Source organism: Dendropsophus ebraccatus, chromosome 1 (assembly GCF_027789765.1).
Source record: "Dendropsophus ebraccatus isolate aDenEbr1 chromosome 1, aDenEbr1.pat, whole genome shotgun sequence".
Taxonomy (NCBI): Eukaryota; Metazoa; Chordata; class Amphibia; order Anura; family Hylidae; genus Dendropsophus; species Dendropsophus ebraccatus.
The window spans coordinates 64,711,578-64,783,666 of record NC_091454.1 but is presented as its reverse complement, the minus strand read 5'-3'; positions in this window follow the sequence as shown (position 1 = coordinate 64,783,666).

The following is a 72,089-nucleotide window of genomic DNA, read 5'->3' as shown; positions in this document are numbered from 1 at the left end:
GCTTAGTCCTTTAGTAGCCAAGTAGGTGGTTCCACTCAATAACTGACAGCTATCTCTGTAAGCACCCTCAATTGTATGGGCACATTTTCAACGAAGCAGGCTTCCCACAGATACTGGGGTAGATTTGTTAATACTCTCTTAAATTGAGGGCCTTTTTACACAGCCCCCTATGGGGAAATGCAAAGACGCAACTGAGTGCCAATTAGCAACTGGCGCTTGTTTGCAGTGCCTTTACACAACACAATAAATTGCCTGACAATGCCATCGCAGTATCTTTTATTCGGCTAGTAACTATATATATATATATACATATATATATATATATAATTATTATTATTATTATTTATTTTTTTTTTTTTTGCCAGTCACCTACTACTACTTGGAGGGCAATATACTTTTCAGAGCTGGCCCAACCGAAAGAGGGTAATTATTTATTAGAAATGTTTAACCTATTTCATTGGAAAAGATACTTAAAAAAAGAGTAAATCTTGACATTTGTTTGTAAGCTATCTAGTTCAGGAATCTTCGAGAATTTTTAATGCTAAGTCATTTTAATACCCAGTGTAAATACATTGTTTTCTGTGAAGTGAAATCCTGCATCATTCCTCAACCGTAAAAAAAAAAAAAAAAAATCTAGGGGAAAAAGGTCATGGTCATATAAAAAAAGTAAAAAATGTTTTCAGTCTCATGCTTTTAGGAGAAACAACAGTATACAATGAGTCAGTATTCTGACCCTTTTTATTAATAATCTCTGCTGCTTGGCCTCCTGCTCACTTGTAATGAGTGTTTATTTCAATTAGGAACTAAAGTCAAAAACGGTTTCTGGTTTACAGACAAGTGATTTACACTTAGGGCCCTATTACTTAGAGTAATAATTGGCCAATTATCGCTCCGTGTAATAGAGACAGCGTACAGCTGTTGCAGATGACAACAATCATCGACTGGTCATGTCAAATGGTCTGACACTAAAATCATCGGTCGTCGATGGCTAACGATACATTACCTTTCCACGCTGCTGGTCTTGTCCTGCCCTCTGCTCGCTTCCCGGAGCCGTGCATGCAGTTTCAGAGTGGTCTGTGAGCTGACAGGCCACTCAGCCAATCACTGGCTTCAGCAGTCCCAACCAGTCATAACCTTAAACCACAGCTCCAACACAGATAGACTGGGAGATTCATCCATATCTGAAATCAAGACTAAGACACTGGTTGACAGGGCGGTTGAGAAAAATCTCTATTTGTGACCTATAGTCCCTGTTCAAGTTCACTCTACTGTGTTCAATTGTTTCTTTTGCTTTTGTGCAGAAGGAATTATACACTGGATGACATTATATTTACTTAATCTTAGATGACGCTGAAGAAATTTTTTCATCTTGTTATACCCAGTATAGTTTAACCCCTTAACATCAGCCATACATTTCTGTTGTGAAGAGATTTTAGTGTGTGCGGGGCCGCTTCAATGTAATAATGTCGGGGATAATGGCAGACAGCTCCGATCACACAGCTGCCTATCTTAAAAGGGGTTGTCCAGCGAAAATCTTTTTCTTTCAAATCAACTGGTGTCAGAAAGTTATATAGATTTGTAATTTACTTCTATTAAAAAATCTCAAGTCTTCCCATACTTATTAGCTACTAAATGTCAGGCAGGAAATTTTCTTTTATTTTCAGTTTGACACAGTGCTCTCTGCTGCCACCTCTGTCCGAGACAGGAACTGTCCAGAGCAGGAGAGGTTTTCTATGGGGATTCATATAAAACCAACACAGAGTTCCTGTCTCGGCCATAGATGTCAGCAGAGAGCACTGTGTCAGACTGAAAATAAAACAACATTTCCTGCATGACATCCAGCAGTTAATAATTATGGGAAGACTTGAGATTTTTTAATGGAAGTAAATTCCAAATTTATATAACTTTCTGATATCAGTTTATTTGAAAGAAAAAGTTTTTTGCTGGACAACTCCTTTTAACCCCTTAACCCCTTAACGCCATCGGGCGTAAATTTACGCCCTCGCGCCCTGGTACTTAGCGCATCAGGGCGTAAATTTACGCCCGATGTTTCCCCCGATCGCTGCGTGTTCGCACACAGCGATCGGGGAAGATGGCCTGCTATAAATAATAGCAGGCCATCTTAGCTTCTCGGCACAGGGGGTGGTTAACACCCCCCGTGCTTACGATCGCCGCTATTGGCTGATCAATTCAGATCAGCCAATAGCGGCGATCGGAACCTTTCCGGGTCATTGGTGACCGGATGACCCGGAAAAAAATGGCGGTCGGTGCTGTCCGAGGAGGGCACAGACCGCCATTACTGTAAAAAGTAATGGTGGTCACGGTGCCACCGGCCCGATCGCCGTGAACGGCCGTCCGGTACCGGCCGGCCGTTCACGGCGATCGGGCCGGTGGCACGGCGATCAGAGTCCCCCAAAATAGTAAATACCTGCTCTGGACCCCTCAGCTAGGTAGCTGAGGGGTCCAGAGCAGGTATTTGTACATTACTCACCTGTCCCGGGGTCCTGATCGGCGTCTTCCGGGTTCGCGGCGTCCTCCGTCTTCTCATTCGGTCTTCGGCTCTTTCCGGCGGTCCCCATCGTCTTTTTTCGGCTATTTTCGGCTCCAGTCTAGTCTTTTTCCGGATTTTGCGCTCTGCTGCCCTCTAGCGGCTGATATGTGTAATACATTTATCAGCAGCTACAGGGATATTCAGAATGTAGAAAAAGTTTTTATTTTTTTTCCAATTTTTTTTTTTCTATTTTCCGCACCCTATCGCCGCTGAGTGTTGATCAGCATCGCACGAAAGTGCGCTGCTAATCAGCAACTCCTCCTTTTTGGCGTAGGGTGTTTTTTTTCTATATCCTACTGCCACGGTCTGCTGATAAGTGCAGCATATAAGTGCGGCATTTATCAGCAACGCCTTTGTTGGCGTAGGTTTTTTTTATACTTACTGTAAAAAAAAAACACGTAAAAAAAAAACACTACATTACACCACACTACATTGAATAAAGTTTGACACTACACCACTACATACCCCATATACCAATCCCCGTATAAAGATGACCCCCAGGGTGTTTTCGGCGTCAGAGGGATACGTTATTATTGCCTCCGACACCGAAACAGCCAGTGAGGATGAATGGGGGGATCCTTCTTTCCTCCATTCATCCTCATCATCCTCATCATCCAGTGACGTGTCTGGGCGTAGCGTAGCGTACGCTGCCCCCCAGACACGTCTTTTCCGCCAGTACCGTCCCAATAAGAGATGACGGTATGGCGTGAAATTCTCCAAACTCTGTGAGAGTACCTCTGGGTACACTTACAGATTTAGGGTACGTGCACACTGTGGAATGGCGAAGGATAACCCTTTGTGCATTCCGAAGCTGGCACCTGCCGGCAGACTGATGCGGGCGCGCGTCTCCACCCGTGTCATAGACTCCATTCTATGCACAGGCAGATTCCATCGTCCATCCAAAGAATGCATACGTTGGACGGAGAGCGGAATCCGCCCCTGCATAGAATGGAGTCTATGACACGGATGGAGACGCACGCCTGCATCACTCCGCCGGCGGGTGCCAGCTGAGGAATGCACAAAGGGTTATCCTTCGCCATTCCGCAGTGTGCACGTACCCTTAGGCCAGGTTCAGACTATGTAAGTGTGCGTCTGTATTTGCAGCTGTAATTGTGCGGCGGTATTTTTGGTGGTTCATGCGTACGCTGGAAAGTATAGGATATACGGCTGCACAGTGCACACTATGTATGAATATACGGCCCGATCGTAAACGGACGCGTAAAAAATGAACAAGACCATTGTTTGCGGCTGGAAATGCGGTCGCGGATTGACAGGCGGTCCGTACGGAGTACTTCAAAAATAGCCGGCAATGATGCCGAATGCCAATGACTCTAATAGTTAATATATTAAATTAATAAAACACATTTTCTTTGTAATAAAGTCCCTTTCGTTGTTCAATAATTTAATTCTAACGAATCCATCATTTTGCAATTAAATATACTGTTAAAATAAATATATATATATATAAATAAATGTATATTTATATATATATTTATTTTTTGACAGTATATTTAATTGCACAATGATGGATTCGTTAGAATTAAATTATTGACCAACGAAACTGAATTTATTTAATCGAAAATGTGTTTTATTAATTAAATATTAATTAGTACAGGAAGCTCCATAAGCCGTTAATTCATATTGCCGGCAAAAGAGCATTCTGTACTAATCATCACTTTACTTTAATTAAAACATCAAATGTTTCTTCTAATTATGTTATCACAATAGCATTATTAGAAGAAACATTTAGAATTATATGTGCGCTCAGCTGATTGGCTGATCGGCTGAGCGCACATATAATGAGCCGGTCCGCAGTACAGTGACTTCATTGTGCTGCAGACCAGCGAAAAGGACACATCGGGGTGAGTATAGAGCTCTCCCCACCCCCTCCCCAGCACTGCACCCATCCCAGCAAGGAAGGGGGGGGGTCAGTTAACCCCTTCCTTGCTGGGATGGGTGCAGTGTGACATCAGTCTGGCCCCCAAGGGGTTAAGGGGGATGCAATACATCCTCCCTTAACCCCTTGGGGGCCATACTGTAAGCAGCGATCTGTAAAGATGCTGCATACTGTAAGGAGCACAACACCGCTCACAATGATGGGTGTTGTGCTCCTGTTTGTGTGTTTTTTGTGTGTTTCTCCCCTTTTGTTTTTCAAATATCGGTATCCTGGGGATTACGTCGGATTCCGTGGACTACGTCGATGACCAGCGTGTTTTTTTTTTTTTTTAATAAAATGGTCAATGAGGGGTGTGGAGGTGTTTTTATTTGAATAAAAAAAAATTTTTAACTTGTGTCTTGTCTTTATTTCTTTACTTTATAGACTTAGTAGTGGAAGCCGTCTAATAGACGGAATCCATTACTTAGTTGGGGCCTAGTGTTAGCCGGTATAAAATGGCTAACACTAACCCCCTATTATTACCCCAGTACCCAATGCGACCAGGGGTACTGGGAAGAGCCGGGTGCCAGTGGTCCCGGAGCGTCAAAATTGGCGCTCCTGGACCGGGCGGCAGCAGGCTGGTAAGATTTAGGCTGGGGAGGGCCTAAACCAATGGCTCTTCCCACCCTGGTGTTACCAGGCTGCTGTCGTTTGGTTTTTAACCCGGCTGGTTATAAAAATAGGGGGGACCCTATGCGTTTTTTTTTTTTTAATAAATAAATAATAAAAAAAAGTGCATAGGGTCCCCCCTATTTTTATAACCAGCCGGGTTAAAAACCAAACGACAGCAGCCTGGTAACACCAGGGTGGGAAGAGCCATTGGTTTAGGCCCTCCCCAGCCTAAATCTTACCAGCCTGCTGCCGCCCGGTCCAGGAGCGCCAATTTTGACGCTCCGGGACCACTGGCACCCGGCTCTTCCCAGTACCCCTGGTGGCATTGGGTACTGGGGTAATAATAGGGGGTTAGTGTTAGCCATTTTATACCGGCTAACACTAGGCCCCAATTTAGTAATGGATTCCGTCTATTAGACGGCTTCCACTACTAAGTCTATAAAGTAAAGAAATAAAGACAAGACACAAGTTAAAAAAATTTTTTATTCAAATAAAAACACCCCCACACCCCTCATTGACCATTTTATTAAAAAAAAAACAAAAAAAAAAACGCTGGTCATCGACGTAGTCCACGGAATCCGACGTAATCCACAGGATACCGATATCTGAAAAACAAAAAGGGAGAAACACACAAAAAACACACAAACAGGAGCACAACACCCATCATTGTGAGCGGTGTTGTGCTCCTTACAGTATGCAGCATCTTTACAGATCGTTGCTTACAGTATGGCCCCCAAGGGGTTAAGGGAGGATGTATTGCATCCCCCTTAACCCCTTGGGGGCCAGACTGATGTCAGACTGCACCCATCCCAGCAAGGAAGGGGTTAACTGACCCCCCCTTCCTTGCTGGGAGGGGTGCAGTACTGGGGAGGGGGTGGGGAGAGCTCTATACTCACCCTGATGTGTCCTCTTCGCTGGTCCGCAGCACAATGAAGTCATTGTGCTGCGGTCCCGCTAATTATATGTGCGCTCAGCCGATCAGCCAATCAGCTGAGCGCACATATAATTCTAAATGTTTCTTCTAATAATGCTATTGTGATAACATAATTAGAAGAAACATTTGATGTTTTCATTAAAGTAAAGTGATGATTAGTACAGAATACTCTTTTGCCGGCAATATGAATTAACGGCTTATGGAGCTTCCTGTACTAATTCATATTTAATTAATAAAACACATTTTCGTTGAAATAAAATCAGTTTCGTTGTTCAATAATTTAATTCTAACGAATCCATCATTTTGCAATTAAATATACTGTCAAAAAATAAATATATATATAAATATACATTTATTTATATATATATATTTATTTTAACAGTATATTTAATTGCAAAATGATGGATTAGTTTAAATTTAATTATTAAACAACGAAAGGAACTTTATTACAACGAAAATGTGTTTTATTATTTTAATAGATTAACCATGAGAGACATCGGCATTAGTGCAGAGGATCGCAAACCCCGGTAATAGCAATTCATGTAAACTGTTTTCCTGCTTTCCCAGATGCATCCAGAGGTGTTTGCACCACTTTCTTAAGATTTTATTTGTTATTTTTGGTTTAACCAGATTTCCAAGTAAATGACCGTATGTTTTGAGCCGCATGTCTATTTTTTCCCACGGCCGTAGATTCATCCGCACATTTACAGCCGCATAAAAAATACAGCCGCACAGTTACATAGTGTGAACCTAGCCTAAGAGTGTATGAAGGAAGGGACACCCGAATCCAGCCCCCAGATGCCCCCTCCCCCCCCCATCCTTGGAACAAGTGGGAAGATCGTCCGGGAACTGATCTTCCCACTGCTGGATAAAGGTCACCACCTGTACGGGGATAACTTTTATACCAGCACCCCCTCTTCCGGTCCCTGGCTGCCCTGTAGCTTGCGGCATGATCCGAAAATATCAGAAGCAGTAATAAAGCCCTAATATTTAGCAGCCATGGAGCGGACCCAGCGCTTCTGGATATGAAGGACCCTGTATCGCACCAGGGCAACATTTTCCAGGTGACGTCCTCCACACTGGAAAACAGGAGACCCCAGAAGAAGTGCACAATGTGGCGTAACAGGGGGATCAGGAAGGACACCATTTTCCCGTGTGACACCTATCCTGATCACCCCGGCCTCTGCATACTGGATCGCTTCAAGGCGTACCACACGTAATTGGAGTTCTACATTATCTAAATTCTGCCCCTTATTCCTATTTCAGGGGTCACGTTGATCCAGGGATTATTCTAATCGCCAATATGGAGTCGGGAAGGAATTTTTCCCCAGTGATGAGGCTACTGTCGTCTGCCTTAGGAGGTTTTTTTTTGCCTTCCTCTGGGTCAACGCAGGTTGAATTTGATGGACACCTGTAATTTTCAACCTTCAAACTAATAATTGGCCTAATACCCCCAAATAAATTAGAATTGTCCCTTTTCCCCAGCTAAGTAGGTATGGCCGCCATTCCCATTAGAGGATGCCATGATGCAATTACAAAGCCTCTGTGCGGCCAGGACAGTAAAAATCCCCCACAAGTGACCCCATTCTGGAAACTACACCCCAAAAGGAATCTAACAAGGGGGCAGCGGGGATATGGCCCCCTGGTGACGGCCACATTTGGGACGTGAAAATGAAAAAAAATGGTATTTTTTTATTTTCTCGGCACATGTTCTACGTAAGTGCCCGTCACCAGTGGGGTCCATATGCTCGCTATACCCCTTGATAGATTCCTTATGGGGTGTAGTTTCCAGAATGGGGTCACTTGTGGGGGGTTTGTACTGTCCTGGCAGCACAGGAGCTTTGTAAATGCGACATGCCCTCCATCCTCAATTCCAGCCTCTAAATGGCGCTCTGTCCCTTTGGTGGCTTGCCCTGTGCCCATATGGCACATTATGCCCACATGTAGGGTATTTTCGAACTTAGGGGAAACTACCCTACACGTTTTTTGTTCATTTTCTTTTTTAACCCCTTGTGGAAATGGAAAAAATCAAGGCTAGCCCAACATTTAGTGTAATTTTTGTAAAATTTTTACTCTAAATCATTAATCTTGTCATGATTTTTTCATTTTCACAAGGGGTTAAAAGATAAAAAAAACACTAAATGTGTAGCGCAATTTCCCCTGAGTTCGGAAATACCCCACATGTGGACATAAAGCGCCATGCGGGTGCAGGGTAAGCCTTCAAAGGGAAGGAGCGCCATTTGGTTTTTGAAGGCTGGATTAGGATGGAATGGATTTCGAGGGGCCATGTTGCATTCAAAAGGCCCCTGTGTTGCCAAGACAGTTGAAACCCCCACAAGTGACCCCATTACGGAAACTACACCCCTCAGGTAATGTAACAAGGGGTGTAGTGAGCATATGGACCCCACTGGTGACGGGCACAAATGTGGAACAATGTGGCGTGAAAATGAAATATTAAATTTTTTACACTATAATGTTGGTTTAGCCTTGAATTTATCATTTTCACAAGGGGTTAAAAGAGGAAAAAAAAACAAAATGTGTAGAGCAATTTCCCCCGAGTCCGTAAATACCCCACATGTGGACATAAAGCGCCATGTTGGCGCAGGGCAAGCCTCCGAAGGGAAGGAGCGCCATTTGGATTTTGGAGGTTGGATTTGGCTAGAATGGATGATGAACGCCATGTCGCATTTACAGAGCCCTCGTGCTGCCAAAACACTGGAAACCCCCCACAAGTGACCCCATTCTGAAAACTGCACCCCTTAGGAAATCTAACAAGGGGTGCAGTGAGGATATGGACCCTTTGATGACGGGCACATTTGTGCCATGAAAGTGAACAAATTAAAATTTTCCCTTTCACGTCACATTGTTCCACATTTGTGCCCGTCACCAGTGGGGTCCATATGCTCACTGTACCCCTTGTTAGATTCCTTGAAGGGTGTAGTTTCCAGAAGGGGGTCACTTGGGGGGGGTTCCAGTGTCTTGGCAGCACGAGGGCTCTGTAAATGTGACATGGCCCTTGAAATCCTTTCCAGTGAAATTCAGCTTCCAAAAGCCAATTGGCGCTCCTTCCCTTTGGAGGCTCGTCCTGCACCCCCTTGGCGCTTTATGTCCACATGTGGGGTATTTCCGTACTCGGGAGAAACTGCGCTACACATTTTGTGTCTTTTTTTTCCTCTTATCCCTTTAAGAAAATGAAAAATTGAAGGCTAGAACAACGTTTTAGTGTAAAAAATAAATTTTTCTTTTTTCACGCCATATTGTTCGGAAAATCTGTGAAGCACCTGTGGGGTCCAAATGCTCACCGCACCCCTTGTTACATTCCTTGAGGGGTGTAATTTTCTAATTGGTGTCCCTTTAGGGGTGTTTTTTAGGTTTTGGCACCCCAGAGCCTCTGCCAACCTGAAGTGGTACAGTCAAAAATGACTAAATATAACGGAGGCATTGAAATTCACTAGGCGCTCCTTTATATCTGAGGCTTGTGGTTGCGTCAAATAGCGCAATAGGGCCACATATGGGGTATGTCTATAAACTGCAGAAACGGGGCAATAATTATTGGGGTGCATTTCTCTGGTAATAGGTTTATAATTATGAAAAATATTGGATTACAATAAAATCTCTGCACAGAAAATTAAAATTTTCAAATTTCTTACACACAAGGCTTTTATTTCTGTGACTCCCCTAAAGGGTTAAAACACTTTCTGGATGTGCTTTTGCAGAGTGTGGGGGGTGCAGTTTCTGAAATGGGGTGCTTTGTGGGGCTTTCTAACATACAGGCCCCTCAAATACACCTGAACAGGTCCCTAAAAATATCTGATTTTGAAATTTTACTGAAAATTTGGAAATTTGCTGCTAATGTTTTAAGCTTCCTATTGTCTAAAAAAAATGAAAGATCGTTTAATAAATGCTGCCAACATAAATTAGACATGTTGCTAATGCTATTTAATATATTTTATGTGGTATAACCACTGTCTGTATAAGCAAAAAAGTTTCAAAGTTGGAAAAATGCATTTTTTCACATTTTTTGGGGTTTTTCCATAAAGATTCGTTATGAGTATCGACTTCAATTTACCAGAAATGTAAAGTACAATGTACAATATGTCACGAGAAAACATTGTCAGAATCAGCCAGATAGGTAAAAGCATCCCGAAGTTATTAATGAATAAAGTGACACTGGTCATATTCATAAAATTTGTCTCTGTCATTAAGGCCATTTCAGGCTCTGTCCTTAAGGGGTTAAAAGCAGCAATCTATAGCGAAGTCAGTGACAGGATTAATACCTGTCGGATCACCTGTCCTGTTGGCTCTTCCATCTTCTAATAAAATCTGCCCTTAGACAGGCTCTATATGCAGATCACCGATAATATTGATCAGTGCTCTGCAATTGCATAAAATTGATCAGTACATGCAATCTAATAATTGAATATATAAATTTCCTAGGGAAAGTTATAAAATGTTAAAATAAAAAAATTACAAAACACTCCCCCCAAAAAAGTTTAAATCACCCTTGGGAAAAGTTTTCCAGGACTGGATCCAGCTCTTCCCAGTCCCCCGTCTCTTTTGTCTCTTTTGTGATTCCTCTTCAAGCATAATAAAACATCTTCTAATTGTGGTCTATGTCTGCAAATTTGCTTATGTTTACATGTATCATTATCTCTATAATGCATTTTTGTTCCTTTAATTTTCTTTGGCTTTACAATTAACAGTTGAACGGGGTTGATAAAATAGCTAGTAGATTAGAAAGTCAGATGACATTTAAAATATTTAAAAGGTTGAATTGTCAGGAGAAAATTATGCATGATGGTTTATTCTTAACTGTACCTTAAAGTGCTAGATTAGATAGCCGTAAATATTTAATACAGAAACTATACAAAGCAGCTGATTTGTGTAAAGTTCAAAGACAATTTGCAAATATATTTGCTCCTATGACACCTGAAGTCCTGTAGGTGATCTAATAGAAAATTTCAACATGTATTTCATAAGATAACTTGTGCCCTAACCAAATAAGCAGTGAAATGATTTTGCTAAATAATTGCCTGTAATAAGTGACAAATCCATGTAAAGATGATATACGGTTTTCTACTTTAAAATGCTAGATATGTATACATTCTGCATGTACAGTATAGTGAAGTTTTTTACTGTGGACTGAGGGGTCACTTTAATTTCTTCTCTTATTTCTGTGACCTGACTGTCTTGACATTTCTAGACAGGAGAGCAAATTAAAGAAATGAGTTTTCATTATTATGATTGCTACTCTAAGCGCAGAATGGCAGCAGATGCTGGCTCAGCTTCAGTCAGTTTAAGGTGGATCATATCATAGAGTAGGTCTTTTTTTTCCTGATAAAAGCTGTCAGGTAATGAGACCTGGTCCATGATAATCCCCCGTTGTTTACTGTTGTATTTGTTTATTTATTTTTTTCTACTGTTTTAGTGGAAGGATTTGGTCCATCTGTCAAATACATGTTACAAGAAGCTTAACATGCCTGTAATCCTTCCAAATGAAAAGGATGATCTGGAATACCTACCGGACATTAGCTTTAAAACACAGCTTTAAATTAAGGCTTCCTCCAAACGCTGCAGCAAAGAGTTGAGCAATGCACAGGACATCACCAGGACTAATGATATAATTTAGATATTTTACATATTTTATTGTTACGTCACAAGAAAGAAAGATTGTTTCTAACAAGAAAGAAATCAACTTACATTAAATATGGTCACTAACCCAATTTCATTCTGCCTGTATTTAGTTCTTCATGAAGTCAATATTGCAGCTGTAGTTTGTATATAACTGTCTTTTTTTTTTTTTTTTGAAGCTCAGTTCTATATTCTCCCAACTTAGCCTCCATAAGGGTATATTTACACACAATAGATGTGTTATACAAATTTCTGCAACTGTCCCATTCATCTGATGTGTGCACACAGTAGCAATAAACCCATTCAGATTTATTAAATCAAATCTGCTTGTCAAGGCAGTGGTCGGGAACCTGATGCCTTTCAACTGGTGCAAAACTACAATTCCCATCATAGGGAAACAGGTCACTACCACTTCTTTATGTTTACATAGTGTATTTTGAGTGTATTAAACCGTTAAAAAAGAAGTTTTACAAAATGGACTTTAAAACTACTCTGTACCCACAATCTAAACCCCCCAAACGCTTGTATCTTCGGATAGCTGCTTTTAATCCAAGATCTGTCCTGGGGTCCGTTTCGCAGGTGATGCAGTTATTGTCCTAAAAAGCAACTTTAAAACTTGCAGCCCCGTGTCCAATGGCTGGAGCTTAGATTGTGTATGCATTAGGCTGGCACAACCTCTCTGTCCCTCCTTCCCGCCCTCCTCATCATTAGGAATGCTCCAGGCAGATTGTCTCCTATTCCCCACTTGTGTCAGCACGGCACATGGACTGGATCGTTAAGGCACCTGTGCAATGTTCAGACAGGAAAAAATGTTCCAAAGGCATTCCTAATGATGAAGAGGGCAGGGAGGAGGGACGGAGGGGTGGTGCAAAGTTAGGGCACAGGTATTCTAAGCCACGCCCATTGGGCATGGGGCTGCAAGTTTAAAAGTTGTTTTTTAGGACAATAACTGCATCACCTGCCAAACGGACCCCAGGACAGATCTTGGATTAAAAGCAGCTATCCGAAGGTACAAGTGGTTTAGGGGGGTCAGATTGTGGGTACAGACAGTAGTGGATAATAACAGGGGCTTTTCGGGCGGTAGCCCGGGGCCCTGAGCTCCTGGGGGGCCCATGACCACCCAAAAAGACTTATACTTTCAGTGGTGTACTGTCTCCTAGCTACACTTCCACCATGATTTGCAAAAATCACAGTTTTTTTATGGCAAATTTGCACAAATCAGGACATCATGACATTATCTGTCCTGTACTATGAACGCCACGCTAGTGCTGCCATAGTTACAGTGGGGTGGGGGGACCCAGGCTTGGTGAACAGCCCGGGGCCTATGGTAAAGTTAATCCGCCCCTGGGTACAGAGTCGCTTTAAATTTTTATATTTATTTAAGCATTTTTATGCATTTTTTCGTCTTACTGTGCTTTGTTAATTGTTTTTGTTTTTTTGTTTTTATCATTTATCAAGCTGCATTATGCTTTCTAATAAATCATGTTAATATCGGCTTGGTTCAGCATAATGCACCTGTGGGCATCAAATTGTGTGAGTTTGTACCAAGATTTGTAATTCTCCACAATTGTGAATGCACACACACAGTCATAATAGCACACACAGTACGTTAATAAGAATATCGTATTGAAGAATAAATAATAGTAAAGCAATACTGTATCCACATACTCACCGCCAAACTACTGGTACCATCTGTTTGATGAGAGTAAGTCCTTCCTTGTTGTGTCTTTTAAAATGTGCCCATGCCTTGGTTAGGGTAAAAAATTATTTTTTCATCTGCAGCAGCTGAGTCAATGAGGTGTGGCCTAGAGTGTTTGTGTCCTAGGCCTTCACGGCCTCTCCTTTCTTCCTCCCCCCCTCATCATTAGGAGAAGGGAGAGGTGTACAAGGCCGAGTCAATGAGGTGTGGCCTAAAGTGTCTGTGTCCTAGGCCTTCAAGGCCTCTCCTGTCTTCCTCCCTGCCCCCCACCCTCATCATTAGGTTAAGGAAGAGGTGTTGCAGGCTGAGTCAAAGAGTAGTGGCCTAGAGTGTCTGTGCCCTAGGCCTTCAAGGCCTCTCCTGTCTTCCTCCCGGCCCCCTCATCATTAGGAGAAGGGAGAGGTGTTGCAGGTTTTTTGCACAAACACTCTAGGCCACATCTCATTGATTTAGCTGCTGCAGATTAAAAGATATCTTTTTACGCTAACCAAGGCATCATTTTTATAAGCACCAGGAAGTACTTACTGTCATCAAACAGACAGTACCAGAGGAATGAAAGGGGGTGGGGGGTGGGGAGTGGATACAGTATCACTTTAACCTTACAGTTATCCACCTGTATTTCTAACACCCAGTTCTTGTGAACACAAATGTAAACAAGACACCATGGGGAATTTATGAACCTGCATGAAAGGCACAGGTGACAAAAAGACATGAAACTTTTGTGCACCTTTTTGCTGTATGTGCCACTCATCTCAAGGGAATCAAATGTAAATCACACTCTCCCTGAGACTAGCTGTTTCCAAAGTCCCACCCACTTGGCATGCATGGTGGGACAATGGTGGTGGGCGCTTGCACTGTATTTATGACAATTTATGCCTGAGGTGACATACATTTATGAGCTCTGGCTAAAGAGTTGCAGGTCTTAATAAATCCCTCCCATAATTTTGTCACCAAAAGTGACCACACATAATTTTTTGCCTAAATAAAACATGACATCACCCAACAATAGTGTGCTAATACTGTAGTTAGCCCCACAATCGTTCAACACAGATGATTCCCTCCCCCCTTATATTCAACAAGTAATATTTGAGGCTTCATGCAAATATAGGTTATAGGGGTCAGAATGCACAATTTAATTTTATGTTTTATTAATTTTTTAATGAAAATTTGCCGGGTCCTTTAAAAAATTACCTATTGTTTGAATCCAATTTTTTATCTTAAACCTTTCTTTAGTATCTGACTAAGTATCTGACTTTAGTATCTGGAAATTTAGGTGACACATTCCCAACAAGCTTTTAGAGCAGCATGCAGTACTGGCGGGAGTACAGTGAAAGGTGATACCAGTATATAGCTAACAGAGATGTACACAATAGCTGTTGCTCCCAACTCAGCCCCCTGACCTTTGAGTGACCTCTATAAAGACATAGGTTTAGCTAGGCTCTCCTGAAACCGGGGCAAAGATTCAATTTTGTGTCTGTCCATCTCACTCCCCCCCCCATGTGCACAGTAAGCACAGGGGGGCCCATATACAGTATATTTTTTTTAAATGAAGTTTAGATGAGCGATTCGCTCATCTCTCCCGGCAGCACTAGTGTGGTGTTCACAATATGGGATAAATAATGTCATATTTACTGTGTACCTGGAATGTTTTTATGAAGAATGACTATCAGGCAGCTCTGTCAGCTTAATCAGCATTTTTTAAAGTAATTCCATTTTTCCCATTTAAAATTTGGTCCCTAAGTACCTTAACGGAAACGCCATTGTCTCCTCTCCCTGCTGTCTGTACCTGTGGAGGCGCCGTTGTCTCCGCTCCCTGCTGTCTGTACCTATGGAGGCGGTTGTCTCCGCTCCCTTCTGTCTGTACCTGAGGAGGCGTCATTGTCTCCACTCCCTGCTGTCAGTACCTGTGGAGGCGCAGTTGTCTCTGCTCCCTGCTGTCTGTACCTGAGGAGGCGAAGTTGTCTCAGCTTCCTGCTGTCTATATCTGTGGAGGCGCCGTTGTCTCCGCTCCCTGCTGTCTGTACCTGTGAATTAGGTGGTCACTGTATATACAGATACAGGTGCTTTATAGATTGGCGTAGGGAACCTTGCCTCAGCAGCTGTTGCAAAACTACCACTCCCATCATACATAGACAGTCAAAGCTAAAACTTTGGCTGTCTAGACATGATGGCAGTTGTAGTTCTGCAACAGCTGGAGAGCCAAGCTTCCCTACCCCTGCAGACAGTAGGTAAGGTTTATATAAATGTGATATATATATATATATATATATATATATATATATTTGGAGAGGGCAGTTATTAAGGGGTTAAGTATAGAATAATGTATAGTGTCCTAAGCGTGACTCCAAGAAAAATTATAATGTCTCTTTGGTGGTATTATTGTAATATGCTGAAAGTATTGTGTTGCTGGGTGGTGTAATGCAACCTTAGGGCTCACCTTCTGAAACCTTCCTGTCACGGTGGGGTCCGAGGGTGCTGGGGCCCTTGTCTTCTTCAGCATACACGCAGGGACATATAATTTTTTATAATAGTCTTCACACATTAACGGTGAAAGGATATTAAGACTTTACTTGAGGCATAACAATATACAATCCAATACAGGGGCATCTGATGATGGCAAACTGTTAGCTTGATCGGAGTCCTTTGCTTCAGGGGGAGGGTTACCTTGGTTTCTATAGCTTAGACTTGGGGGATAAATAGGATTTCAAAGAGACAGACCTGTTCCAGAGACTTTATAGCTTTTCACCTTTATAAGATGCGTGTGAATAGGTACTTGACGTTGCTGAAGAGACTTGATGCTATCAACGCTCGCTATCATGTGGGAGGAAGACGCATGGACACACTGACTTGGAAGCCAGGAAGATGTGGACAGTGAATGGGAGACCCTCTATTACTTCACCAATCTGACAGCAGGCACTAATAAATACAGAGGATGTCCTGCTGAAACTTTGAAGACACGTATTAGTCCTTAGGGCTGACTGGAAACAGGTTAGGGGGTTGAAGATGGAGTCTGACAGGATTATTGAGGTGATGTAGGGAGGTTAGATGTGACTCTGGCAATGCCAGACTACCAACTGACAACTGACAAGACCGCACAGCCCTTCTGGGTAAAAGGTGGGTGGCGCTAGCTTTCCACTGGCCAATCACTAGAGTGTGATAGGTTGCAGGGGAGGAGCACTGATCAAGCTCAACACTTGTCTCATTAGAGATTAATACATAACATATTTAATAAATACAAAGCAGAAAACAATACCACTACAAGAGAGCTAAGGAAGAGCAGCAAATACATAGGCCCTAATACAGACTGTCTAAGGTTGCCAATAGCAACAATACATTTACAGGCGCCTGACAATAAATACCGTTCTGGGCCATTACAAATGTACAGCCAGACCAGACCCCTAAATAGACACTGGACACTCTCTTGTGTGTCTCCCCCCATCCCAGACTGGTGTCACCCTGTACCTCCCTGCCCCCCTCCTCACTCCACACTGGGCAACCATCACCCCCCTCCCCACACTGTGCACCCCTGATTGTCCTCCCCTTCCCACACACCTGTATCTTCTTTCTTCCTCCTCCATAGTGCAGTGTACATACAGGACCTGCGGTGACATCATAGTCACATGTCAAGGTCCTTCACCATCTACACAGTAACTGTACTGTACTGTCTCCTGGCTGCTTTTTAGCCCTGATTTGCACAAAATCACGGTAAAAACGCAGCTATTTTGCGCAAATTATAGCTAATCAGCAGCCTGGAGACAGTACAGTATGGGAAATACCTCTTTTGATTAGGTAAAAATCGCCCCCTGTCTCCCCACACTGACAGAGGACAGGACACTTCCAGGCTGCCTCATCCACTGTGATCCTTCTCTCTGCTCCCTGTGATGGCGCCCCCCCTGGTCTCTTTGCCCTCCCCAGCTATGGCCCTGATAAAGGTCACAGCATGCTAACAAATAATGTTCCATATAAAGAACAAAAGCGTGGCGTATTTCTTTCCAAAACAGATATTGGCGCTAAGGCCTTTTCACTCACAAAGCTCACCTGTCTTTGAAAAAAAGCAACCTTTTTTTTCCCCCAAATTCTGGACAATTACTTAAATCGGAGGAATTTTAAAAAATTCATCAACATGTGTATGAATACTGTATATACATACATATGCATATAAAGTGTTGCCTTGGATTATGAGCATAATTTTTTCCGGGACCGTGCTTGTAATTAAAATCACTCTTAAACCAAAGCACATTTTCCCATAAGAAATCATTAAAATTCAGACAACTGGTTCCACACCCCAAACATAATGATTTTTTAATTCTGAATAACATGTAAAACAAATGAAACATTATTATAAGTTACTTTACAGTAAAGCATTCAGCATGTGATATATAATGTATAGTAAGGGCATAAGTTTAAAAAAAAGCTGCAGTTTGTAGATACAGGATGGAACTGCAGATCCCCATAATGCAGTAGCATAGTACAACAGGCTACAATAGAGAAGCAGGGCTGCTGTCCAAGGTCTGTGTGGTCACATGACAGCAATGGGAAAGGGGTTTGTGTTCAGCATGGATCAATCAGGAAGTGAGAATCACAGAGCTGTGCAGGAGGACAGTGACAGAAACTTTTCTATACATCATTGTGAATGGCTGAGTGTGAGTGCAGGCACATTATAACAGCAGTGTGTATAATTGAGTGTGAGTGTAGGCACATTATAGCAGCAGTGTGCATAGCTGAGAGTGAGTGCAGGCACATTATAGCAGGAATGGAGAGGATGGGAAACACAAGGGCTGAAACTGCAGGGAGCATGAAGGAATGAGCAGGGCGGATGTAAGGCACATAGAGGGGTTACGGCTATGGAGAGATTACCTCCACTGTCCAGTCCCCTGATGTAAGCCCCAGCCTGAAGTGGATCTGCTAGGATTTAAAAGGTGAGGGAGACTTCCTGGGTCTGAGTACAGTGCTGTAGACCATACCCTCTCCCACTTCCCCTCCCACCCAGTATAGGGAGCTCTTAAACTAAAACAATGCTTATAAACCAAGTTACAATTTTGAAAAACTGTGAGCTCTTCTTGCAAAACGCTCTCAATCAAAGTTGCCTTTAAACTGAGGGACCACTGTATATGGTATGAAATTACACTTTCAGCTACATACATCTTTTTGGATGTAACAGTAACAATTATTATTCATTTGGGTAGTAAAAACTAGTAGCTGTCATCCGCCCACTAAAGCTATCCTGTCAAATATGACTTTTCACTTGTGCCAATTACTGCACCAATGACCATACACTCTGATACAATAGATCAGCTTTCCCACAGACCCTTTACTCAGTTCCTAGTCAGTCACACTCTTTCTTTTCAGTTGGCAGCAAATAATCTAGATCAACAATTGTGGCCATTGAACATAAATAGTTCATGGGCAGCTTTGGAAGGTATACTGAACATAAATGAATAGGCGGCATATAAAAGAGCTTCTATAAAAGGATAAATGGATTTGTCTAATAAATAGGTGGGAGAGTTTGAAAACCCCCAAAACGTATCAGAAACAATAAAGAATTTAAATTAAATACAGCAGGATGTTGGTTAGTGAAATTAAAAGTAATGCCACGTAAGTCCTTAAATGTTCTATCTATGAAAAAGACCACAACACTCCATGGTAGTATCAAATCAGTCCAGTAATTTATTCATCCATGTGAAAAGGTACAACATTTCCGCTCTCTCACAGTCATTTTCAAGCACAGTGTTACAATAAATAAGACATACTGTATACAGACCAAATGGGTGTTTTACAGTAAGTATACTAATTAGTATACTAATAGTAATAAAGCTTGGGTTTGACATAAAACCGTATAGTAAGGTTAATGCACTATACCTAAGAGCTGTAAATAGCATTATACAAACATGTGCATACATATTCTTTAGTGATGCAATTTGATAATACAGTATATAAAAAAAAATAACAATTATGATCTACATCTATGTTACAGCGGCGGTATGTACCTCTCTCCACAGCCGTGCTGACATCATCGCCAGTGGTTGCACATGTTCTGCGGCTGCAGTCCCTTCACTTTCCCTGTGCCCCAGCGTCGCCTCCACCTGCTCCCTGTAGATCTGGCTAGTGCGTCCCAGTCTCCTTCTGTCTAAATTTAAAGAGCCAGAGTGCGCTCAATTGGCTGCTGCACTACAGCTCCACACTATAAATTGCAGCCCTGCCCTGCCATATTTGTTAGAACCTCTGCATGCTTCCCATAAGTGTGTGGTCCCAGCTCTCCGTGATTCCTGCCCATGGTTCCTATATGTGGTTCCTGCCAGTCCCAGCTGTAAATCTTGCTGTGTTTCAGCCGGCCTGCCTACCTGTCTCAAGCTGCATCTCGCCTGCCGCTGCCATTAAGCCAAACCAGGGAAAGCGACCTGGGGGTCGCCTGGCGCAGCAAGTCCATCCGGCTTTGGGGTTGGCACCAGCGGCCCTTCAGACTCCGCTCCCTGGTGTGGATTATGTCATCGCTAGTGGTGGTACAGCGGATCCAAGACTCCTGTTGTGATGATCTGTTTTCCCTTAGTCCAAAAGCAGCACAATAGTGGGAATTTCTCTATATTGCAGACTGATAAGACAAACAGAACTTTTAATGAATAAGCCAATGTATAAAAGGACCCCCTATACTTCACTCCCTTATTAAATACAGACTGTCTAGAATTTCTGAACTCAGGGAGACCAGCCAAACGACAACACTACCGGCTGCTAGTGAAAGCGCTCAATGCAGTGAAGTCCTAGGTGCATTGCCCCCTGGGAAACATAAATATGCAAAACAGGAGCCCGTGGAGCCTCATTGAAGAATCTCAAAACACAGGACTAGCCAGTCTGGGAAAGATCCAGCCAAGGGGCAGCTCCTGTTAGGAAACCACCAAAACCACCATATTAAGTGACCCTATAAGTCAATGTAATGACAAGGGATAAACCAAGGCTAGGTTACCATCCAAATACAGCTGTTTTGGGGTGTTGCCCCTCATCAGTGTGGAGCAGGATTCTGGCTAGGCATTGCTCCCAGGTGGCCCCAGCAATCAGACTATACGCAATATGTTAGTTATACCCAACCCAATAGATATGGCATACCCTGTCAAGAAGGGAATAACTACTGTGATGCATTTTACTTTAATGATATATATTGCACTGTACTTGTACTCTAACTCTTTACATTCTGGTGTATCCTTTATTATAAACTGTTATGAAAAAATGCTTTGTAAACACAGCCTGCCAAAAATTTGTTAATCTACACAGCAGTGTAAAAAAAAAAAGGTTTTCTTACCTGTCTGTGCTCCCCCAGTGTCCTTCTTTTGCCCAGCCTCCAGTGTCTTCTTCTTCTTGATTAGACCTTGAGAAAACTTTTTTTTTCCAGATGTGCGGCAGCCATCTACCCAAACTTGTTCCAAACTTTGCAAAGTTCAGTGATCAATGAACAAACAGATAGGAGTATGACCACACAAACAGCACTACAGAGAATTTTTGCTTGCAAAAGCCATAGATTTTTCTGATGCCTCTGTGTGTCTACAAACACCAGCAAGCCTCTGCCACCCCCAAAAAAACATAAAAATCTGCTAGTGTAGTGTGGTATTTCTACCTGTCCCGGTTAGAAATGATCGAACATCAGAAAATCTTAGGTTCTATCGAACTCAAACCTTGTTGAACCTTCCGCATTTGATTCCCAATGCCTTCCCGGTCCGTGGGGAAGAAGCAGACAGCCCAGGTACCGCCTGTAATTCTGTGATTCTCTTGCATCCTATCAGCAACACAATAGTGGAATATAGCAAATGTAGTATTTAGTGGGGGACCTATAAAAGATCTCAGAATAGAACTTCCAAAGGAAGGTGTTGCCTGAGCTACACAGTTAACAGGCCTGGGTCTAGTTACTGCAACAGTAGGAAGAGACAGCCCGGGTACCCCCTGGAATTCCGGGATTCAGCCAATTACCTAGGCTGAATCCCGGAAATTCCAGGCGGTAAACGAGCTGTCTCCTCTTTCCCCACAGACCGGAAAGGCCGGAAAGTTCAATAAACCCTAAGATTTCCCTATGTTCGATCACCTTTAGTCCTGGTGCCTGTGCAGTGCACATCCCACTCCTGGACCCCGTGGAAAGCCTTTATGTCTCCCCCTGCTTCTACATAACAACCTGGCTGATAGATACCTGCTCAGGCAGTCAGCGACTGGGGCAGGACACAGCCAGTCTTAAAGGGAACCTTTTACACCAGACAGCCCCCCAAACCCACCCCACCCCCGGATAGGGCCCCGCATATATAACCCCTCCTGCATTTCCCGTTCCCGGATCTGGACGCATCTTATCTGCACACTCAATATGTAAATGTTATCGGCACTGGGAGCGGGACACACAAGAGGGGGTATGTATGCGGGGCCCTGTCCAGGAGTAGGGGGGTTGGGGGGGGCTGTCCGAGGTGAACCGCCCCCCCTCCCAAGTCTCCAAAACTATAGGGCATTTATTTCTGGCATAATGAGTTATTTTTTTGTAAATTAAGGGATTTACGAATATGCTAGAAGTCACATAGGCTTGAGGGAAGTTACTTAATATACCACATGAAGGGAAGTTGTTTGAAAAGACAAAGATCATTTAATCAGATGATCCTTTGTTACTTAATTTATTATTCTACAACAGATTTTTAGTTGCTGACTGTAAATGTACATTGTACATAATATCAAATGAGTTTCTAATAAACGTGTCAAATTTATAGAAATCCTGGGTTTTTCGCAAGATGCCAAGAAGGTCACTGTTCTATACTGTGTGTAATAAAGCATGTGACAAGTATAATAGGCATGAAAATAAGCCCTTACAAAAAACAAGCTATCACCTTTGCCACTTCATCTCACTTTTTCAACTGAGATAGAAAACAGAATGTCTACTGAATATTTTCTTATTAGATCCTTAGGATAGAAACAGTCACCCTGTAACCTTTACTAAATAATTTCAAGAAAATAAGTGCAGTGGATGTCAGAAACAATAACTTAGTAAATTGTATTTCTGGTGGTATGAAAAGAACACCTGATGCACAAAAATAAATGGAACACAAAATGCATATGCTACAGGATGTTGTTCTATTAACAATACCAGTGGCATATAAAAGAATATACTAGTACTACAGTCTTTCCAGTCAAGAAATAAAAGAAAATATTACTAGGTGTACCCAAAATGTATACTTTTTTCTGTACTAGTAGTGTAACCATTACAAGAGTGCATCTCTAAGGACATATTCACACAGCTTATAACTATGTGGTTTTTGGCAAGGAAATTGCCCCAACTTTTGCATAAAAAATTTTGTCTACACTTTGAAAACCTGCCTCAATGACTTCAATAAGTAATGTGAAACAATGGAAGTGACATGTCATTTTTTTTTTATGCAGTTACATGCTGAAACACCCATTAAAGTCAATTGGAGCTTCATAGCTGCTTCCTCAGCCTAGAGAGAGATATGACACAGCTCTGCACATAGGCATGGATTATGCCTGTATGCACATGCTGTAAATGTTTTATATGGTCAATTTGTGAACACCAGAAATTAACTCTTTAACAATAGCACTAAATCGGAGCTGGTTTTATCACAGGTGCATATCGTGCGCCTGCAACAGATCGACAAGGCCCACAAAAGAAGCATAGCTTTCACGTTTATTTTATTTACTTGCTCCATCTAGGAGACACAGAATAAAAATTAATAGTTATCACCTTGCACTATAAAATCTAGGGCTCATCCAAGCTCTCCTTCCAACTACATGTGCATCTTTGGGATGTAGTTATAAACTAAAGATCCATCAGCTCCTTACCTGGCTTCTTACTCTTAAAGGCTACAGGCTTCTTTAGGAGGTGGGTCTGTCTATGCTCCCACTGGGGATGGGGAAGTCTGCCTATCTATCTAATAAAGGAAGTGGGATACCTTATCTATATAAGGAAGGGAGGCAGGGGCGTAGCTAGGGGTTCAGCCTAGGGGGGGCGAGTGAGTCTGAGTGGGCCCCCAACCGATTATGTTATCCATAGGGAACCTTGCCAGACGACAATGTTTTCTGAATAACAAAGGCTATATTCTACTACATTACTCATAGTGAATAAGGATTGAGAAAAGTGTTAGAGGCTTCTACATTTCACATATAGAACCATGTAAAAATTAAAAGGGTTATCTAAGGTTAGAAAAACATAGCTGCTTTCTTCCAAAAATGGCACCACTATCTATCTATCTATCTATCTATCTATCTATCTATCTATCTATTGATCTATCTATCTATCTCCTATCTATCTATCTATCTATCTATCTATCTATCTATCTATCTATCTATCTATCTATCTATCTATCTATCTATCTATCTATCCATCTATCTATCTATCTATCTATCTATCTATCTATCTATCTATCTATCTATCTATCCATCTATCTCCTATCTATCTATCTGGGACACGGAACAGCCGGTCTCTGAAAGGTTCATCCCGGATGATCTTTAGCGCCGCAGAGTTCTGATTCGGGTGCATCAGAACTCCCCACAGCACACTATGAAGCGTGCGGCCAGATCCGCTCACTGCATAGTGTGCACTGACAGGGCTTTCTGCAGCCGCTATTCAGTGAATAGCGGCTGTTGAAAACTGACATGTCAGTTTTTTATGGCGCCGCGAGAGATCCCGGCCGGAGTGTATATGATGTGTATACACTCTGGCCGGGATCCCTTCAGCCTGCAGCACTACATAAGTTCCGTGGAAATCACAGCCGTTGTAACAATGGTAGAGTGAACATAGCCTAAGGGGAGGTAAAAGAGGGAGATAAGACACTGGAGGGGGCACTGTTGGGGCACAGATAGGACACATTGTATGTTGCTGTTTAGGGGGTAGATAATAAAAGTAACCACCATGCTGCACTGAGCTCTGCACAGGGGAGGGGGGCAAAGTTATTGGCAGAAACAAATAAACTTAAAACCAGTTGAGTGAAGCTGCTGCCTGTACAGAGGTGTCCAGGCTCCAGCATCAGGAGGGGCGTTCTGTACTACCCCTCACTCTGTCTGCCCTCTACCACCTACAGCACACAGCAGCAGCCTGACAGACACACAGATGATGATGGTCAGTCACTATCAGTCAGCTGCTGCTGCTCCTCTTTACAATCCCTAGCAGCCATCCAGTTGCAGGATCCTCTGCTCCTCTCCTCACATGGCTGCCCCTCCTCCCCTCCTCACACACAGCACTATGCAGAGCAGTGTGTAGCTGAGGGGGAGGAGCTACAGCTTGCCGTGCAACATGTGAGGAGACAGGAAGAGAGGAGAGAGCAGAACATCCCCGGCCAGGGGAAGAATCAGGTGACTGAGTGGGGCCCCCAGGAGCAGGGGGCCCGCACCTGCCGGGCGCTGATGCCGTCTGGGGGCCCCTACAGACATGTTAAAGCTGTCTGCAAAAGCAATAGCTTTTACAGACAGCATTAACCGTCTGGGACCTCAGTGGGCCCCTGCCTGAGTGGGCCCAGGGGCCACAGCTCCCCTTGCCCCCCCTAATTTCGCTTCTGAAGGGAGATTTTCCTATTTGCCTAATTGCGGAAAGTCCCCCTATCTACCAAATGTGGGGAGGTCTGCCTATATACTTAATGGAGGTCTACCTATCTAATGTAGGGGTTTGCCTGCTTAATTAATGGGGGAAGTCTTCCTATCTACTTAATTTGGGTGGCTGCCTACCAAATTGGGGTATGAATTAGAACGGTACTACCAACATAAAGTGGAGAATAATAGTGCAAACAGGGCATCAAGTAGAAAAGAAGACCTGCCTAATGCAGTGGATTATTGGTGCATTTAAGCCTCACTCTCTTTCACTTAAAATTAAACCTAATATTTGCTAAGCTCCACCCATCTGTAGGACAGCGTGCAAATCTTTCTTTTTTGTCTAGGTCTTATTAACAACAGATTTTCCACCAAAACTCTGATGGACAAACTTTTATTTATTCTTGCATAGGCTTTAAAGACACAGAGATTTAGTAGTTTGCCAAATGTTTGTGGGCTTTAAAAAGCCACTAAAGACACTATGAGGGGAATTTATCAAAATTACAACTGTACACCAGGAAAAAGGCACAGATTTTTGCAAGGCAGGGACGAGGCGTGACCTCCTCTCACATCTCATTTCATCAGATTTATGCCCTCAAGCAGGTGTAAAATATGGCAGAAATCTACACCCACCTGCTGTGGAGCATTCAGATTCCTGCTCCTGCCATGCGGTTTCCACCAGATAAGAGGTGTGTGTCTCTTAGTAAATCCGGTGTGGAGCATAGGGGTGGGTATTTATGTAAGACAGGTATACCCACCTTGATAAATACCCCCCCCCCCCCAGTGTGCAATGTACAATAGTAAAATGAGGATCATTAACCATCATCAACCACAATGTTGGGAAATACCATAATAAATGACAGAGACACAGTATATTCTGTTATGTGGAAAGTGATGCAGTATAGTAAAAGTATAAAGAGAAATAACTTTTTTTTTTATTTGCTAGCATAAATGTAATCCAATATGTACTTGTTGCTTGGCTGCCTTTTAGCACAGCTGCATTTGGCCAAAACTTTGAATTATGACTACAGCTTAGTTCCAGTGCCTACAGGCAGCCTGTAATCGTCTGATATCCCCCTTCTTGTCTTATCATTGGTTCAGGTTGCTGCTTTTGTACCCCTGCAGCTCTGCCTCTTTGGTTTGCCAGCAGTGCATTAACACAAGTTTATCACAAGTTCAACAGAAAGTTGGAGTATGGAGAACTGATTTCCATTGCTGCAAGGTAAGAAAGAATATAAAGTACTGGTACTAAACTACCTCTCTGCTCCAAAAGCAGTGATTAGACTGAATTTAGCAAAGGCTTAAACAGACAACGCTGTTGTATCATCTTTGTGTGTGTGTTTTTATTGTCTCCCTCCTCCTTCTCCTTTTTTGCCCTCTCTATAGACTTCACAACTTTAACCTGATCTCTCAGTGTGGACAGCAGGGTGGATTAACTTTACCATAGGCCCCGGGCTGTTTACCTAGCCTGCCCCACACCCCCACCCCACTGTAACTATAGCGGCACTAGCGTGGCATTCATAGTACAGTATAGATAATGTCATGATGTCCTGATTTGTGCAAAATTGCCATTAAAAAACTGTGATTTTTTGCAAATCATGGCAGAAGTGTAGCCAGGAGACAGTACACCACTGAAAGTATAAATCTTTTTGAGTGGTCATGGGCCCCCCAGGAGCTCAGGGCCCTGGGCTGCTGCCCGGAACGCCGCTATTATAATCCGCTACTGGTGGACAGTCATAGGTATGGATTTTATCAAGAAATTGAGTGCAGTGCAATTGAAAGTGCAGAGGGCATGGAGAGGAGGAATCTGACTAGTAAAAAAAGCGACATTTTGTGGCACTATCACACTGAAAGATGACTTCATCATCACTGAACCTAGTTTTTTCCACAGAATGAAAAAATGTGTTCAAAACCTGTATGTACACCTATTTATTGACTGTTAAGCTATGTTGATGGGTTTTCAGCTGTATTTTTGGATGGATTTAATTTTTGCCTCAAATGGACGGCCATGAGCAAAATGTGTAAACATTGCCTAAATGTGGTTACAATTTTCCCAGGCCCCTGATCCTAACTTAAAGGGGTTATCCAGTACTACAAATCATGGCCACTTTACCCCTACTGTCGTCTCCAGTTTGGGTGGGGTTTTAAAACTCAGTTCCATTAAAGTATATGGAGCTTAATTTCAAACCGCACCTGAACTGGAGACAACAGTAGGGGGAAAAGTGGTCATGTTTTTGTAGCCCTGGATAACCCCTTTAAAACCTTCTAAATGAGTGAAAAATTCATACAATGCAAAAGGGTAAAATATTGGCTCACCACTGTCTATTCGTGGCGAGAACTCATTTAGAGGGTGTTCACTTGGACAAAAAAGTCCCCAAAAAGTATCACAAAGCTCCCAGAAATTCCCCAAAACACATGATTTGCAGCTCCCATTTATTCCAATGGAAAATACTGAAAACCGCATGAAAACAGCGCTGGAAAAAGTGACATGTTGTGAGAGCCTAACAAACAAGAGAAGTCTGACAGTACCCTGGGATTATATCGTTGCAGACAGGGATGAAAAGAGATGCACGCTGAGTGGCTGGCAATCCCATTTACCAGCAGTAAGACATCAAATCATGTTATGAGAGCTTGTCCACTCTGTGTTCATGAGATCTGGATTGCCCCATAGACTTGTATTGGCAATCCGTCTAGGTAATGTGAGTCAAGAGTGGACGCACTAAGCACGTACTTTCCCCTGCCTGTTCTTCTGATTGTTGGTAACACTTAGGGGAAGATTTATCAAACTGGTGTACAGTAGAATTGTCTTAGCTGCCCCTAGCAACCAATCAGATTCCACCTTCCATTTTTTAAAGAGTCTGTGAGGAATGAAAAGTGGAATCTGATTGGTTGCTAGGGGCAACTAAGACAATTCTACTTTACACCAGTTTGATAAATCTCCCCCTTAGGGTGTCTTTACACAGAGAGATTTATCTGACAGATCTTTGAAGCCAAAGACAGGAACAGACTATAAACAGGGAAGAGGTCATAAAGGAAAGACTGAGATTTCTTCTTTTTTTAAAACCGATCCTGGCTTTGGCTTAAAAAAATCTGTCAGATAAATCTGTCTGTGTAAAGGCACCCTTCGACCCTAACTAATAAATACTTTTGAAATGTCACTGTGAAATATCAAAAGTTTTTTTTTTCCCCTTAATGACAGATACCCCTTAAGAAGAGCCTGCAACCATTAAATAAAGAATTGACAGAACAGAATAACAATGTGTTTTTTTTTTTATTTAAACTTTATATTTATACAGCAAAAGGAACACTGATTGTTAAAACTCCAAAGAACATGCATCAAGTATTGGATAAATTGAAGTTGCTATTGTACATACAAATTTCTAAAGGGACTTTTACAAAAGATAAAATACAACATTCAGAGTTTCCACAATTTGACAGGTAGGAAACAGCAATACCCGATACACAAAATAGATTAAAGAGAGGACATATTGGATTTATTCAGTTTGAGACAAAAATGTATCTCACTTTTCTCTCAAATAGCAAATAGCAGCTCATTCTGAGAAACAAAAACTGTGATTGGTTATCTGTCTTAGGGGACAAACACACTTGCCGGATCCGCAGCGAGGCCTCTCGCTGCGTATTTGCAGCGAGACTCGCTGCGGATCCCGGCACTATTGTTTCAATGTTAGACAAAATCGCAACAGGGATTTATATGCCTGCTGCAAGTTTTTCCCCAGCCCGCCCCGTTAACCCCCCAGCCGCCGGAGCATATACTTTACCTGATCCCGGCTCCGGCTTGCTTCGGCGGTTCCCGGAGTCTTCAGCAAGCCGGAGCCGGGATCAGGTACCATATACGCTCGCTCCAGTGCCTGCCCGCAGCCCCGGCCGCCTGTTAACGGGGCTGGGGGGCTAACGGGGCTGGCTGGGGACAAACTCGCAGCAGGGATGTACATCCCTGCTGAGATTTTGTCTAACATTGAAACAATAGGGCCGCGAGAGGTCTCGCTGCGGATCCGGCAAGTGTGTTTGTCCCTTTAAACAAAATTGAGATACAGTACATTTTCAGCTCAGACAGATAAATAAATCTGGGCTATTGAGTGTGAGAAAACTCTGAAGAAGAAAGAAGCACTCTAAAGTAGAATGAAAAAATGCTAGCATCTGTACTGATGCAGACATAAATCTCTACTAGAAGACACATAAACATATTATTTGTTTTAAGGCTATGTTCACATGAAAGAAAATAAAAGTAAAATGTGACAGTAAAATAGTTATAAAACATGGCCATATTTTTTTACTTTTTTCCATAGACTAATGATGTGTTTATGCAGAGAGATTTATCTGACAGATCTTTGAAGCCAAAATCCAGGAATAGACTATAAACAGAGAACAGGTCATTAACCCCTTAACGACATCGGGCGTAAACTTACGCCCTCGCGCCCTGGTACTTGGCGCATCAGGGCGTAAATTTACGCCCGATGTTTCCCCGATCGCTGCGTGTTCGCACACAGCGATCGGGGAAGATGGCCTGCTATAAATCATAGCAGGCCATCTTAGCTTCACGGCACGGGGGGTGGTTAACACCCCCCGTGCTTACGATCGCCGCTATAGGCTGATCAATTCAGATCAGCCAATAGCGGCGATCGGAACCTTTCCGGGTCATCGGTGACCCGATGACCCGGAAAAAAATGACGGTCGGTGCTGTCCGAGGACGGCACCGACCGCCATTACTGTAAAAAGTAATGGTGATCGCCGTGCCACCGGCCCGATCGCCGTGAACGGCCGGCCGTTCACGGCGATCGGGCCGATGGCACGGCGATCACAGTCCCATAAAATAAAAATACCTGCCCTGGACCCCTCAGCTAGGTAGCCGAGGGGTCCAGAGCAGGTATTTGTACATTACTCACCTGTCCCGGGCTCCTGATCGGCGTCTTCCGGGTTCGCGGCGTCCTCGAGTTCGTTCGGGTCTTCGGCTTCCTCTGTGACGTCACGTTCGGCTTCTCTCGTCTATTTTCGGCTCCAGCGTCGGCTTTTTCCGTATTTTGCGCTCTGCTGCCCTCTAGCGGCTGATATGTGTAATACACTTATCAGCAGCTACAGGGATGTTCAGAATGTAAAAAAGTTTTTTTTTTTTTTTCCAAAATTTTTTTTTTCTATTTTCCGCACCCTATCGCTGCTGAGTGTTGATCAGCATCGAACGAAAGTGCGCTGCTAATCAGCAACTCCTCCTTTTTGGCGTAGGGTGTTTTTTTTTTCTATATTCTACTGCCACGGTCTGCTGATAAGTGCCGCACATAAGTGCGGCATTTATCAGCAACTCCTTTGTTGGCGTAGGTTTTTTTTTTTATACTTACTGTAAAAAAAACACGTAAAAAACACTACATTACACCACACTACATTGAATAAAGTTTGACACTACACCACTACATACCCCATATACCAATCCCCATATAAAGATGGCCCCCAGGGTGTTTTCGGCGTCAGAGGAATACGTTATTATTGCCTCCGACACCGAAACAGCCAGTGAGGATGAATGGGGGGATCCTTCTTTCCTCCATTCATCCTCATCGTCCTCATCATCCAGTGACGTATCTGGGGGTAGCGTAGCGTACGCTGCCCCCCAGACACGTCTTTTCTGCCAGTACCGTCCCAATAAGAGATGACGGTATGGTGTGAAATTCTACAAACTCTGTGAAAGTACCTCAGGGTACACTTACAGATTTAGAGTATGTGCACACTGCGGAATGGCGAAGGATAACCCTTCGTGCATTCCGCAGCTGGCACCCGCCGGCGGACTGATGCGGACGCATGTCTCTACCCGTGTCATAGACTCCATTCTATGCACGGGCGGATTCCGTCATCCATCCAAAGAATGAATACGTTGGACGGAGAGCGGAATCCGCCCGGGCATAGAATGGAGTCTATGAGACGTGTGGAGACGTGTGCCTGCATCACTCCGCTGGCGGGTGCCAACTGCGGAATGCACGAAGGGTTATCTGTCGCGATTCCGCAGTGTGCATGTACCCTTAGAGTGTATGAAGGAAGGGACACCCGAATGCAGCCCCCAGATGCCCCCTCCCCCCCCATCCTCGGAACAAGTGGGAAGATCGTCCGGGAACTGATCTTCCCACTGCTGGATAAAGGTCACCACCTGTACGGGGATAACTTTTATACCAGCACCCCCTCTTCTGGTCCCTCGCTGCCCGAGCTACTGTAGCTTGCGGCACGATACGAAAATATCAGAAGTAGTAATAGAGCCCTAATATTTAGCAGCCATGGAGCGGATCCAGTGTTTCTGGATATGAAGGACCCCGTATCGCACCAGGGCAACATTTTCCAGGTGACGTCCCCCACACTGGAAAACAGGAGACCCCAGAAGAAGTGCAGAGTGTGGCGTAACAGGGGCCTCTGCATACTGGATCGCTCCAAGGCGCACCACACGTCATCGGAGTTCTACATTATCTAATTATTGTCCCTTATTCCTATTTCAGGGGTCATGTTGATCCGGGGATTATTCTGATCGCCATTATGGAGTCGCGAAGGAATTTTTCCCCTGTGATGAGGCTACTGTCGTCTGCCTCACAAGGGTTTTTTGCCTTCCTCTGGATCAACACAGGTTGAATTTGATGGACACCTGTCATTTCCAACCTTATAAACTAATAATTGGCCTAATACCCCCAAATAAATTAGAATTGTCCTTTTTTCCCAGCTAAGTAGGCATGGCCGCCATTCCCATTAGAGGATGCCATGATGCAATTACAAAGCCTCTGTGCAGCCAGGACAGTAGAAACCCCCCACAAGTGACCCCATTCTGGAAACTACACCCAATAAGGAATCTAACAAGGGGGCAGCGGGGATATGGCCCTCTGGTGACGGCCACATTTGGGACGTGAAAATGAAAAAAATTGTATTTTTTATTTTCTCGACAAGTGCCCGTCACCAGTGGGGTCCATATGCTCACTGCACCCCTTGTTAGATTCCTTATGGGGTGTAGTTTCCAGAATGGGGTCACTTGTCAGGGGTTTCTACTGACCTGGCAGCACAGGAGCTTTGTAACTGCGACATGGCCTCCATCCTCCATTCCAGCCTCTAAATGGCGCTCTGTCCCTTTGGTGGCTTGCCCTGTGCCCATATGGCACATTATGCCCACATGTGGGGTATTTTCGTACTCAGGGGAAACTACCCTACACGTTTTGTGTTCATTTTCTTTTTAACCCCTTGTGGAAATGGAAAAAATCAAGGCTAGACCAACATTTAGTGTAATTTTTGTAAAATTTTTACTCTAAATCATTAATCTTGTCATGATTTTTTCATTTTCACAAGGGGCTAAAAGATAAAAAAAAACACTAAATGTGTAGAGCAATTTCCCCTGAGTACGGAAATACCCCACATGTGGACATAAAGCGCCGTGCGGGCACAGGGTAAGCCTCCGAAGGGAAGGAGCGCCATTTGGTTTTTGAAGGCTGGATTTGGATGGAATGGATTTTGAGGGGCCATGTTGCATTCAAAAGGCCTCTGTGTTGCCAAGACAGTTGAAACCCCCCACAAGTGACCCCAATATGGAAACTACACCCCTCAAGGAATGTAACAAGGGGTGTAGTGAGCATATGGACCCCACTGGTGACGGGCACAAATGTGGAACAATGTGGCGTGAAAATGAAATATTACATTTTTTACACTATAATGTTGGTTTAGCCTTGAATTTATCATTTTCACAAGGGGTTAAAAGAGGGGAAAAAAAACAAAATGTGTAGAGCAATTTCCCCCGAGTCCGAAAATACCCCACATGTGGACATAAAGCGCCATGTGGGCGCAGGGCAAGCCTCCAAAGGGAAGGAGCGCCATTTGGATTTTGGAGGTTGGATTTGGCTAGAATGGATGATGAACGCCATGTCGCATTTACAGAGCCCTCGTGCTGCCAAAACACTGGAAACCCCCCACAAGTGACCCCATTCTGGAAACTGCACCCCTCAGGGAATCTAACAAGGGGTGCAGTGAGGATATGGACCCCTTGATGACGGGCACATTTGTGCCATGAAAGTGAAAAAATGAAATTTTACTTTTTACTTTTACGTCACATTGTTCCACATTTGTGCCCATCACCAGTGGGGTCCATATGCTCACTGCACCCCTTGTTAGATTCCTTGAGGGGTGTAGTTTCCAGAATGGCGTCACTTGTGGGGGGTTTCCAGTGTCTTGGCAGCACGAGGGCTCTGTAAATGCGACATGGCCCTTGAAATCCATTCCAGTGAAATCCAGCTTTCAAAAGCCAATTGGCGCTCCTTCCCTTTGGAGGCTCGTCCTGCGCCCGCTTGGCACTTTATGTCCACATGTGGGGTATTTCCGTACTCGGGAGAAACTGCGATACACATTTTGTGTCTTTTTTTTCCTCCTATCCCTTTAAGAAAATGAAAAATTGAAGGCTAGAACAACGTTTTAGTGTAAAAAATAAATTTTTATTTTTTCACGCCATATTGTTTGGAAAATCTGTGAAGCACCTGTGGGGTCCAAATGCTCACCGCACCCCTTGTTACTATCCTTGAGTGGTGTAGTTTTCTAAATGGTGTCCCTTTAGGAGTGTTTTTTAGGTTTTGGCACCCCAGAGCCTCTGCCAACCTGAAGTGGTACAGTCAGAAATGACCAAATATAACAGAGGCATTGAAATTCACTAGGCGCTCCCTTATATCTGAGGCTTGTGGTTGCGTCAAATAGCGCACTAGGGCCACATATGGGGTATTTCTATAAACTGCAGAAACGGGGCAATCAATATTGGGGTGCATTTCTCTGGTAATAGGTTTATAATTATGAAAAATATTGGATTACAATAAAATCTCTGCACAGAAAATTAAAATTTTCAAATTTCTTACACACTTAGCTTTTATTTCTGTGACTCCCCTAAAGGGTTAAAACACTTTCTGGTTATGCTTTTGCAGAGTGTGGGGGGTGCAGTTTCTGAAATGGGGTGCTTTGTGGGGCTTTCTAACATACAGGCCCCTCAAATACACTTTTAACCTGAACAGGTCCCTAAAAATATCTGATTTTGAAATTTTACTGAAAATTTGGAAATTTGCTGCTAATGTTTTAAGCTTCCTATTGTCTAAAAAAAATGAAAGATCGTTTAATAAATGCCGCCAACATAAAGTAGACATGTTGCTAATGCTATTTAATATATAATTTATGTGGTATATCCACTTTCTGTATACGCAAAAAAGTTTCAAAGTTGGAAAAATGCAGTTTTTCCCATTTTTTCACATTATTTGTTTTTTTTTCATAAAGATTCGTTATGAGTATCGACTCCAATTTACCAGAAATGTAAAGTACAATATGTCACTAGAAAACAATCTCAGAATCAGCCGGATAGGTAAAAGCATCCCGAAGTTATTAATGAATAAAGTGACACAGGTCATATTCATAAAATTTGTCTCTGTCATTAAGGCCATTTCAGGCTCTGTCCTTAAGGGGTTAGGGAAAGACTGAGATGTCTCCTCTTCTCAAATCCATTCCTGGATTTGGCTTCAAAAATCTGTCAGATAAATCTCTCTGTGTTAATGCAACACTAGGGCACATATCACCTACATTTTTTTTAACCAATTAGAGTCAGATACTAAAGGTGCATTTGCACACACACAGAGTTATCTGACATTTTTTTAAGCCAAAGCAAGGAACAGACTAAACAGAGAATAGGTCATAAAGGAAAGACTGAAGACCCTACTACATGGGCCGATGGGGAAGAGCAAGCAAGCGCCAACCTGTCAGATCAGCGCTCGCTTGCTACTTGTCCCCCACTCGCTGCAGGGACTATTACATGCGTCAGCGAGAGGGGTAGGGGGGACTCGGGGAGCTGCAGTAGGGGCTTGTCCAGGGAGCCCATAAGAGATAGTGTTTCTTACCTTCCTCTTTTGTGCCATTTCTGTGCTATTAGTTTGATCCTTATGTTAATTAGGTGTTTTGGTGCACGGGGGGTGGGACTACCCAAGCATGGCAAGCCTTTAGGCAATTTTTTGTCTCCTAGTAAAGTAAAAAGTAACACCAATATCACTTGGCTGTGCACGCTCGGCTCATACACATGCGGCATGCCCAAATGTGGCATTTGTAAATATGTTCAGAAACAGAAATCTTTTATGTCAACATCTACTAGTCATTTTTTCCTGTTAAATCTTTAATAAACTGCAACACTTCCTATGTGGTATATCTTGCCACATTTGATTCATATGGGTTACAGTATGTGGGCAATACAAAGAGAAAAATAAGTTAAAATTTCAGAGCATGTTTCAAATTTCTAAATTTTTTGGCCATTAGATTGGTCCCTAAAAAAATCTATGTCAGGTTTATCAAGACACTTTGTTGAAGTATACCAAGGAGATTAATCTGCCTTAGTGTAAAGCATTGTACTAGAATTGAGGATGTAAAAAAACGAATGGAGGAGGGGACTGATTTAAATTTTTATGCCTGTGTGAGGCCAGTTGAATCTTAGAGATGACCTCTCATACATTTATTCAAGTGTCAGACTGTTTGGTCTAGCTAATGCTTTTTTTTTATAATTTTGAAAGTAGTAAGCATGTAATGTACAATCTGTTTCCATATACACTGTTGTTGCTCATAATTCACACATAACCATATTCACACTCAGTGTCTTGCTTTAACAGTGACTTCCCTTTAAGAGAAACTTTAACCCTTGATATCCTCCCTTTAAGAGCGACTTTGGTACAGTCCATTTAAAAGCAACTATGGTACAGTCTCTTAAGGAGCGACTTTGGTGCCAACCCTTTAAGAGTGACCTATATACTGTCCCTTTAAGACCAGCTTAAGTACTGTCCCTTCAAAAGCGACTTAGGTACCATCCTTTGATTAGCAACTTTGGCACAGGCGCTTTAAGAACAACTTTAATGCTGTCCCTTTAAAAGTGACTTTAGTATTGTCCTTTTAAGAGTGACTTATGTACCGTCCCTTTAAGAGTGAATTTGGTACTGTCCTTTTAAGAGCTACTTTGGTACCATGCTTTAAAGAGCAACATATATAATGTCCTTTTAAGAGCAACTTTGGTACTGCCCTTTTGAGAACGACTTTGGTACCTTCCCTTTGGTACCTTTACCCCTGCTACATCATTAACTCACCTCTGCTACATCACTGACTCACCTTTGCTACATCATTTACTCAGCTCGACTACTTTACTAATTCAGCTCTGCTATATCATGCGGGTATCGGCTCTGCTACATCACTGGTTCAGCTCTGCTTTGTCATATGGGTATCAGCTCTGCTACATCACTGACTCAGCTCTGCTGTGTCATGCGAGCATCGGCTCTGCTGCATCACTGGCTCAGCTCTGCTGTGTCATGCGAGCATCGGCTCTGCTACATCACTGGTTTAGCTCTGCTTTGTCATACAGATATCGGCTCTGCTACAACACTGGCTCAGCTCTGCTGTGTCATGCGGGTATCGTTTTTGCTACTTCACAGACTCGCCTCGGCTACTTCACTGACTCAGCTCTGCTACTTTCTGATGCAGCTCTGCTGTATCATGCAGGTATCGACTCTGCTACATTGCTGGCTCATCTCTGCTGTGTCATCCGGGATATCGGCTCTGTCACATCACTGGCTCAGCTCTACTGTGTGATGGGGGTATTGGCTATGCCACATTACTGGCTCAGCTCTGTTCCGTCACGCGGGTATCGGCTCTGCCACATCACTTGCTCCGCTCTGCTGTGTCACGCGGGTATTGTCCCTGCTACATCACTTGTTCAGCTCTGCTGTGTCATGAGGGTATTGGCTCTGCTACAACACTGGCTTAGCTCTGTTGTGTCATGCAAGTATCGGCTCTGTTACATCAGTGGCTCAGCTCTGCAGGTATCGCTTCTGCTACATCACTGCCTCAGCTCTGCTGTGTCATGCTGGTATCAGCTATGCCACATCACTGGCTCAGCTCTGCTTTGTCATGCGGGTATAGGCTCTGCTACATCACTGGCTCAGCACTGCTGTTTCATGTGGGTATCGGCTTTGCCACTTCACTGGTTCAGCTCTGATGTGTCATGTGGTTATCAGTTCTGCCACATCACTTGCTCAGTTCTGCTGTGTCATGCGGGTATCAGATCTTCTACATCACTGGTTCAGCTCTGCTGTGTCATAAGGGTATTGACTCTGCTGCAACACTGGCTCAACTCTGCTTTGTCATGTGGGTATCAGCTCTGCTACAACATTGACTGACCTCTGCTACTTATAATGGTAAAGAACATTGCTCGGTTACCATAAAAAATCCTACTCATATCAGTTATGGTGCGTTTACATGGAACAATTATCTCTCGAATTTTCGCGATAGCGATCGCATTAGAAAGATTATCGGTTCGTGTAAACATAGCGTATGATCAAGCCATGAGTGAGAAATCGTTCATTTTGATCTTTCAACATGTTCTCAAATCAAAAACAAAGAATGGAGGACAAGGCACTACTTAAATCTGTGAGGTGGGGTGCTCAACCCAATATGACATGAAAAATTAATGCAAGTCAACAAACAAAGAAAAAGCCATGTCACACATACGAGGGTGGCACTTCCCCAAAACAAAATAGAATAAGCTGCATGTAAAAGTGAAAAAGTATGGCAAATTTTATTAGTACACAAGAACTATAAAGTGCAAAACATACAAAATAAAAGCAATTAAAACCACAACATACAAAGGCCCATGTTAAATAGACATGGAGCCAGGACAAGCCGACATGTATAAATACTATGACCCCCCTATGGCTAATAGTACTGACTCACAGCAGAAAATGATGTAAGTGTGTAAAGGTATGAGCAATGATGTCTGTGTGAGTAACTGAACTCTATGGACACAAAACAACCAGTGGTAACAAAAGAAAAAGAAAAATAGCAGAAGATGTAGGAGTCTAGTATTACTAGACTCCTACATCTTCTGCTATTTTTCTTTTTCTTTTGTTACCACTGGTTGTTTTGTGTCCATAGAGTTCAGTTACTCACACAGACATCATTGCTCATACCTTTACACACTTACATCATTTTCTGCTGTGAGTCAGTACTATTAGCCATAGGGGGGTCATAGTATTTATACATGTCGGCTTGTCCTGGCTCCATGTCTATTTAACATGGGCCTTTGTATGTTGTGGTTTTAATTGCTTTTATTTTGTATGTTTTGCACTTTATAGTTCTTGTGTACTAATAAAATTTGCCATACTTTTTCACTTTTACATGCAGCTTATTCTATTTTGTTTTGGGGAAGTGCCACCCTCGTATGTGTGACATGGCTTTTTCTTTGTTTGTTGACTTGCATGTTCTCAAATCGTCATTGGTTGTTCGCTAAAAATTCGCAGATCACTTTGTGTAAACAGTCTGTCACAGAATCACCCTATGTGTTAGATGAGCTTAAACGCTCTTAAAACAATCGCAATAACGATTTTCTATACGATTTTTTACTTTGTCTATATGCTGATCGTATACAAACCAAATTGTTGCTTCAAAATCTTAAACGATCAATTGGGTGAATTATCGCTCCGTGTAAACGTAGCATAAGACAAAATCATTAAGGATCTTCCATTTTTAACATCTTTTACTGGCCAATAGTGGACATGTGACTGTGTGGATGTTGCGAGGCTTTGACTGACAAGACCTTAGAATTTCTATTTGGCTGCTATATTTCAGCAAATTGCATATGTGTGGTGATTTGCTGTTAGCGTTTACAGTGTGGCCATTATTTCCTATGGGCAATTATCTCCTATGGAAATTAGGGGTCTTTAAATGTAAATTTCTTAAAAACGATAAATAAAGATAGCACACCTGTCACGTAGGTCACGCCAAGGGATTCGAAACGCAGTTTTAACGAAGTCGGTGCGGAAAACGGTTTGGGCTGTATTAATTGCAGAAGAATAGCTGGAAGAAGATGAAGAATACGGATTACAATATAGTGCTTTTTCAAGCACTATAATAATCCCACCTTGTTTGGGGTGGTACCTTGTAACTTATAAGTCTTAGGGCCAGTTTAGTTCAGTAAATGTGGCAGAATTCCGTGGTGGATCTCTCTGATGGGGACTTCCGCCTTCCTCAGTGTGCCATAACCTGTCTATGTGAGGGCTCGCGAGCCCTCCCATAGATAGGCTGTTTGACACGGGACTCCGTGGCAGAGAGTTAAGATGCGGTATTCCGCCAGTTTTACTCAGTATGAACTGGCCCTTACAGGAACTTCAGAAACATTATCTAATATCTAGGTCTAGTAGCTGATGTGCTAAAAAAAACACATCAGAATCAATGTAATTCTATCCAAATCATTGTAATGTGCAGAGATTTTGCTGAGATTTTCCACAAATTTCAGAAAAATGCATAAAAACGTTCAGGGGCCCTGAAGTCTGACATATACAACTGAAGACAAATTAAATACATTTATATATAGAACAGTGAAAACTGCAAAAGCTTTTAATTTATAGTATTCAAAATGTAGTCTTGGTTCTACAAATTACCTAGAATAGACATCAGTTTAAAAATGATTCTTTGTCATAAAAAGTTCTTTTCTTCTACAGTACAGTATGTGAATAATATTTCCAGAGATCACCCATTCAAAAATGATCTTTATCAGATTATATTATACTAATCCCTAAAAAAATTAAATTTCATCTACAGAAACAGAAAAGGCATTTGACTTTATATGCTGGTATTTCTTTCATGCAGGTTTACAAACTTAAAAATAATGAAAAGGTTTAAAACTAAAAAATAATGGCTCTTTCCCAATGTTACTATACTCACACTACCCCCTTACCCCCTGCTGAACTATCCGGCCTCCACCTCTAAGACAAACTGACAGTCAGCTCAGCCAGTCACTGGCACTGTTCCATCTCAGTTAGCAATTAGCTGAGCGGACTGTCACCATTGATAAAAGTGACAGTGAAGAACCGTAGGAGGATATTGGGGGGGGGGGGCAGAGAGATATTTTGTAACAAAGCTAGACTGAAAAAATACACCACTTCCTGCAGAACATTCAGCATCTTATAAGTACTGGAAGACTTGAGATAAATCCTAACTATAGCGCCCTAACCCACACTTACTGTAAGTTGGCTCGTCTCTAATTATTATATTCATAGGTTCAATACATACAGTCATATGAAAAGGTTTGGGCACCCCTATTAATCTTAATCATTTTTAATTATCAAAATGTGGGTTTTTGCAACAGCAATTTCAGTTTGATATATCTAATAACTGATGGACACAGTAATATGTTAGGATTGAAATGAGGTTTATTGTACTAACAGAAAGTGTACAATATGGATTCAAACAAAATTTGACAGGTGCAAAAGTATGGGTACCCTTATCATTTTCTTGATTTGAATAATCCTAACTACTTTTTACTGACTTACTGAAGCACTAAATTGGTTTGGTAACCTCATTGAGCTTTGAACTTCATAGCCAGGTGTATCCAATCATGAGAACAGGTATTTAAGGTGGCCACTTGCACATTGTTCTCCTATTTGAATCTCCTCTGAAGAGTCACACCATGGGCTCCTCAAAACAACTCTCAAAGGATCTGGAAACAAAGATTGTTCAACATAGTTGTTCAGGGAAAGGATACAAAAAGGTGTCTCATCTAACCTGTCAGTTTCCACTGTGAGGAACATAGTAAGGACATGGAAGACCACAGGGACAGTTCTTGTTAAGCCCAGAAGTGGCAGGCCCAGGGCCATCTTACCCATTGGGCAGGGTAGGCGGCTGCCCGGGGGCCCTTGCGTCCTAGGGGGCCCCCTGCCCTCTGGGACACACCTGTATTTTTTTTCTTTATAAGACGCACTTATAAAACTAAGTGCGTCCTATAAAGCGAAGACAGCTTCCAAGCAGTGCTGAGCACCGCAAGGAAGCCGTCCCGCCCGCCCCCTGTATTGCCGCTCACTAAGCATATGCATAGTGAGCGGCCCTGAGCGACCCCCTCCGCCCGCCCCTTCTATCGCTTCTCAGCTGAGCCGATCAGAAGCCCAGGAAAGTGCAATGAGCAGCACTTTCCTGGGCTTCTGATAGGCTCAGCCAAGCGGCGATAGAAGGGGCGGGCAGTCCAGGAACTCACCCGTCCGCCGGCCCCAGCAGCTCCTCTCCCGGCAGCACGCTCCCGTCATCCTCCGGGCACAGGCAGCGGGGTACAGAGACGCTGCCTGTGTCCTGGATGTGTCGTGCAGCCGGACACTTCCGGCACAGGCAGTCTCTCTGTACCCTGCTGCCTGTGCCCGGAGGATGTCAGGAGTGCGCGCTGCCGGGAGAGGAGCTGCTGGGGCCGCCGGACAGGTGAGTAACTGATTTGTTGTTTTGGGGGGCACTGGCTACTATGGTGGCACTGGCTACTATGGTGGCACTGGCTACTATGGGGGCACTGACTACTATGGGGGCACTGGCTACTATGGGGGGCACTGGCTACTATGGGGGCACTGGCTACTATGGGGGCACTGGCTACTATGGGGAGCACTTGCTACTATGGGGGCACTGGCTACTATGGGGGCACTGGCTACTATGGGGAGCACTGGCTACTATAGGGGTACTGGCTACTAATGGGAGCACTGGCTACTATGGGGCACTGGCTACTATAGGGGTACTGGCTACTATGGGGAGCACTGGCTACTATGGGGGCACTGGCTACTATAGGGGTACTGGCTACTATGGGGAGCACTGGCTACTATAGGGGTACTGGCTACTATGGGGGCACTGGCTACTATGGGGGCACTGGCTACTATGGGGGCACTGGCTACTATGGGGGGCACTGGCTACTATGGGGGCACTGGCTACTATAGGGGTACTGGCTACTATAGGGGTACTGGCTACTATGGGGAGCACTGGCTACTATGGGGGGCACTGGCTACTATAGGGGTACTGGCTACTATGGGGAGAACTGGCTACTGTGGGGGCACTGGCTACTATGGGGGGCACTGGCTACTATGGGGGCACTGGCTACTATAGGGGTACTGGCTACTATGGGGGGCACTGGCTACTATGGGGACACTGGCTACTATGGGGACACTGGCTACTATGGGGGGCACTGGCTACTATGGGGGGCTCTGGCTACTATAGGGGTACTGGCTACTATGGGGGGCACTGGCTACTATAGGGGTACTGGCTACTATGGGGGCACTGGCTACTATAGGGGTACTGGCTACTATGGGGGGCACTGGCTACTATGGGGACACTGGCTACTATGGGGGGCACTGGCTACTATGGGGGGCACTAGCTACTATAGGAGTACTGGCTACTATGGGGGCACTGGCTACTATAGGGGTACTGGCTACTATGGGGGCACTGGCTACTATAGGGTTACTGGCTACTATGGGGGGCACTGGCTACTATGGGGGCACTGGCTACTATGGGGGGCACTGGCTACTATGGGGGCACTGGCTACTATGGGGGGTACTGGCTACTATGGGGGCACTGGCTACTATGGGGGCACTGGCTACTATGGGGAGCACTTGCTACTATGGGGGCACTGGCTACTATGGGGGCACTGGCTACTATGGGGAGCACTGGCTACTATAGGGGTACTGGCTACTAATGGGAGCACTGGCTACTATGGGGCACTGGCTACTATAGGGGTACTGGCTACTATGGGGAGCACTGGCTACTATGGGGGCACTGGCTACTATAGGGGTACTGGCTACTATGGGGAGCACTGGCTACTATAGGGGTACTGGCTACTATGGGGGCACTGGCTACTATGGGGGCACTGGCTACTATGGGGGCACTGGCTACTATGGGGGGCACTGGCTACTATGGGGGCACTGGCTACTATAGGGGTACTGGCTACTATAGGGGTACTGGCTACTATGGGGAGCACTGGCTACTATGGGGGGCACTGGCTACTATAGGGGTACTGGCTACTATGGGGAGAACTGGCTACTGTGGGGGCACTGGCTACTATGGGGGGCACTGGCTACTATGGGGGCACTGGCTACTATAGGGGTACTGGCTACTATGGGGGGCACTGGCTACTATGGGGACACTGGCTACTATGGGGACACTGGCTACTATGGGGGGCACTGGCTACTATGGGGGGCTCTGGCTACTATAGGGGTACTGGCTACTATGGGGGGCACTGGCTACTATAGGGGTACTGGCTACTATGGGGGCACTGGCTACTATAGGGGTACTGGCTACTATGGGGGGCACTGGCTACTATGGGGACACTGGCTACTATGGGGGGCACTGGCTACTATGGGGGGCACTAGCTACTATAGGAGTACTGGCTACTATGGGGGGCACTGGCTACTATAGGGGTACTGGCTACTATGGGGGCACTGGCTACTATAGGGTTACTGGCTACTATGGGGGGCACTGGCTACTATGGGGGCACTGGCTACTATGGGGGGCACTGGCTACTATGGGGGCACTGGCTACTATGGGGGGTACTGGCTACTATGGGGGGCACTGGCTACTATGGGGGGCACTGGCTACTATGGGGGGCACTGGCTACTATGGGGGGCACTGGCTACTATAGGGGTATTGGCTACTATGGGGGTACTGGCTACTATGGGGGGCAATGGCTACTATAGGGGTACTGGCTACTATGGGGGGCACTGGTTACTATGGGGACACTGGCTACTATGGGGGGCACTGGCTACTATAGGGGTACTGGCTACTATGGGGGGCACTGGCTACTATAGGGGTACTGGCTACTATAGGGGGCACTGGCTACTATGGGGGGCACTGGCTACTATGGGGGGTACTGGCTACTATGGGGGGCACTGGCTACTATAGGGGTACTGGCTACTATGGGGGGCACCTCTCGACAGTTAAGTAGGCCTCAACATCGTCATCAGCAGTCATCTTTTGCAGCGCACGCTGCACAGCTCTTCTCACAGACAAAGTCTCTGGAGCGGCTGCTGCCACCGGCTGTGGATTAGCACCTGCAGACGCCTCTTGCTTTGCTATCAGGTGCTCAATAAGTCTCTGTTGTTGAGCCATCGCCTGTTCATGGCGCAGGTTAGCGTCTGTTAGAGCCTGTTGTTGCAGCCTATTAGCCTGCTCATGGCGTAGGTTAGCGTCTGTCAGAGCCTGCTGCTGTTGCAGACTCACTTGCATTAACTGCTTCAACATCTCCTCCATTTTGCTTGACTGTTTTTGGAGTGAAGCAGCAGCCTTCACCCAGGACATAAGCAGCTGTAGCCAAGTTGATGCACACCATTGCCCCTAGCAATCGTTTTGCCCGCATCCTCCACCAATTGTAGGGATCTTCCCGGGGGATGGTGTGTTTGGACACAGTTCACAACAGACTTGGCTTTATGAAACAGGAGCTTGGCGTTTATTTGTATCATAAACAGTCCAGCAAACAGAAATTTAGCAACACTTACTAACAGGCAGGTCTCCTATCTGACTCTTCAATAGGCGGTATCACAGGGTATGAATAGGCCCCAGCGGCGGCAGTATTCCTTGCTCCCAGGAGACACAGCATGCAGGCTGTTCACCCTTGGCTGAGAGCAATCACCTGTAGCTCTGTGGAGCTTTTCTCCTGTTGCAGGCTCATCAGGGCACACCTGACTGCAACACCCGAACTGGATCGGGGGGAAGGGAATGGCAGGTCCCACTACCAACCTACCCACCATTCCAGTAAATCCAGGCCCGGAAAATGGTAAGAACAACTCAGCAGCATAATACTGCTGAGTTACAGATCTCACCTGGATTTACCATCTCACCATATGTAGTAGCCTGGGTGAGATGTACCTCCCCTCGAACACTTTTCCAGTGACACTTCTACAATATATATATATATATATATATATATATATATATATATATATATATATATATATATTCGTAAACAAACTGAGAAATTTGAGCCATTGTCAAAATAAAACAAAATCTATTAAACACTAAACTATAATTAACCCCTTAGCGACCCATGACGTATCTGATACGTCATGGTGCCGCGCGGGGTGTTCAGAGAGGGGTCCAGCCAGGACCCCGCTCTGAACGGCGCTGATCCCGGCTGACATGTGCAGCCGGGCAGTGCCTCTATTAGCCGTCGCGGGTCCCGTTGCCGCGCCGGCTAATTAAGCCTCTAAGTGCAGCTGTCAAACCTGACAGCTGCACTTAGAGGCTTCAGACCTCACGTCCCTGGTGTCTAGTGGGACGGATCTCCGCCCCCGCGATGCGATCGCAGGGGGGAGATCCGTTCTTCTGCCCGTGCCGGGCCTCAGCGTCGGAATGACGCTGATCCCGGCTCGGCAATAGATTGCTATGGCCTGCAGCAGGCCATAGCAATCTATGACCAATCTCATCGATCTTTGCTGTGTATATACACAGCATTGATCTCTATGAGATATCATTGCTGTTTATATACAAGTCCCCCAGGGGGGCTTCTAGTTACAGTAAAAAAAAAAATGTTTTTTTATTAATAAAAAATCCCCTCCCCTATTAAAAGTCCAAATCACCCCCCTTTTCCCATTTTATAAATATAAATAAATAAGCAAATAAACAAACATGTTTGGTATCGCCACGCGCGTAATCGTGATCTATTTATTAATCACATTACTGATCTTGCACAGTAAATGACGTAAGCGCAAAAAAATTCCAAAGTGCAAAATTGCGCATTTTTGGTCGCATCAAATCCAGAAAAAAATGTAATAAAAAGTGATCAAAAAGTCGTATATGCGCAATCATGGTACCGATAGAAAGAACACATCATGGCGCAAAAAATTACACCTCACACAGACCCATATACAAAAGGATAAAAGCGCTGTAAGCATTGGAATAGAGCGATTTTAAGGAACATATATCTGTTAACAATGGTTTGAATTTTTTACAAGCCATCAGATAATATAAAAGTTATACATGTTACATATTGTTGTAATCGTAACAACTTGAGGAACATGCATAACCAGTCAGTTTTACCATAGGGCGAACGGCGTAAATGCAAAACTCCCCGAAATCAAAACAAATTCCTTTTTTTTTTATTTGACAGCGCAAATGATTTTTGTTCTGGCTTCGCAGCATATTTTATGGAAAAATAATGCCTGTCATTGCAAAGTACAATTGGTTTCGCAAAAAATAAGCGCTCATATACATCTCTAGGGGAAAAAATGCAAGCGCTATGGACTTTTAAACATAAAGTGGAAAAAGCAAAAGTGCAAAAACGAAAATTGGCTTTGACCTTAAGGGGTTAAAATGTCTTCTTTCCAAATGAAAGAAGCACTCCTCACGATTTGTTTTATTGGCCCCCCAGCTGCAGGCTGACAAGTATACCCATCCATGTTGATTGCTTTCATACAATCTTATTCCGATGCTCTGACGTCTTACAAATCTTGCTGGCGCCCACATGACCTCTTTTCCGGTTGTCCTGCATCTTCAGAGGCCAGGAGTCAGTGTTTTTTTATGCATCTCTATTAGAGCGCTCTCATAGAGAAAGATTGAAGGGGGTCAGAAGAAATGTGACGTCAGTGCCAACAGGATCTGCACAACATTAGCAGTAGTAGAATAATGCAGCAGAAAAGCGATATGGGTGAGTATACTTGCAGCCTGCAGCCAAGGAGCCAATAAAACTAATCATAGGGAGGGCTTCTTCAATGAGCCACTTATTGGCCTCTATAATAATTTTAACATGAAGCAACCAATCAAATAAGTAGGGCCATCATGTCACGTTTCACTTAAATAATGTTCCGGAGGAATCCTGTAATTCCCTATTTAACTTCTTGATAAAGAACTTGTTCACTGACACCATTTATCAGAATAGGATCATCAACATAAAATGGCAACGCTAATACGCATTTGTGTGACAAGTGTCTTATTAACAAAGAAAATTGAGCACTGTCCTCAAAATGTGAAATAGTTTTTTTTTCCCAGAGATTGTTCTTGACAGCTTTTTGACATTTCTGAAGCAGGAGAGTTGAAATGACTGTGTGATAGTCATAGACATGAGAGAAGCAGACAGATATTAATGACACTTTTAACTATAATTCACTCTTTATGGTAAGTGTTGAACATTCACTTTATAAAAAAAAAAAAAAAAAAAAACATGTTTCACACTCAAAAATGGTGACTGCATAAATATTATCAAGTAGCAAATCAGCTCTTACCAAAGTTCACTGTTTTAATATAGTGAACATAAAAATATTTTAATGTTGGCCATTATGATACTGAATTATGATTATATTTTTTAGTCATTTAATATGATCCACAAATTTTAAAGGCAGTCGGAAGTGGTGTGTCCTGCAATACTTCCATGACTTTACCTTACTGGTAGTGAAATACATCAAGACACCACTGACAAGACTGACATTACTTTCAGCAGGCCCTTGCCTATGCTGTCACTTTAGCTTAAAATGCCTCCTAGTTCGCCCAGGGAGTTCCTATGTTCTTAATTTAACTGTGTCACTCTCAGAGAAGTCATTTTTTTTGCCTCAGGACACTCCATTCAGAGGAAAAAATTTAACCTGTTTCCACCTATGGCTAAATTTTTCACAGTTGAACAGAATGAAAGCAATACACATTCTATATCCTTAAAATGAAAGATGTGATTTGCTCATCTCTTTCCAATGTATGAGATCTACACAAGTAAGGACTGAAATACCAACACATATAAGAAGGCTACAAAATAACTACTTTAACTACTTTAGCATTGCTCAGGGGCTTTTACCTATGGCAAAAAAATGTAAGCAATAATGTAAGTAATTCCTTTCTACTGTTTGTTCAAAATGTAAGGCTATGTTCACACAACATAAGTTCAGTAGTCATCACGGTCGTTGTCACCGATTTTCAACAACGGCCGTAATTACTACTGAACTTACATTGTGCAGCAGGAAATCCTGGACGAAGTGTATACACATAGTCGGGATCACTAGCGGCAATGCACAAAACTGACATGTCATTTTTCTGCGGCCGCTATTTATGGAATAGTGGCGCAGAGAACCTGTCAGTTCACACAGGGGGCATGCGGGTCCGGCCGCATGCTCCATTGTGTGCAGCTGTAAATTGGAATGTTGGCGCAATCTGATGCACCCGCATCCCAATTCATCAGAAATGAAGATCATCTGGCTTGTACTGCAATACCGGCCGGGATGATCTTTTCTGGCACCGGACGGTTTTTTACGCCATGTGAACATGGCCTAATATAGTAACTCAGTGAGTTGGAAAATACACATAGGTCCATCTAGTGAAACCTGCTCTTCACAAGTGTTCATTCAGAGGAAGCCTCCATGACCTTGAAGCAAATTTTCTGGTCTTTGTAAAAAACAAACAAAAAGGGGGCGTGGTTTGGCTGCTGGAGGAGATGGCCGCCTGAAAGAGCAGCTCCTGCACAGTAACCCCACTACAACAACCAGTGGCGGTCTTCGGCACCAAGCACCCCAAGCGATCGCTTGGGGCCCCCAACATCCAGGGGGGCCCCCACGCCCCGCTCTTGTGCTCAAGACCGCTGGACAGGGCCGCTGCCCCGCTCGCTGCTGAGCACACAAGAGGTATATACTACTGGGGGCAACACACAGCGGTCTATTGTTTTGGAACGCATGTTGAGGGGGGCCCCAGACATAACTTCGCTTGGGGCCCCAGAAATGCCAAGACCGCCCCTGACAACAACTAAATCCTGCCAGCGACTCGTTTCAGCACACATCCCTTTCTCCCAATACCTTTGAGATACCTTCCCAGTGGCAGTCTCCGGCCACGCCGCCTCCCAAATCCGACATGGCGGTGCGGCACAGTGTGGCAACGCAGCTTAACACATCTCTCTCCTCTGCAGCTTCCAGACAAACAAGCTGACTTTGCAGTGTCCCAGAACATGCAGACTACTACTCCTATTATGGCCATTTCTCTTGCTGTGTCAATGCCTGTTCTGGTAAGTGTTTGCACTGCAACTGCTGCTGGTTTTCCCCTAGTATTCTCTGGTAATGGGCATTCTCATGTGTATTCTCATGTATTCCTGTGTATTATTACATTGTACAGTGGTATGCAAGGCTGTTGATCACGTGACCGTGCCAGTGCCCTGTAACCATGGTTCCTCCAATGGCCGACTAGCTCTGGCCAGGAGCAACCATGTGACCTCCCACTTCCTCCTAACAAGTTAGTCTTCCCCCTGCTTCCAAGCAAGGAGGATGTGTGTCGTCCCTCTCCTGCCTCAGAGGAGTTGGGCTTCTTCTTTGCAGCTCCCACTTCACCACTAGAAGTGTGGATCAGGTGCTCTGCTATATTCAAGTCTTCGGCTGTATCTGCCTGCTCAAGTGTCCGGAGTCTTCTCGCTCATCTGGGTGTCATTCCGTTATCTCTCATCATCGCTGCAAGGATTCACAGCAAGTATTATTCTCAAGCTAATCCACCCAGCAACGCTATTTCTCTCATACTCCTACTCCCATCATCCGGCACGTATTCTCACAGCCTATGCAGCACCACTCGTGCTTTATTTGTCAAAGGCTGCTATATACCCGGTTGCATCCGGACAGAACTGTTGCTACTAGTTACCTCATCTATAATAAAACCGCTGTTACTGAACCCTGGCATTGGTGTCCACTAACTGGCGCCCTGACTAGGTGCAGCGAAGAATCGCATGCCCATCATCACGGCCCTACAGCTGTGCTGCCCTCAGGCCTATACCGTGACAAGTATAACCCCTGCAGCTGCCCCGGTCATTGCCCGCTCATAACACCAGCACTGCGGAAGTGGCCCCCAGGGGCCAGGGCATCGCATTTTTGGCGTCACGAACAGGATACAGACTGTCTTGTGCCAACTGTCAGTGTCCCCAGAACTGTACTGCTACCCCCCCCCCCCCCCAGAGACTTTGCCGATTACTATGGGGGTGATTGAAGTGTTTCGGGCCCTAAACAGTACACAAGATGGCCGCCGTCTTCTTCAATTTCTGGCTGCGCCATACCCCGGAGAAGAAGGGGTTAACAGCCATGCTGCCAAAGCGCGGGAATCGTCCGGCGCCATAGACTTTCCATCGGCTGCTCCTGATTGGCTGCTTGGGCCGGATGACGTCACTGTTGCTGGGCAGATTCTGGAACCTGATCCTCCAGCCTGGCGCTCCTCCCCTTCCTGCTACAAGTTCCGGCCAGAGCGTGACAAGATGGCGGCCCCTGAGAAACGTTTGCCTGCAGCCGCAGCACCAGTGATGCCGGAGCTGCCGGAGAGCAATCCTGCCTGCCTGCTAGCACCGCTCCCATCCTACAGCGACACCAGCTGGGCCGCTGCCCCGTCGGACGACGGAAGTCTTCGCCGGGCCTTCATCCCGGTCTCTGCTGATCAGAATGAGGGGCCCATACCCGAGAGCAGCATATCTCCGGGACCCGGTCACTCCAGCACTGCTGACCTCGCTTCTTGTACCGGAGGGTCCTCATCACCGGACAGCGAACAGATTGTAAGTGGACCGACTCTGTTGTCCTCAGTCCCTGGCCCTAAAGGGGAGAACTCTGCTAAGGCCTTCATATCCCCGGGTCTGTGGCAACCTCCAGGGCGTGATTCGCCGCCCCTGCCGCAATGGATGCTCGGGCCGGGGCCTAAGATTATGCAGCTGATCGAGGACATTCAGCAGGCCCTTGCTGCCCTGTCGCCTGCCACTACAGCTGCCACCGCTATGCCTAGCGCTACTCCTGCAGCTTCCACTACAGCGGGCCCATCTACTACCGCAGTCCCCTCTACTGCCCCCACTGCTGTGGCTAAGGCTGCCTCTTCTACCACGACCGTCACCTATCATGTGGCCCCCATCATCTCTCCTATCACCACGGTGACGCCCAGCATTGTAGTCACTACGGCATCCAGTGATGCTTCTGCTCCAGGCCCTTCACGCTATCGCTATCCGTGGAAGAAGAAAAAGAAGAAGCCTACTCAGGGTCCTCCAGGACATTTCTGCTAAGTATCCTTACAGAGACCAGAGCCCTTAAACTGTTTTGTTTTCTAACTGTTTTGTTCCAGTTCCTGCAACGTTTAAGGTTTGTGCCTGGTCCTCCTGACCAAGTTCCCTGTACTAACCAGCCATGAGCTGATGGACACTTACCATAACAAAAAGTTCTCTAGTGCCTGTCCCAGAGCCTTTTACATGGACGATGTTCCAATTGCCTAAAAGAGACTCTACCTAACAGAGACACTTAATCCATTCCTTCCTAATGCACTTTCCTGTGATTGTGTGGTCCACACAGGGTATTATTGCACTTATTTCATTATTACACTTATTCTACTATTGCATTCCAGTGTTATCAAAGTCTTTGTATTTCCTCCTCTGAATAAGCAAAAGGTTACATAGATTGCCTCAGAGTAGAGTGCCTCTTTTGTAAAACAGTATATTTTTCCAGTGTCAAAGTCAGATAACTCCTCCTCTGAGTAAGAGAAGTCAGTTTACATATACCCCAGTTTATGTAGGAGTGTATTTTCTCATCCAGTCTCATTATTTTGTATTATTATCATATCTATAGCTGGAAAGATTTAGTTGAGCCAGTTCGTATGCAGATTTTTCTCAGATTTTCATTCAGATTTTTCTCAGATTTTCATTCAGATTCATGTGAGCCAGTTCTCCTCAAGACCTCGCAGTATTTGTTGTCTGTTGTGTTTCCCTTCCTTTTTGTTTCCAGTATTTGTTCGCCTCTGTCTTGTCCCAACACAGTAGTTATCACACATAGTCATACCTAACCTTCACACTTGTCCATACATATCGCACCTTGGATACCTTTTCGTGTGTTTGGCCTGTGGAGTGCTTGTGTGTGTGATTGAGTGGTATGAAAGGGAGCTCCCCATGTATGTTTGCTTTTATTATTTTGTTCCTTTCTCTTCCAGGTATCCAAGACACTACTCAGACACGCCAAGGTAGTACACAGGTCTTCACGTTCTCCTCCAGTAGGGTAACACATTTAACAGAAAACCTACTGTCTAACTGGCTGGAATATGGAGGGTCACCCGCCAGCAGTTAAGTTGTCCTGGCTTACACGTCAGATGGTTCACGCACTAGCTGCCTGGTCGCCAGAGTACGTTAGGCACCCCTAGGTGAAGTCCTGCCACTAGGGTTTCTCATTCTCTCTCTCTTCTCACCTGTGCCTTGGGCGTGGGAAACACACACCTCATCACACTCACTCTCATCATTCATTCCTGTTGTTTGATTGTCCAGTCTATTCATGTTTGCTGCCTTCTAGATTCGCCGAGGTCGGCTCAAATTTGCAAGGGAGGTATGCAGTGTCCCAGAACATGCAGACTACTACTCCTATTATGGCCATTTCTCTTGCTGTGTCAATGCCTGTTCTGGTAAGTGTTTGCACTGCAACTGCTGCTGGTTTTCCCCTAGTATTCTCTGGTAATGGGCATTCTCATGTGTATTCTCATGTATTCCTGTGTATTATTACATTGTACAGTGGTATACAAGGCTGTTGATCACGTGACCGTGCCAGTGCCCTGTAACCATGGTTCCTCCAATGGCCGACTAGCTCTGGCCAGGAGCAACCATGTGACCTCCCACTTCCTCCTAACAAGTTAGTCTTCCCCCTGCTTCCAAGCAAGGAGGATGTGTGTCGTCCCTCTCCTGCCTCAGAGGAGTTGGGCTTCTTCTTTGCAGCTCCCACTTCACCACTAGAAGTGTGGATCAGGTGCTCTGCTATATTCAAGTCTTTGGCTGTATCTGCCTGCTGAAGTGTCCGGAGTCTTCTCGCTCATCTGGGTGTCATTCCGTTATCTCTCATCATCGCTGCAAGGATTCACAGCAAGTATTATTCTCAAGCTAATCCACCCAGCAACGCTATTTCTCTCATACTCCTACTCCCATCATCCGGCACGTATTCTCACAGCCTATGCAGCACCACTCGTGCTTTATTTGTCAAAGGCTGCTATATACCCGGTTGCATCCGGACAGAACTGTTGCTACTAGTTACCTCATCTATAATAAAACCGCTGTTACTGAACCCTGGCATTGGTGTCCACTAACTGGTGCCCTGACTAGGTGCAGCGAAGAATCGCATGCCCATCATCACCCGCAGATTCCACAGACCGGCCCTACAGCTGTGCTGCCCTCAGGCCTATACCGTGACAAGTATAACCCCTGCAGCTGCCCTGGTCATTGCCCGCTCATAACACCAGCACTGCGGAAGTGGCCCCCAGGGGCCAGGGCATCGCAACTTCATGGGGGATAAGGCTGCAGATGATCTCACACGGCTATCCCCCTCTACTAGCCCGGCAAAGCAGAGAAAATGGCTCTCAGGTGCCGAGACCCACACATCTTAGCACAGTGGCTCTGGCAATGAGGTAAGCATTATGACGCAGGATGCATTCACTGATTTTCAAACCACCAATACCACCTTATCTGACACCATGCTGAAAGATATGCTATGTGCATTCAAACAGTCATTACAACACAGCTTCTCCTCTATGCTGAAGCAGGAGCTAAACAAATTAGGGGACAGAGTGTCTATTATTGAAAACAAAATGGCCTCCTTTGCAAAAGCATTCAATGAGCTGGCGGACACTCAAAATGACCTAGATGATACAGTCATTGCCATGAAATCTAAAATTGCAGATGCCGAAGATCGCAATCAGCGTAATAATATCAAATTTAGAGGCATATCGGAAAACGTACCTGGTGATCAGCTTGCAGGCTATATTCAAACAAGTGCAAAAACCCTATTTCCTGACTTGGAATGCTATGAATTAAGCATAGACAGGGCATATAGGGTGCCTAAACCCAAATCAGTGCCCGACGGCATACCAAGGGATGTCTTAGCCCGGTTTACATTCTTTCAAATGAAAGAAAAACTCATGACGGCAGCCAGATAGCAACAACTGCTCCCAGAACTGTATTCCCAACTGAAATTATTTGTCAACCTGTCCGCTGTGACCCTCCAGACGAAACCTGGGCCCAATAACCCTAGCACTACGCAAAAGTGCCGTCCCTTACAGATGGGGTTACCCCACTAAATTGCTAGTCCAAAGAAAGGGAACTGTGTATGTGATCTCCACCTTGGGAGAGGGCCTACATTTCCTCAAAACATGGGACATTTCTCCACCGGAGGCCCTGCCCCAATACTCTCACAGACCGGCCTCAAAGCGAATGGATCCTGAGTGGCACCGTGAATAGCAGCGAGTATTGGACGATCAGTCACAATATGCTGAGTTAGTGGGTTTGGAGCTGATATGAGTCTTCTTTTTTCTTTAAGCACCTACTTTGCAATTTTTTTGTCCTAAAATGTAGCACGATTATGTTGCCATTTATTCTACTGTTATGTTCATTATCTGCACGTTGCTTTTATGTTTTGTCTTTGTCGTATCTTTTCAGTGGCACTTATCCATGATGGTGAGAATTTTCTCTAACCGACATGTAAGTGGTTCACGCTCCTGTCAGCAATCTGTACCCTTTGTTTCACATGGGACTTAATTTAATTTCTCTTAACACTAGGGGACTGAACTCCCCCTTTAAACGCTCGCTCCTATGGAGAGAGGCAGAGGACCTGAAAGCTGATATCATTTGTGTCCAGGAGACACACTTGGGAGACTCCATTAACCCTACACCATAGAAACTATCCAACTATATTACTTACCTCTTACCCGAAAAAGAGGCGAGGGGTTATGATTGCTTTCAGATCGTCTTTAGCTCTGACTATACTTACTAAGGCACTTGATTTTCAAAGTAGATACATAATAGTGGTATGCAGCATAAACAATATGCTTTACACCCTGGTTAATGTATACACCCCAAACATACACCAGGGGAGATTCTTAAACAAACTTACCGACAAGGGGAGCTTATTCTATGCAGGGACTTCAACACCATAGCAGACCATGCATTAGACTCTACTACCCCTAAGATTTCCTGCCCATACTATCTACGTTCTTTCTGCACAAATCACAACTTGTTTGACATATGGTGCCTGCAACATGCAGAAGAACGAGATTATTCGTATTACTCCCCAGGCGCAAAGGCATATTCCAGAAAAGACCACTTCCTTATTAGCAAGGCCCTCACAGATAGAACCTTACATCCCACCATTATTAAGTGGTCCGACCATGCCCCAATATCCCTTTCCCTTGCAGAGACCTATCATAAAAACGTCGGATTTCATCTGGAGGTCCAACTCCACCCTTCTGACACACAAAGATTCCTCCACTGCTTTGGAAAATCCTCTCCGGGAATATTTTCTTCATAATGATATCCCTAATATGGATCCTTTCACAGTATAGTCCGCCCATAAGGCTGTGATTCAGGGGGAATTTATTAAACTGGGTATCCACCTCAAGAAAACAAGAGAAAAGGGAGTACTCCTTACCATAACCAAAATAGAACAACTAGAATCTAAAAATAAATTGTCCCATCATCCCATCATCATAAGGAAAGACTCCACTTACTCAACCTCCTATTACATAAATATGAATATGCTTTACAAAGATCTAAACTAAATTTTTATTCCCATGATAACAAAGCAGGCAAAGGCCCCCCTGGAAATTAAAATCATGCGCCATAAACAGTGCTATACCGCTGATAAAACACTCTACTAACCAGACTCCTTTGTTATTTCCTAGAGGCATAGCAGAGACCTTTAAACATTACTATAGTAACCTCTACAATTTAAAAAAATGACCCGACTACCCCAAAACCCTCCCAAACACATATTGCAACATTCTTGGACCACCTGCAATTGCCTTCATTGTTCGCCTAACAACTGTCTGCCTTGAACGCGGAATTCAGCCCGGACGGGGCCAGACGGCCTGACAAACGCCTATTATAAAAAATTCTCCACCATTTTGACACCTTACCTACAAAAAAACTTTAACAAGGCCAGAAGTACAGGGACACTCCCCCAAGAAATGCTAGCAGCCCGAATTATCACTATCCTTAAGCCCGGAAAACCTACAGATCAAACCTCTATGGCCCAATTTCTCTCCTAAACGGAGATGTCAAACTGTACGCCAAAGCCATTGCTAACAGATTGGCTCCTATCGTCCAATCCCTGGTTCACAAGGATCAGGTAGGGTTCACCCACGGCAGGCAAGCACCGGACAATACCAGGCACCTCATCTCAGTTCTCCAGTATTGTGAGATACACCACATCCCTGCTACCTTCCTGACCCTGGATGCTGAAAAAGCATTTGACAGGGTGAACTGGCAATACACGTTCCTAGTACTGGAAAAGTTTGGCTTTGCAGGCCCAATTCTCTCAAGTATCAAGGCCTTATATTCCAACCCAGTTGCAAATGTATATGAAAGCAGCATGCTATCTAGCCAGTTCACTCTGTCAAATGGGACCAGACAGGGATGCCCCCTTTACCCCATCTTTTTTGTGTTGGCCATAGAGCCACTGGCTGAGGCAATTAGATCTGCCTCTCAGGTTACTGGGATACAAATCGGTCCGTCTAAACATTAAATATGGTTGTTCGCAGACGACGTCATTTTAATGACTTCAGATCCCCTCCAATCGCTGCGAGACGCATTTGAAATCATCAGTAGATTTAGCATCATTTCTTACTATAAAATAAATAACCTGAAATCACAAATACTCCCCCTCAATATCCCCGAGTCGGTGTTGACATCTCTTAAAACTACTTACACTCTGGATTGGCAATCTACTTGCATACCATATCTGGGAATCAAACTATCCTTGCTTTCATCCTCTATTTATGAAGTCAACTTCCCTCCTCTCCTGTCATCCCTGAAACAAGACATTAATTCCTACAAACCCCTATATACGTCATGGCTAGGCCGTATTGCTGCCTACAAAATGCTCCAACTCCCTAAACGCCTCTACCTCTTTAGAGCTATCCCCATCCCTATACCCCACCATCTCTTTTCTAAAGCTACTAAACAACTTACCCACTATGTATGGGGGGACTCGAAGCCCCGTATAGCCAGGAAAGTTATGTCATGACACCGACAGAGTGGAGGGTTAGGCCTACCGAACATCACAGACTATTGTTGGGCTGCTAACCTGGACTCCTTGAAGTTCTGGTGGGCCACACACTTTGATAAAACCTGGGTGGAAATTGAGTCAGCTACTAACGGCCTACCAACGCTCAAATCCAGGATGCTCCTCAAACTGGGGGCCCTGTGTAGACCGTCGCCGATACTTATAACTACTAAAACATCTGACCAAGCATGGGACTTACTCTTAAAATCCATCCCACATACCCAACACTTACCTTTAACTGCCTTCCTCATTGACATACTGGACGCTGCCATCCCAACCTTGCATCTAGTGCAATGGAAAGCCAAAGGCATCCTATCAATGAAGGACCTGTATGATGACTGAGCAATATTAAAATTCACTTACCTCATGGAGAAACATGCTATTCCTAAAAGTGACTTCCATAAGTTCATGCAGATTTGCAGCTTTCTTACCAAACAAAACTAGAGGTATCTCGCTGTTCTATAACCTACTGTCCAACAAATCCTCCTTTACTAAACCGCTAGCATTTGTCAAATGGGAAGAGGAGTTGCACATCATCATCCCAGAAGGACAATGGAGATCTATGCTAAAGATGGTCTACAAATCATTTCGCTGCGTGAACCACCAGGAGGCTGTTCTGAAAACTTTGTACAGATGATACTTCTACCCCTCTCGCCTACATTCTATTTACCAAACCTGCTCGCACCTCTGCTGGAAAAACTGCAGCCAAAGAGGCACGCTATCCCATATATTATGGGACTGCCCCATCATTGTCCCACTCTGGAAAGCAGCATTTCAAATCATTCAGAACTGCACAGGGACTGAGTTACCGTACAATCCTCAAAATGCCCTATTGCTGCTTGGCATCAACAAATTTCCCTTGTCCACTAGGACAGTAATGCTTCATACACTGATGGCTACGAAATTGGTGATTATGAGGCACTAAAAACAAACTGATACGCCTCACATAAATGAAGTTATATATCTAGTTAACTCTACGGCGCAGTATGAAAAGATGTATGCCAACCTGTCTCATGCCTATGACAAGTTCCAGACTCATCGGGCCAGTTGATTAAGTAGCCAATACTTTTCTATGTAATTTACACACACCCATGCCAATCATTTGCTGTCACCACGCTGATGCTAATGGTCCTGATTAGGGATGAGCGAACTTTTGAAAAGTTCGGTTCGGTTCGATCCCCCGAACTTTCCTGAAGTTCGGGTTCTTACGAACCGAACCGAAAAAAAACCTTGCAATAACGGCTGAATAATTGCAGCTACAATAGTGGGAGTGTGATAGGGTATAGTTTCGTGCAGATGCAGTTGCTTTTACAATGAAAAAAGTGGAAAAAATCAAAGTGCAAAAATAGTGGGAAAAAAAAAAAATAGCTGGCAAGTCGGCAATAATGCCGATGACTCTAATGATTAATATATTTAATTAATAGAACACATTTTCGTTGTAATAAAGTCACTTTCTTTGTTCAATAATTTAATTAAAACGATTCCATCATTGTGCAATTAAATATACTGTTAAAATAAATATATATATAAATAAATGAATATTTATATATATATATATATATTTATTTATTTATTTATTTACAGTATATTTAATTGCACAAGTATGGATTCGTTAAAATTAAATTATTGAACAACTAAACTATTTTTATTACAACAAAAATGTGTTTTATTTATTAATATTAATTATTACAGCAAGCTCTTTTAAAGCCGTTAATTCAAATTACCGGTAAAAGAGCTCACTGTAATAATTAATACTTTACTTTAATTAAAACATCAAATGTTTCTTCTAATTATGCTATCAGAATAGCATTATTAGAAGAAACATTTTGAATCATATGTGCGCTCAGCTGATCAGCTGATCGGCTGAGCTCACATATAATTAGCGGGTCCGCAGCACAGTGACTTCATTGTGCTGCGGACCAGCAAAGAGGACACATGGGGGTGAGTTTACAGCTCTCCCCACCCCCTCCCCAGCACTGCTCCCATCCCAGCAAGGAAGGGGGGTCACTTAACCCTTTTCTTGCTGATATGGTTGCAGTCTGACATCAGTCTGGCCCCCAAGGGGTTAAGGGGGATGCAATGCATCCTCCCTTAACCCCTTGGGGGCCAGACTGTAAGCAGTGATCTGTAAAGATGCTGCATACTATAAGGTGCACAACACCGCTCACAATGATGGGTGTTGTGCTCCTGTTTGTGTGTTTTTTGTGTGTTTCTCCCTTTTTGTTTTTCAGATATCGGTATCCTGTGGATTATGTCGGATTCGATGGACTACGACGATGACCAGCGGTTGTTTGTTTGTTAGTTTTTTTTATAAAATGGTCAATGAGGGGTGTGGGGGTGTTTTTATTTGAATAAAAAAAAATTCACTTGTGTCTTGTCTTTATTTCTTTACTTTATAGACTTAGTAGTGGAAGCCGTCTAATAGAAGGAATCCATTACTAAGTCGGGGCCTAGTGTTAGCCGATATAAAATGGCTAACACTAACCCCCCATTATTACCCCAGTACCCAATGCCACCAGGGGTACTGGAAAGAGCTGGGTGCCCGGCTGGTTATGAAAATAGGGGGAACCCTACACATTTTTTAAAAAAAATAAATAATAATTAAAAAAAAACGCGTAGGGTTCCCCCTATTTTCATAACCAGCCGGGTTAAAAACCAAGCAACAGCAGCCTGGTAACACCAGGGTGGGAAGAACCATTGGTTTAGGCCCTCCCCAGCCTAAATATTACCAGCCTTCTGCCACCCCAGTCCAGGAGTGCCAATTTTGACGCTCCTGGACCACTGGCACCCGGCTCTTCCCAGTACCCCTGGTGGCATTGGGTACTGGGGTAATAATGGGGGGGTAGGTGTTAGCCATTTTATACTGGCTTACACTAGGCCCCGACTTAGTAATGGATTCCGTCTTTTAGACGGCTTCCACTACTAAGTCTATAAAGTAAAGAAATAAAGACAAGACACAAGTGAAAAAACATTTTTTATTCAAATAAAAACACCCCCACACCCCTCATTGACCATTTTATTTAAAAAAAAATCCAGCCGTAGTCCATCAAATCCGACGTAATCCACAGGATACCGATATCTATAAAACAAAAAGGGAGAAACAAAAATAACACACAAACAGGAGCACAACACCCATCATTGTGAGCGGTGTTGTGCACCTTACAGTATGCAGCATCTTTACAGATCGCTGCTTACAGTCTGGCCCCCAAGGGGTTAAGGGAGGATGCATTGCATCCCCCTTAACCCCTTGGGGGCCAGACTGATGTCAGACTGCACCCATACCAGCAAGGAAGGTGTTAAGTGACCCCCCCTTCCTTGCTGGGATGGGTGCAGTGCTGGGGAGGTGGTAGGGAGAGCTGTATTCTCACCCCCATGTGTCCTCTTCGCTGGTCCGCAGCACAATGAAGTCACTGTGCTGTAGACCCGCCGATTAAATGTGCGCTCAGCCGATCAGCTGATCAGCTGAGCGCACATATGATTCAAAATGTTTCTTCTAATAATGCTATTGTGATAACATAATTAGAAGAAGCATTTGATGTTTTAATTAAAGTAAAGTATTAATTATTACAGTGAGCTCTTTTACCGGGAATTTGAATTAACGGCTTACTGGAGCTTCCTGTAATAATTAATCTTTAATTAATAAAACACATTTTCGTTGTAATAAAATTAGTTTCGTTGTTCAATAATTTAATTTAAACGAATCCATACTTGTGCAATTAAATATACTGTAAAATAAATAAATATATATATAAATATACATTTATTTATATATATATATATATATATATATTAACAGTATATTTAATTGCACAATGATGGAATCATTTTAATTAAATTATCGAACAACGAAAGTGACTTTATTACAACGAAAATGTGTTCTATTAATTAAATATATTAACCATTAGAGGCATCGGCATTATTGCAGAGGATCGCTAACCCCGTAATGCCGATTCCTCTAATACTGTTTCCCTGCTTTCCCAGATGCATTCCAGAGATGTTTGCATCACTTTTTAAAGATGTCTTGGATGTCTTTGATTTTATTTGTTATTGTTATTTTAACCTGATTTGTTACGAACTTTCTCAAAGTTCGGTTCGGTGACGAACCAAACTTTTTGCAAAGTTCGTAACGAATCTGGTTTGTTACGGTTCGGTTCGCTCATCCCTAGTCCTGATAAGCTGCTTGCTGAAAAAATAGGAAGAAGGCGGCACTCCAAAATTATGTGAATAAAGTGGTTTAGTTTTTTCACCCAGCAAGCGCAACGTTTCAGTCTTCTTAAAAGAAACATGCTGGGTAAATAAACAAAACCACTTTATTCACATAATTTTTTTGTGTCTGGAATCTGGGTCTGGTACCCAGACTGTGCATCCTACATTGAGCCTTGAGCCACACATTACCGTTCTGTCATCCTGTGATTTGCTATATTATATATATATATACAGTAGTTACAGTATGCCCAGTTTTGCTTATATTTATGGTGTATGTGTGGTGTAGAGCTTTTTTTATTTTTATTACAGTCTTTTGATCGCACAATGTTCTGTATTTCCTAGATATTAATAATCACTGAGGATTTATGTAAGCTTTTCCACAAGAAAAACACCAGTAACTGTCATTTTCTACTCGTAAAAGGCAGATGTTGCCCATTTAACAAGATTCCAAAGATTATGTAACACATTTGCTTATATTTTCTTTGTTTAACTCTAATGTACTTCCATTTTGAGGTTTACAACAGCATTACAGATATAAATTACTTCACAATTAAGTAATACATTTGAGTAATATCTGCATAAGGGTATGTCTGATCCCCCTCCCCTTCCAAGACACACACACACCAAAAAAACAAATCATCCAGAAGTCTTGTACATATCCACATGCTTTGCAGAGAACAAGCTCCCTGCTGCTGCTTGTAGTGTGTGTCTGTATCAGGTAGTCCTGGTGTTATCAGTATAAAAGAGGTTGCACCTCTAAAACATCCATCTGTATGGAATTGCTGGTTATACTTGTAAGTGAAAGGACCAATGCCTATAGTGTTTTTTAGAAAAATGCCTATTGAAAGTCCAAACTGGGAATTAGGTGACTGCATTCAGGGACAGCAATTCTGCTGGCATAGTGAAATCTACATCAAAAAGGGAAATGTCCCAGAGATTTCTTAAAGGCAAAGTGTCCAAGATTTTTTTTTTTAAACAGCCAGGGAGTAGGTGGCTGAACATAACAACAGCCACTTACCTCCTTGGCTGTCCCCCACTTTGGTTCCCCTGTCCCCCGCCTGCTTCCTTTTATGAGAAGGGACTCGGGACACGATGTGGCAGGCCGCTCAGCCAGTGGGCGGCTGAGATGGGACCCCAGTTGCAGCCCGATATCCTCCCCACTTTTAGCCAGATGTACCCTCCCAGTCACAGCGAGACATCCCCCCCCACTTTAAGAGAGATCTACTCCCCCAGTCACAGCCAGACATGCCCCTGCGTGACAGCCATATGCCCCTGTGTGACAACCAAACATGACCCCCATTGACAGCCAGATATCCCCCTGCCCATTTGCAGCCATGATCACCTCAAGGTACTCAAGGCTCTTAGGGGGGGAGCAAGGGGAGTAAAACTAGCCTATCTGGTATGATCCCAAATAAGAATTAGTATAGAACAAATTGTTGAAATATCAATGCTTTCTGTAAAAGAAATGAGCACTGCAGACCAGTCTAATTGCCCATGCTAGCCCTTATCTAGCAACAAATTTGCCTACAATAGTACAGAAGCATCCAAATTAAACTGAGGAGAAAAATAAAGTATTTATGAAAATTGCTATACAGTACTATATACAGTACTATTATGTGATAACCTACTGCAGAAGGTGGCAGTATTACCATTTGGCCACCATGGAAGGGGAACTTGTATATACAGTAGGTGGGTAGGAGGTTCTGTAAAAGTGCGGTGCCTAAGATGAACTATAGATATACTATGGGGAAAAGTTCTGTAAATAGCTTAGTGCCACAGTACAGTTAAAAATTTGCCACTGCAGCAGTGATGTGGATATTTTCCTTCCAACACTTTCCTTCACCCTACTCTATACCTTTGTACCCTATATTTGTCATGTCAAAGCCATATGATAATTTATCAGAGTGCACAGCACCATGAATGCTGTGTGCATGCCTCAATAAATATCAAGGTTGGCCTGCGGTCCATAATACAGCATACGATACACCTACAAAACCAAATGTTCCTTAAAATATTCAACAAATTTTCATCTGCTTGATGGTGTGTTTAAACATATCCCTCACATTATCTTTGTTGAATAAAAAAATATATATATATTTCCTTGCTTTTAAATAAACTAAATAAATCAAGCTACTCATCAAGTGGAAATCATCCAAAACAGCAGGAAATTTGCATTCACCAGCTGCAAACCTACTGGCTGAGATACCATTTTGCAAATATTCCTTTTCCCCAAACATATTAAAGACATTACTACTATATGGGCACATCATTGTATTGATAATAGTAAATCTAGAAGTATTATGCCTAAAATATGAATTATCACAATAACTGAAAATGCAAAGAAAAATTTGTTCCTTTTTATCTCTATCTCTGCTGAGAAACAGATACATTCCCATGAGACCATAGATTAGCCACAAATCTGACCAAGTTAAAAGGAATTAAATCTGTATAGATTGCTGCTTATTTTCTGTCTGGCCTCCAGGGGAGTTGAGTAGTGATACTGCCCATCCCAACTTAACTCCTTCCTCTCTGGGTCAGGTGAAGTGGGGCTAGCCCTGGGGATGAGGAACAGTGTCTGGCCCCAAAATTGGCGATGCATATCACCATTTAAAGGGGTATTCCACTAAGGTCCTGAGGACGCAGATACAGTTAACCAAAAATTCATGGGAAAGAGGTCCAACAGCATCTAATGGTGAATTTCAATATTTATTGAAAGTCCAGCTTATATTTCGACATTGTAATCTTTGTAAGCTAGACTTTCTTTTTTTTTGCCTCTTCGTGGAATGGGATAGGGGGGGAGGGTGGTTTGAAAGGGTGAATGGGGAAAGTGTATTTGATAATGTTATGTACAATCATTAGTAATGAGCGAGCAAGCTCGTACGAGCTTGGTACTTGTTCGAGTATTAGGGTACTCGATGGTACTCGTTACTCGTACGAGCATCTCAAGAAAATCTCATCATCCGTTTGAGCAAAAATTCTCAGCCAATCAACATGCAGGAGACTCTTTGATACATCCTGCGATCACGTGGGACCCATACATGTCGATAGCAGCAATTGGTTGGCCAGATCAGATGATCCTGCCATATGAAAATCTCGGCCGCCGACGCTCGGCTCACATGCATGCTGAAAGAGAATAGGGAGACAGCTGCTGCTTGTCAGGGAGAGCATTAGGGAGGGAATTAGTGTTCCAGTAGGCAGGGATACTATATACAGAACCCAACAGCGCTTTTAAAGGCTTAAAATCTTCTTCTTCTTTTTTTTTTATTACTCCAGACTGCTGTGTGGGGCTTGCAGTGCAGCTAACACGATTTTAGCAGCACACTGTGGTGATCGGCTGCTGGCAGAAAGGGGACAGCAGGTGTTGCATACAGACCCCAAAGAAGTCATCAGTACTAATATATTTTTTTGTGGCTGGTGCTGCTGCTGTTGTACATTGTATTGCTGTGATTTGTAGTACAGCTGCATAGAACCTCACTGCTCATTGTCCTGTGTAACAGGTGGCATAGAACATATACCACCACTTACACACAGACTATACGACAACCTCCAGAAACTAGTGTGACCAGTATATTTTCTTATTTCTTCATTTATTCGTGCAGCAATATCCAAGCTCACTGCTAATTGCCCTGTGTAAGAGGGAGGCATTGCATAGAGTATATATCAGTAGCACTTACCCACAGATTGTATTTGACAACCTTCAAAAACTAGTCTGACCAGTATATTTTATTTCTTTTATTCTCAGTGCAGCCATATACAAGCTCACTGGTAATTGCCCTGTGTAAGAGGGTGGCATGACATACAGTATATAGTAGCAGCACTTACCCACAGATTGTATTTGACAACCTCCAAAAACTAGTCTCACCAGTATATTTTCTTATTTCTTTATTTCTCAGTGCAGCCATATAAAAGCTCACTGCTAATTGCCCTGTGTAAGAGGGTGGCATACACTATATAGCAGCACTTACACTAAGCTTCTGAGGGAGAGACAAGGTCAGTCACAGGACCGGTTGGGAGAGGAAGAGAGGTGGGCAGAAGGAGAAGCCGGGCCACAGCAAGTAGATCAGCAACTGTTTCACAGAGTCAAACTCCCATGGCCCGGCCTAGATGTTCGCAAGTCTGGAGGTTCTTTAAAGAAACTGCGGATGACCGACGGACTGTAGTGTGCAACAGGGCCGGGACAAGGAGTTTTGGTGCCCTAGGCAGAGAAGGCAAATGGCGCCCCCCCCCCTCCCCACACACACAGGAGCATGCTGGGAGCTGTAGTTCTACCTTAGTCACACAGGTGCATGCTGGGGGCTGTAGTTCTACCTCTGCCACACAGGAACATGATGGGAGTTGTTGTCCAACCTCAACCACACAGGTCATGCTGGGAGTTGTTGTCCTACCTCAGCCACACAGGTCATGCTGGGAGTTGTTGTCCTATCTCAGTCACACAGGTCATGCTGGGAGTTGTGCTATCTCAGTCACACAGGTCATGCTGGGAGTTGTCCTACCTCAGTCATACAGGTCATGCTGGGAGTTGTCCTATCTCAGTCACACAGGTCATGCTGGGAGTTGTTGTCCTACCTCAGTCATACAGGTCATGCTGGGAGTTGTCCTATCTCAGTCACACAGGTCATGCTGGGAGTTGTTGTCCTACCTCAGTCATACAGGTCATGCTGGGAGTTGTTGTCCTACCTCAGTCACACAGGTCATGCTGGGAGTTGTTGTCCTACCTCAGTCATACAGGTCATGCTGGGAGTTGTTGTCCTACCTCAGTCATACAGGTCATGCTGGGAGTTGTTGTCCTACCTCAGTCATACAGGTCATGCTGGGAGTTGTTGTCCTACCTCAGTCATACAGGTCATGCTGGGAGTTGTTGTCCTACCTCAGTCATACAGGTCATGCTGGGAGTTGTCCTATCTCAGTCACAAATTCCACTAACACACACACACACACACACACACAGTCTATTAGTGTACACACACACACACACACACACACTCCATTAGTACACACACTCACTCTCACTCCATTAGTACACAAATACTCACCCACCCACACAGCAGTAGCAGTGGAGGAGGACACTGAGGATGTTTCTGAGGATGCCGATCAGTCTCCTCATCGTTCTCTGTCCGGAGGGGGGGCGGGGGTTGGGGTATCTGCCATTACACTTGTCCCTGCACTTCTCCCCTCTCCTGATTGGCTCCAGAGGTCATGTGACATTAATTAGAAGCTTTTCTTCTGCTCCGGAGCCAAGCAGAAGAGAGGAGGAGCAGCGCAGGTCCTGCCATTGCGGAGCTGGAGCAGAGTGGAGAAGGGATTCTGCTGTGTGAGGTCAGGTGGGGGATTTTTACGTGAAGCTACATTGCGCCCCCTGTAATTCACCAGGAGATGGCGCCCTAGGCCATCGCCTACCCTGGCCTACCCTTTGTCCCGGCCCTGGTGTGCAACCTGTGCCACGCCAGGATCAGCAGGGAAGCCACCACTACCAGCCTAACCACCACCAGCATGCGCAGGCAAATGAGTGCTAAACACCCCACTCAGTGGAACCAAGGCCGTTCAGTTACTGCAAGTCGCACCCCTGCTCCTTCCCCAGTGTCACGTGCTGGCTCTGTCAGTCGCCCCACCCAGGCCCCAGGCACGAGCGCCTCCCACCCTACACCCACCTCTTCACCTCCACTATGCTCCACACCCTCCAGCAAGGTGTCCAAGCGCAGCGTTCAACTGTCCCTGCAGCAGACCTTTGAACGAAAGTGCAAATACACTGCCACTCACCCACATATACAAGCCCTAAATGTGCACATCGGCAAACTGCTGAGCTTGGAGATGCTGCCCTATCGGCTGGTAGAGACAGAGGCTTAGAGGAACCTCATGGCGGTGGCTGCCCCTCGGTACTCTACTGTGTCAGGCCTAATTTTTGGGAGGTTCCACGACTGCCTTATCTAAAGGCCGGTAAAGGCCACTTTATGGTCTTTTTTTTATCTTTAACCCCAATGCCAATTTTCATTTTTGAGCTTTTGCTTTTTCCACTTTATGTTTAAAAGGCCATAGCACTTGCATTTTTCCACCTAGAAACCCACATGAGCCCTTATTTTTTGCGTCACTAATTGTACTTTGCAATGACAGACTGAATTTTTGCATAAAGTACACTGCGAAACCAGAAAAAAATTCAATGTGTGGTGAAATTGAAAAAAAAAAAAACGTATTTCTTTTATTTGGAGGGTATTTTTTTTTACTCCATTCGCCCTGGGGTAAAACTGACTTGTTATGCATGTTCCTCAAGTCGTTACGATTAAAACTATATATAACATGTAAAACTTTTCTTTTATCTGATGGCCTATAAAAAATTCAAGCCATTGTTAACAAATATATGTTCCTTAAAATCGCTCCATTCCCAGGCTTATAACACCTTTATCCTTTGTTCTATGGGGCTGTGTCAGGTGTCATTTTTTGCGCCATGATGTTTACTTTCTATCGGTACAGTACCTTGATTGCTCTGGATTTGATGTGACCAAAAATGAGCAATTTTGCACTTTGGAATTTTTTTGCGCTGACGTCGTTTATCGTGCGAGATCTGGAATGTGATAAATTAATAGTTCGGGCGATTACACAAACATGTTTATTTATTTGTTTATATTTATAAAATGGGAAAAGGGGGATGATTTGGACTTTTTTAGGGGAGGGGATTTTTTATAAATAAAAACACTTTTTTACTTTTTTTTTACATTAACTGTAAGTACACAGCAAAGCTCATTGTAATCAGTGATAGATTGCTATGGCCTGCTGCCCCGGCACGGGCAGAAGAACGGATCTCCCCCCCGCAATCGCATCACGGGGGGGGGGGGGGGAGATCCGACCCACTAGACACCAGGGAGATTATGAATGAAGCACTTCAATGCAGCTGTCAGGCTTGACAGCTGCATTGAAGTGCTTAATTATCCGGCCTGGCAACGGGACCCGCACCGGCTAATAGAGGCACTGCCCGGCTGCAGATTGCAGCCAGGAGCGGTACCGTTCAGAGCGGGGGACCCCTCTCTGAACACCCCCCCCCCCCCCCCCCGCAGCACCATGACGTACCAGGTTTGTCATAGGTCGCTAAGGGTTTAATTTAAATTTTCAAATCAAATCGACTTCAATTCAAGTGCTATTTTGCAGAGCTGTCAGGTCATCTATTGTATCTCCAAGATACACGCCACCGTTCAAAGGAACGGACAGTGAAAATGGTGGATCCTAATTTAGAACCCTTGTGTTGTCCATTTCTAAACATACTATCTGTGGATGTCAACTTGCGGGTGTCCTCTGCCGTCCTCTCATTTTTTAGCTGTTTCAAAGGCAGTAGTCAGCTACTGAATTTCACCTGAATTCAACTGCCCACCCGGGAAAAGCAGCTCAACATGAGGATTCTTCGTATATCCTCTCCTCCTCCTCTTCCTCCTCCTCCTCCTTCAATTCTCAGCCAACAGCCAATTCTTGTTCAGCAATGCTGTGTCTGGCATAATTGTTTGGAGGCTCACTTGCTACCTCACTTTTAATGGTTGTCTGTGTCCTCACTGCCATGCTGTGTCTGGCATAATTGTTGGGAGGCTCACCTGCTACCGCTTCTACCTTGGTCACTCTGTCCTCACTGCCAAGCTGTGTCAGGCCTAATTTTTGGGAGGTTTCATGCCTGCCTCATCTAAAGGCCGGTAAAGGCCACTTTAAGGTTTTTTTTTATGTTCAATTTAGATTTTCAAAGCACACCGCAGACATTCACTCCCTAGCTTCTTCTCGCAAATTACGGGGCCTCAGGGTACACCGCTATTGAAACCACAGCAGTGTAAACAGATGATCATGTGGAGAGAACATACAAACTTCATAAAGATGTTGTCCTTGGTGGGATTTGAACCCAGGACCCCAAGCGCTGCAAGGTTACAGTGCTAACCACTGAGCCACTCAAATTCAAACTAATTCAAACTGAAATTCAAATTCAAACTCAAATCAGGGGTGGGGAGAAGTGGAGAGCCACATGATACATGGAAAATTACCCCAACTGCTAAAGTAGTCAGGGGGTGTCATGCCCCAGCCCAGGTCAGTCTACTAACTTAAAAAGACAAGTTATTAAGGGTTATTAACACTCTCCAAGGCCTTTGACCTTTAAAGTAACCTTCAGGCCTTTGACCGTGGTCGCATGTGCCTTGCCTATCTTGGTCTGGGTCAGCACTATTGTCTTAAAGTTGACCACCAGACTGTTGACCATAATTTGGCATAATGGTGCGATTAGGCAGCCTTAGAGGCATCCATGCATGCTGCCCCTGCTTTTTCCTGTCCATTTCCGTGGTGCCAGGCTAAGTTTTTGAGTGGTTCATGGTGATATGCTACCTCTGTTTTAAGGGTTCCCTGTGTTCTCACCGCCATGCTGTGTAAGGCTAAGTTTTTGGGTGGTTCATATGCTACCTCTGTTTTAATGGTTCCCTGTGTTCTCACCGCCATGCTGTGGCAAGATACATTTTGAGGTAGTTCATATGCTACCTCTGATTTAATGGTTCCCTGTGTCCTCACTGCCATGCTGTGTCAGGCTAAATTTTAGGGTGGTTCATATGCTACCTCTGTTTTAATCCTTCACTGTGTGATCACTGCCATACTGTTGCCCATAATTTGGCATAATGGTGCGATTAGGCAGCCTCAGAAGCATCCATGCATGCTGCCCCTGCTGTTTCCTGTCCATTTCCGTGGTGTTTCCATCATTTTCTGAGGTTGACAGGTTTTTACACAACCTTCCCTGCGGCGAGCTTGGGTCCCCTGCAAAAATGCTTGAGTTTCCCATTGACTTCAATGGGGTTCTTTACTCGAAACGAGCACCCGAGTATCGGGAAATATTTGTCTCGAGTAATGAGCACCCGAGCATTTTAGTACTCGCTCATCACTAACAATCATGTAATTATGTTTGTGCTTTTTTTATTAAATAAAGATATATAAATCTAAAAATAAATCACCATTGGATGCTGTTGTACCTTTTTCCCATAAACTATATGAGCCCTTCTTGAGATTCTGGGCTCTCCAGCATGCATCCCTCCACGGTTACCTACCAAGGTCCACTGGTGCTGCTGACCTCATCTACTCCTTACACAGTTAACAATAATGTCTGCCCAGGGATTCAGGCATTGGGCCAAAAATCCAAGTTTAACGCTATGTTGGTTGGTGCCTCAAAGAACCCACTTTCCACGTAAATCCCATCTGTCTACCCTGGGTGGCCCACATATCAGTTGCTAGCAGACAAATATCAGACCTTGAAAACTACTGTATATTGAGAATTACACCAAAGGGATGTTGAATTCATGCGTAGAAAATTGTACACTTTTCTAACAAGTAATATTGTTTCAAAACTGCTTCCTCATACATAGAGAGTGTCCCCAAGTGTCTGGCAGTAGCTTTTCTTGTAGCAGTTCATTTGTTAAATAAGACTTCATAGCCTAGAAATGTGTAGCCATATCTGTCTAGGGAGTGTAGACAAGTCAATTCATCATAACTGAGATTAGGATTTCAGGTCAGATAATATATTTTTATGTGCCACTGGACACTGATAGATCAATGTAAGCAATCTTTTGGTGATAACTAGGGACATCCATTTGGAGTTAAAATTTTCATGAATAAAACATCACTGTTCTACATTCCATATTTAAGTACAATCTCTATAGACCTAATTTTTAAAGCTATGTATGCCACATAAAACAATAAAATGAACGGAATAAAACATGATCTTATGAACATAAAAAAGCATTAAAACAATACTTTGATGCGGTATAAGAAATTAAGTTTGACAGAAAACAGTTTGCAGTGTAATATGCAGACAGCTTTCCTTTAAAGTACATACCATTTATTGTAATACTAACCCCTTATCTCCGATGACTGCCTGGGCTGCTCTTTAAATTCACATTTAAGCAGAAATCGTATGTTTTCAGCAAAAGCCCACAAACACATTAAAGAAAGCTTGTCTGAACCTGGACCAGCCAACTATATAAAGCACCAACCTGTCGGATTATCATTTGCTTGCTCCTTGTTCCCCTACCTGCTATAACACATGCCTACAGTGAGCGGGTAAGAGCGCGGGGGGGGGGGGAGCTGTGTGTGTGTGGGGGGGGGGACTGCCCGGGTGATCATTAGATCATCCGGGCAGCCAATAGAAGATAGCAGTGTTCTGCTGTTTTCCTGTTACACAGAGCAACGGCAGCAGATCGTTGCTATTGTGGTCATTTCTCTTTTAACATGTTCAAAGACATTGAAAGACAACAATCAGCCGACATCGTGGATGTCAATTGATCATTGCCTTTTATTACATTAAGTGATTATCATTAATAATGGGCGATAATCAGCCAAATACGGACGATAATCACTTTGTGTAATAGGCATATTAAATTTCAGTGCTCTTTCCAGAGATTAGCCACTGATATAGCATTCTGGCAGGGGTTTACTCCCCTTTCAATAGTAAACATATGCTCCCATAGCTAATTGTGTATGTGCATCGGGGAATCCATTTTGTTTTGATTGGTCAGGGTCTGAGTGATCGGGACAACGAGTTGGGAGAAGTCAGGCTCAGCACATTACTCTTCTGGTTCTGTGGCACGTGATGAGACAGCTGCGAATGCAAGTCTAGGGAGCCAATCTCTTCACAGTGACACAGAGCAGGGAGTGGACCGAGCTGCTGCTCCATCCTCTCCCTGCTCATTCTTCTGAACTGTACAGGTCTGAACACTGAACCCTGACAGATATAAAATGTTGACATGTCTCTCTGACATATCAAAAGTTTTTTTACTGGTGATAGGTACATTTTAATTCCAACATGGGAATTACAGCTGTTTTTCATACAACTTTTCATACAAGCTTTTCCATAGACTTTAATAGAACACATTACTAAAATGTCAGTCATTATAACTTTTAAAATATAAATCATAACTATATGTAAAAATAAGGCATGTTTGCAATGATTATTTATTTATTTTTCTGTAGTCTTGCGCTGATTGAAATAAAAGAGACTAAAGAGACTAAACATATAAAGTCCCGGCCAGCACAGAGCAGATGACCAGAACTTCCTGGATTTAGTGTCTTTTTTTCAACCAGCACACGACTAAAAAGCTGCCTTCAGGAAATCCGACCTGGATACAAGTAAGTAAAGCTTTGTTTTAAAGCATGATAACTAGAGAAAA